Source organism: Haliotis rubra, unplaced genomic scaffold, assembly GCF_003918875.1.
Source record: "Haliotis rubra isolate DU_JTF1 unplaced genomic scaffold, ASM391887v1 Scf40, whole genome shotgun sequence".
Lineage (NCBI taxonomy): Eukaryota > Metazoa > Mollusca > Gastropoda > Lepetellida > Haliotidae > Haliotis > Haliotis rubra.
Window position 1 is genome coordinate 294044 of NW_025767080.1, and position 72089 is coordinate 366132.

Genomic DNA, 72089 nt, shown 5'->3' on the forward strand with positions numbered 1-72089 from the left:
GGACCTGAAAGACTGTTTAAAATCGTTTCGTGGGACATAAGGGTGTTTGTTTAATATAGCTGCAGGTGTGAGGGGATAGAGAACATTGTGACCTGTGGACGCCATTGGAGCTGTACCCATAGAGCCTTCAGTGGAGACCGACGTCTTCCAGTCAACTAGAAGGTGCTGCTGTGGTGTTTGGGACCATTGTTATGATGTTTATATCATGGTGTATTGATCACCTGACATAGGTTAATATCTGGTCAGTTCGGACACATCCTCGACCAACCAGTGTGTCATATCTCCATCTTAGTCACCCCTGATTATCCAGTATATACTAGTATACATTGTAAGGATTCAAACAGGGCTGGTTCTATAAATTGATGAAGAAAATTAAAATATATATTGAATACATATTATTGCAAGATCGGCAAAAATATCCACTCTCCATCAAAATCGACAATGTATGTATTAGTGACCGACTGTCGTGCAGAGTCGCTGATCTGGTTTCATGACTATCTGAAAGTGGTTCATAAGTACATAGTCATGATAGTGGGAATTGTACAATCTGCACTGCTTTTAGCAGAGGTATCTTATGAATATGGAAATGCTTCTTTTCGTTATATTTATGACAAGCATATTATATATTATTCTAAGTGTTTAAAACAATCGTTTTGTAAATACCATTTCCATGTGAAAATATTTCGGAATCTAAGGAATGTAACATCCTCCGCAAGTAAAGTGTTTAAATTTTGAATATTCTTATGCGTCGACAGAGATAGTTATCAGCTGTTTGTGGGAATTTTGGTAGCAGCAAACGACCGAAGCGCTTGTAAAAGGTCATGGGCGGCAGCGCGTGAATAGTATTTGGAGTTCGTTCCAATTGTTGTTTACACGCGACATTCTTGATCGTTCGAGAACGCTTGAGACGTTACAGTTTCACGAAAGCTGGATGTAACTATATGAAAGCATCATTAATGATATTCGAGTGAGTGAGTTTAGTTTTACGCCGCACTCAGCAATATTCCAGCTATATGGCGGCGGTCTGTAAATAATCGAGTCTGGACCAGACAATACAGTGATCAACAGCATGAGCATCGATCTACGCAATGGGGAACCGATGGCATGTATCAACCAAGTCAGTCAACCTGACCACCCGATCCCGTTAGTCGCCGCTTACGACAAGCATAGTCGCCTTTTCTGGCAAGCATGGGTTGCTGAAGACCTATTCTACCCCGGATCTTCACGGGTCGAATGATATTCGAGGCCAACTTTCGTCTTGTTTATTTGCCCAACACAGATGGGATAACATAAAATACGATTGCCAGTTTTTATCCTAAGTTACTGATTATCTATTGCTATTGTGTAGTTATTTACTGACTTCACAATATATTTCTTGACTCCAATATCCTGGTTATCCTTCGTGTTTTAATTAGGAACTCACACTATGTGTCTACAACAGTTTTGGGACGCATGATGGCCCAGCAAAAATTCAAAACTTCAGAAACGAAACCTGATTTAAGAATTCTCAACCTTGAGGATCTGAACTTTGAGTTGAGTTGGGGATAAAATGTTCTTGGTGTATTACGTCATCTGTGTGGCAGTCGCGACAGACTATGTGGGATCACGTCACACCATGGTGCGGTTCATGTCAGTTGAGGGTACATGTATGTCTCTCCATGACTTTGACCGTATCAGATTACTTAACATTTAGCACCGATAACGATATATATCGGTCGATCATCGCAATTAGAATTGTGTTGTTTTGTTGTTGTTGTTGTTTTTGTGGGGTCTTTTAATAATTGTTTATTAGTTTTGAATATTTTGATAAATGTAATTTGAAAGTAATAAAAGATTTGTAGGTTTATGTTTTGCACCATATTCAAGTATTAGCTGGGAACACAGACATTGACTTTTAGAGTGGGGAATCTAACAGGTTGTGACGGGGTTGTGACGGGATGATCGGATTAACTGCTTGGGTTATCAAACCGCTCCAACATGCAAAGCACATAACATGTTTGTAGATCACAGAATTGATTGGGGACACCTGTTGATAGTTATATTGGCACAGACGCCTCATGTGGGCATTGTACCCTGGGTGTTCCCTGGGTGATACTGGGTGTTCGCGAAAGAGCAGGAATTTATCCTTCCCCAAATTGCGGCGACCGCCTCAAACACAGGAAACAGCACGGGTAACACAATGCCACTTTAAAAGAACACATCTCATAACTCACAACTTTGGCAAGTCGCACGTAAGAGGAATCGTATGTTATGAAGAGCAGGCTTATTATCTGACAGACTAATTATGTCAGTGTTGCTAATATTATACACGTCTTAGTTCTGTCATTTAAAATTGTTGAATCTGAGCGTACATGAGCAGATGATATGTTCATGTTTTGTTTTGCTTTTTAGAAACGTTTTCTTATTTAATTTAATTACACTGCAGTTTAAAGAGAAATCGAAAATGTTTATTCTGTTGGCCAACCTATTTGGAAAGTGTAACATATGACTTTCCGTGTTCTGTTTTGCGTGCTTGGTATGCAGGTTTGTCAATCGTAAACAAAGACAAGTTAAACAAAATTGTTCTTTTAGCTAGCAAAATATGCAATGTCCATTTGGTACTGTAAGTTTACTGTATGAGGAGAGAGTAACAAAGAAAGCAGAGAGAACTGCCTCTGACAGCTCACATTACCTCAACAAGAGTACTACCTTCTTCCCTCCGGCAGACGTTTTAAGCCGCCCTTTCTAAAGACTAACACATCCCTGAAGTAGCATTAATCTTTGAAATGCGAGGCCAATTTATACTTTTTGTCATTATGTTTCTTTTTAGTATCTTTATGCTGTAATAATTGTCGTCTGATCGTGTTTATGTATTTTAAGGGTGTTGTGCTATTTAATATGTATTTACAAGGTGTGTTTTACCAATCTAATTTATGTGTTACCTAGCCTGTGATAAAAACCACATTTTCCTTTGAGATCAATCAATCAATCAATCTTTATTTACAGTACTGAAGAGGCCGTAGGCCTATAGTACATCTAACATACAGTAATGCAGAGGATCTCATATTCATTGCATCATAATAAAGCATTATTCTATTCTATTCAATACCTTTTTGATAAACTAGGACTAAATTATATCTGGTTTTGACAAAATCTTTAAGATCCTGCTTATCTGGAAGATTAGTCAAGATAACCAAACTGACACCAATCTAGAGTGTTGGATAAGCTCTGGACACAGTCAGTGTATGTAACCCAGTGTATGTAACCCAGTGTATGTAACCCAGTGTATGATCATCAAAATCAATGTCTAAATTTTGCAAACTACTCAAAAGAACTGGTTTTGGTGAGTCTTGCATGTCTTATTTTCGAACTTGAAGATGTATATAAAGAAAATGTCTTATTTGTAAACTGTCACAGGTTTATTCGGCAATTTCTAGCAGACGTGAGTTAGTTTGCACGTATGTTAACTATACTTACAAAAGGTAATAATCCATGCTTAGAAACCTGTCAATTACCTACCTCCTTATCTAACGGTATGCTGTAACCTTTATGAACCCTCGGGTCTATGCATACGCTCTCGACAAAGATGTTCTGTATTTACTCTATAGTTATGTGTACATGTTGTTGAAATGATTTTGTACTTGTAATAATGGTTGAAGTGTAAACATAGGTCGGCAGAAACTATCAGCCGGCAGCCTGTAAACAAGCAATTGCAATACTGCACGAGACAAACCAGTAATTGATATTATGAACCGTCCAGGTACGATTACCTACACTAAACCAAATGTGCGAGTCTGAACAACCGATACATCAAGCTGCAGCTTAATGAAATACCGGGACCCATGTTAACATAGATTCAGCGAGGTCTGAGTAAATACTTTAGTTCGGCTGTAACAACATAGTGATTTATGGTTGGTAACATATTAATAAAGCAAACACTGGTATTTTCTGACAAGTGTTAATGCTGTTGGAACATACACAGACATCAACAACTGACATATGTGCTGTGTGAACAGATTAGCTGCAGAAGTAAACACAAACAAGATGAAGATAAAGGTTTGTAGCAGAAGTGGTGGACTATAATAACATTTCAAACCCATCTCATATAAAGGACACCATGTTGACGCTGTAACAGAGAAAGTATAAGAGTCTTCAAAAGTTTCACAACCAGAGTAGAATTCGCTGAAATTTTCCACAAAGGATCTTTTGTCTTTTCAGAAAACATGTTAGATGTGAACAAGGTACACTTCCGGGAAGTGTACTTTTTTCACATTTCTGTGTGCTATTTTTTACGATAAACTCAAATACCTTCAAGTTGTAATGGGGAAGTGAAGAATTATAAATAAATAAATTACAAAAACAAACACGTCGAGGAAATAAGTGCCTCTTTGTCATTTTTGACGTTTTATATATTACAGAAAATAATTTTGGCTAAATTAATAATAATTTTTTCTGCCATCTGTATAAGACTGATTCTAACTGAATCGACAACTACATTTACGTAAATATAAACTTTAAGCAATGAATATCTACCAAAATATTTTCCAGACCAGAAACAGATTTTTGGACAAAATATATTATATATTTATATGATTGAGACCATTCCATATTTATATAATTAGTACAGTTTACATTTTTCACATGCATCAAATACATATTTATATACTGAAGACGCTGACATATTAATGGAATGATCTCTATAAATAATGCATTGTTCACCATATCTGGAACTGGTAATTAGTGTTGCTATGATGTGTCTGGTCTGATCGATATCCTCGAGCTGTTTTCCTCCGCGGACAGAGACAGCCTAGTTCGGGATGTTTAATCAGATATGATATAATTCACTGTAAGCTAATATATAAATGGCTCCAAATTGACCAGTAGAATATCTATATGTGTGTGTTTTTAAGTCCAAGCGTTTTAATGTTCAAACTGCTAAATTGCAATATTGATCATTTTTACAGTGGTATAATCGGAATTTAGCAGTCGACTTTTGGTGGGGAATTCTTAAGATTGTGGAAAGGATTCCAGTGAAATCTGGGACACCTCGTAGTACTTTTCAAACTGGAGAGCATAAACTACGTCTCACAAGTGCACATTTTTTTTACTTATATCAGGTAAGTCACTCCAAGTATATCAATGTATCGTTAAAGTCTATGTATCTTCATGGTCGTGATAAAATCCATACATGCAAAACTTATTGTCAAACTCCGAATGTTTCGTACAACGTGTGAATTAGGCATATTTGGATCACTCTCTGACTTAAAAGGATTGTACTGTAGTTTCAACCGCTCCATTCACCTCAGTACGAACGTTTGAAAAATGTGAAGACAAGTTCAGGAGATAAAAGCTTTACGTTTAAACTTCAAGATTGTTTATATTTACCAGAATTCTGTTGTCTTTACAATGGTAATTACTAGTAACGTAACACAACAATGCAATTCCTTTCTAAATGCTATTCTTTATACAGTCAAACAGTTTTTACAACATATACTGTTCGGTTAAAGCGGAGGCTTTATAAAACCATGTATGTAGACTACCCACTTAAGTTCCACCTTTCATTAACAGTATGACTTCAGACCGATCGGCTTGGTATGACATGTAAACCTGGAGTATGTATGTGAGTGTAGACTCGGTGTAGTGCTGACCAACCAATAATCAGGGCGTTTCTGTGTATAAACCCACTTTCCCGAGCTTCTGGTCCGGGACGGAACTGCGGTGGGCGGCTAGGCCATCCTTGTCCAACATCATGCTCTACAGTGTCTGCAGGTGTTTCCTTAACTTTAGCATCATTATATCCATAAGAAGGTGCTCGCGATGACGAAGGTTCAGTTGAATACATCCACGATGAGCGAAATTATCGGGGGGTATTAACTTAAGACTAGGTATTCTTCAATACATCTGTAACTCAGTTGTGTTCAGCTTTTTGTTTCTGTCTCTTTAGCAAAGTGAGAAGCCTACAAAAGATATTTTCACATTTTTCAAAGCCAAAAACTGTCGTCTGTTACACAAGCTTTCGAAAACCAAAACATTTGAAAACCCTCCTTTGAAGAGATAGCTTGTCGAATATGACTGAATGAGTTGGTGAGCTTTTATGCCACTTTTTAACAATTCACCAGCAACATAACGGAACTCCAGAAATGAACTGCTTAGATTGTACCCATGTGAGGAATCGAACTCGTCTTCAGCGTGACGAGTGAACGCTTTAATCACAACGCTACCCCACTGTCCCATCAGTTCAGACATACTTGAAACGATTAATAAAAAAAACCCTGAATATTCTTAATTAAGTATAGTTATGTACATGAACACATTTAACTTTGTCCCGTTATTGACTGTCTTTCTTTGTTATAAATATATACGCCAAATACAAATTTGCTTCAGACTCAATAAATCTGACGGAAGTAAAATCAACAGCCCCGATATAGATATGAAGGTTTTATTCCAAGGTGGTTGTGGCTGGTTTAAGAAAAGAGGTACGTATGTTGCCATTGTCAATGTTAACCTGAATCAAAGTGGTAACTTCCTCCGCGTGAACATCTGAGGGGAGTAATTGTTCTGATAACACATTTTCCATGATGTCTCTGAACTCTACAGATTTCGTATACAGAGAGTTCGATCGGTACCCTGACTTCCTTTTCACATATTTGCCAATATCAGAATCCAACTGTCAAAACTAAACTCAGTCACTCAGTAACACAAGCACATGACCAATCACTCACTCACTCAACACGACTGTTTCCACATTAGTAGTGATGTAATCACACATTAGCAGCGCTGAGAGTTAACCAAGATTTAGATACATTTACCTGCCAGAACATCAAAAGACAAAACTGAGCTATGAACAGCCAACAATTACTCTGAGGAATACTTTGTTAGATCCTGTTTTGTATATTTTTCAGTCGGTATAGTTGAGGCTATTCTGTATGTGTAGCCAACAAAGGTAATGCCTAATTTGGTATTTTAAGAAAAACAATTATCCAGGAAATTTAATCTTTGAAGGGCATTTAGAGGTGGAATGCATAAAAAGATTAATATAACATCAGGTAATATTGACAATGACAGCTGATACGGATGCTCCGTTTCACCTGATGAAGGAGCAAGGATACACTCCGAAACGTCGTGTTATTCACAATAACGAAGTTAGCAACCATAGATCTTGCTTTTCTTATCCATGAAATTATTGGGATCGTCTAATCGTTCGTCACGTGACTATATACGGAGCATCCGTATCAGCTGTCATTGTCAATATTTCCTGATGTTATATTAGTGAAATGTCAATGTCCACATACTTGCGTGCATAACAGTTACCAAGTCAATATACATCATAAGGCTAGATCGGATTCAGATATGACATTGTCCGTACACACATTCATATCCACCGACCACGTTTCCAAGTCTGTCTGTGTGAGAGAGAGAGAGAGAGAGAGAGAGAGAGAGAGAGAGAGAGAGAGAGAGAGAGAGAGAGAGAGAGAGAGAGAGAGAGAGAGAGAGAGAGAGAGAGAGAGAGAGAGAGAGAGAGAGAGAGAGAGAGAGAGAGAGAGAGAGAGAGAGAGAGAGAGAGAGAGAGGGAGGCAGGCCAAGGGCCAGTTTCTCCAGTAATACATACGGCAAGCATATTTCGCTGTGGATAGTTTGACATAGGTATTTTACGAACGTTTCTTTCCCCAGCCGGACGGGACGGGTATTAACATTCTCGGAAACGAATCAAGGGCCCTTATTCTCGAAACGTTCGAAGTCCTAAGAATTCGTAACTTCGATCGTAGCCAATGTGTTAAGTATGGGCTTAAGAAGTTCGTAGGGCTACGAACGTTTCCAGAATAGCTAGCCTGTGCATTATTTGTTATGTGGAATTGTCTTCAAATAACTGATAAAAAGAACAAACTGGAACAATCTAGACTCGTCAAAGAATTAGAATAAAATACGTCGTCTCTTTAACCGAATAACACGAAATCGTGTAGAACTAACACGATCTTTATCAGTGAGAGAAAAAAAACCCATCTGGCCGGTGTTCGAGCGTTGTGAGATAGGAGTGGCCACTTTGTAGGAAGACTCTCGGACAATCCACTAGCCATGGGATCTCTCACCATTCTCTCCGTTCTAGCACTGGCAGGTAATTTCATACCACTCACAAATTTAATAGGCATTTTATAAGATAAAGATTTCTTTATAAGATTTGAATCATTGTCTGACAAAGCTTGATCAACGATCGTCTATGTCAAGAAGCTAGTCATGACTGCTTGGGCTATATCAGGTAGTTTCAATTACACATCAAACATTGATTAATTAAATCATGCCCGAAGGTGATGACGTAATTGACGTTTATGTCATGTGAACGCCACAGTGATAAGGTTCGTATCCATGCCATGTACGGGTAATTTAACTGCAGGATTGTCTGTTTGGAGAGTATCTTGACACGTTTTCGGATAAAGATGACGAGAAAGGTCACACATTGTTCCTGTGCGGAACTACCCAGCAGTTACCGGTGTCTTTTGTGTTCGGTATAACGCTCCGCTAGAAAGATATTTGACATATAACCAATGGGGTAATTCTTGAAGTAACAAAGGAACACACAGCCATTTTCCTTGTAGGTACATTGGGACACTGAAATCGTGTGAGGTGGTGCTGGTAATGACGTAGATAATGGGGGAAATATAACCATTTCTTCGTTCTGGGCTCATATTCCATGATTATGGTAAAAGAAATAGCTAGTCGTTAAATGCTACTCGCAACTTCCACCATAACTGTCTTAAAATGACACCGTGTGACCCAAATATATGCCTTTTTCTTGGAAGGGACGTCTTACATAGCTTTTGCTGACTTGTTTTGTTCTGTGATGATCCATATACACGTTCACGTTACTGACCACTGGCTGGCCTCCAACAGGCCTGATCACCCAACACAGGTCAATATGAACTGATATTCCTGATCATGGTGTTGTGTTTCCAAGCATGTAATGGCAGGTAACTCTGTTGTTTATATACCCCGCATGTATTCCGTGCTGGATTGGATTGCCCTGAGTCAGTTTACTCCTGTATGGTCAGTTATGACTGTAGTCACCGGTTTACCTGGTCCAGATTCAGTATGTCACCCTGACGAACGTGGAATATTAATTCCTGGTTTAAACAAATCCACTTACTCATCAATATGACCCGTGAAGATCCGGGTTAGAATTGATCTTCAGTAACCCATGTCGTAAGAGGCGACTAACGGGATCGGGTGGTCAGGCTCGCTGACTTGGTTGACACATGTCATCGTATACCATTTGCGTAGATCGATGCTCATGCTGTTGATCACTGGATTGTCTGGTCCAGAATCGATTATTTACAGACCGCCGCAATATAGTTGGAATATTGCTGAGTGCGGCGTAAAACTACTCACTCACTCACTCACTCACTCACTCACTCACTCACTGACTAGGATGTATGTTTCCATGTTTACTTGTAGCTTGTGCCTCGGCCCTCACTAGGATGTATGTTTACATGTTTACTTGTAGCTTGTGCCTCGGCCCTCAGCAAGAGGGAGACGTGTGCCACAGTAGCGGACTGTTCAGGGATTACTGTGTGTGGAACAGCAGGGTCCCTCATCTGCGACAACGGCCTGTGTACCTGCACCAACGCTTGCGACCCCGACCAAGACCTCGGTAACAAGCGAACCTACAATTGAAACTGCGTGCGTGCGTGAGTGCGTGCGTGTGAAAGGGTAGGGGGGATACCACAGCCATGCATCGAACTCATATGGAATTCCGGGTTGGACGACGTTCCTGGCAACGTCATCCGAGCCGGCTAAATTGACGACTTCGTACACGACGTGTAATCGCAAATCTACTGTTTGGGACATATTGATCACACTATCCCTGAAGCATATATTTTCAACCACTTCAATGCAAGGTCCAAGACAGTTGATAAATGAGGTTTATCTACAAAACATTAGCACGAACAAAAACATGCCGAAGTTCTACACGTCGTCGATATTGATCTTGTAGTTCCGGTGTTCGCCAACTATATACATATTGAAATAGACGTATCTACTAGCCTGTCTCACAGTCCCTGAACCATATTATTTTCCTCCCGCTCAGCCCTTTCTACACTGCTAAAGCCTATATGAAGCAAGTCGGCAGGTTCAGGTCCTTAATCTCCCTTCTCATTGGCGCTCGTTTTCAAATTTGAAAGAAATCGTCTGTTTCTATCAAAATTCTATATATTCAGAGACTAAGCGTTAGTCTAACGCGTCTACGTTTATGCTGACTGTTGTCCTATTTTGCCAAATCATACTAAAGATCCTAAATTACACGACATACTTATGTGTCAGGGATTAAGTTGTGAATGAATTTTCTTCTCTCTAATTCGGAAAAATCGATATTTATCGCTTAAGAAGATGTAACATGATTCGTGGGCTAAACCCTGATTGAATTATTGTTCCATATCTAATTTCCACACTCCAATTGAATGGGTCGATGAAGTGGAATTTTAAATACTTCAATTTGATGGTCTTTTACAGGTAGGGACGGTGGTGTAGCCTAGTGGTTAAAACGTTCGCTCGTCACACCGAAGATCTGGGTTCGATTCCCAACGTGGGCGCAATGTGTGAAGCCCATTTCTGGTGTGCCCTGTCGTAATATTGCTCGAATATTGCTAAACGCGGCGTAAAACTAAAACTCACTCACTTTTGCATTGAATGTCCCAAACGGCGGTATGGCGACATAGCAAAGGTCGGACCGTAAGCCATAATTGTTTGCTTCTATCAAAAGTATATATACCCAGATACTAAGCGGTAGTCTAACATACATACATATATGCTGACCACTGACCTATTCTGCCAAATCATACCTCAGAGCCTAAATTACTAAAAAAGTATTACATATTGAATGCATTAAGTATTGAATGGAATAAGTATTCAAAGGATTTTGTTCGAATTCGGATAAATCTATACATATATCGCTTTTGCCATTTTATATATGTTCCATATCTAATTTCCACACTCCAATAGAATGGGTCGATGAAGTGGAATTTTAAATACTTCGATTTGATGGTCTTTTACAGGTAGGGACGGTGGTGTAGCCTAGTGGTTAAAACGTTCGCTCGTCACACCGAAGATCTGGGTTCGATTCCCAACGTGGGCGCAATGTGTGAAGCCCATTTCTGGTGTCCTCTGTCGTAATATTGCTCGAATATTGCCAAACGCGGCGTAAAACTAAAACTCACTCACTTTTGCATTGAATGTCCGGCGGTATGGCGACATAACAAGGGTCGGACCATAAGCCATAATTGATTGCTTCTATCAAAATTATATATATCTAGATACTAAGCGGTAGTCTAACATACATACATATATGCTGACCGTTGACCTATTCTGCCAAATCATACCTCAGAGCCTAAATTACTAAAAAAGTATTACATATTGAATGCATTAAGTATTCAATGTATTTTGTTCGAATTCGGATAAATCTATACATATATCGCTTTTGCCATTTTATATATGTTCCATGGCTAATTACCCTACTCCGATCGTCTCGACCTCTGAATGGGTCTATGAAGTTGTAATTTCAAAGATTTTGAATTGATGTCAACAAATTATATATGGTATGATAATGTAACAAGGTTCGAACTGTAAGCCACATCCTTAAGGCTACCCTTGCACGATGGAGTGATAGTATTCAAAGAATGTGGTTTTGAAATGCTTAAATAAACTTAGCTAACACAGACAAATGGCCTTCACGTTTACGATTTGTTTGGTTTTTTCGCAGCCCAATGCACTGACCGTAACGAATGTCTGACACGTTTCTTGGGTGGGGACATCACGTGCAACTGTGCAAGACCATGGCGATCCTTCCACTGTATCGACAACTACTGCCACTGTGGATATCCAGCGTAAGTCGCTCAACCAACTCGAACAGTTTCGATTGCGATTCGAATGATACGACACGTAAATAAGCTTCCAATAAAGTTATTTTCTGTGGGGACCGCCTCCGTGGTGTAGTGGTTAGAGCGTCCGCCCGGAGAGCGGAGGGTTGCGGGTTCAATCCCCGACCACGTCACACCAAAAGACGTTAAAATATGGTACTTGTTGGATCCCTGTCCCTGGCGTTCGGCATTAATGGGTACAACAAGGACTGGTCGGCTCGGAGTCAGTATAATGTGTCTGAGTGGGGTATTCATGCTTCACTGCGGCATGGTATCTCAGTGGGCTAGCACTATAAAACCAGCTTAAGTCTGGGCTAGTACAAGCAGCCGCACCTAAACCTACACACGCATGCACGTCGTCATATGGGCGAAATATTCTCAAGCACGACGTTAAACCCAATTTCACCTCACCTCGCCTATTTTCTGTGGGACGTTTCTGATACAACATGATGTAACGTCACATTCCTATCGGGGCTGTGATAGCCAATTGGTCTGAGGTTTTAATTACAAGAGAATTGAGATAACTACCTTTGATTATCGAGAATGATATTACGATACAAGATAATGTTATTGTTTCGCCTTTATGTGGTGTTTATTAAACTTAAGCATTTGCTTTCATTTCAGGTCTGGGAATTAATACATAACACGCTTGACGTATTTGTTGTATGAATATGTCGATAAATGATAATTGTCCTACAACGTGTTGTGTTTTAAAGCAGGGAGCGGTTAGATAGTTCAAACTCAGTGGTATATTCACGACATACGTCATGTCGGGTTTCCTACAACGGGGTGCCTACAACTGTGAGGTCGTCAACAACTGTGCCATAAACACCATAACTGTAGGTCGCTGGAAGTCATTTGCTGTTATCAATTATTTTCCCAAAGGCACCACTATCGCCACACACGGAGAATATAAAACCCACATATTGTATTACACATGTACACGCTCGCACACGCACGCACGCACACACACACACACACACACACACACACACACACACACACCAAACACAAAAAAAACACAAACACACAAAAACACACACACACAAATACACACATACATATGTCTTGAAATATCAGACTCACCCATTGGGCATTTACATAATTCGTATAAGTGCACTTTGTCCGTTAACATGTATGTCATCCTAGAACTTCGTGGCTTACACAGATTCTTGATACTATGTATAGCAGAAGGCTATATATTTTAAGAAATCTTAAGACAAAGCTGAAGATAAAACAGGAACGACATGCATTCCAAACGTTCGAAGTCCTAAGAATTCGTAACTTCGATCGTAGCCAATGTGTTAAGTATGGGCTTAAGAAGTTCGTAGGGCTACGAACGTTTCCAGAATAGCTAGCCTGTGCATTATTTGTTATGTGGAATTGTCTTCAAATAACTGATAAAAAGAACAAACTGGAACAATCTAGACTTGTCAAAGAATTAGAATTAAATACGTCGTCTCTTTAACCGAATAACACGAAATCGTGTAGAACTAACACGATCTTTATCAGTGAGAGAAAAAAAAACCCATCTGGCCGGTGTTCGAGCGTTGTGAGATAGGAGTGGCCACTTTGTAGGAAGACTCTCGGACAATCCACTAGCCATGGGATCTCTCACCATTCTCTCCGTTCTAGCACTGGCAGGTAATTTCATACCACTCACAAATTTAATAGGCATTTTATAAGATAACGATTTCTTTATAAGATTTGAATCATTGTCTGACAAAGCTTGATCAACGATCGTCTATGTCAAGAAGCTAGTCATGACTGCTTGGGCTATATCAGGTAGTTTCAATTACACATCAAACATTGATTAATTAAATCATGCCCGAAGGCGATGACGTAATTGACGTATATGTCATGTGAACGCCACAGTGATAAGGTTCGTATCCATGCCATGTACGGGTAATTTAACTGCAGGATTGTCTGTTTGGAGAGTATCTTGACACGTTTTCGGATAAAGATGACGAGAAAGGTCACACATTGTTCCTGTGCGGAACTACCCAGCAGTTACCGGTGTCTTTTGTGTTCGGTATAACGCTCCGCTAGAAAGATATTTGACATATAACCAATGGGGTAATTCTTGAAGTAACAAAGGAACACACAGCCATTTTCCTTGTAGGTACATTGGGACACTGAAATCGTGTGAGGTGGTGCTGGTAATGACGTAGATAATGGGGGAAATATAACCATTTCTTCGTTCTGGGCTCATATTCCATGATTATGGTAAAAGAAATAGCTAGTCGTTAAATGCTACTCGCAACTTCCACCATAACTGTCTTAAAATGACACCGTGTGACCCAAATATATGCCTTTTTCTTGGAAGGGACGTCTTACATAGCTTTTGCTGACTTGTTTTGTTCTGTGATGATCCATATACACGTTCACGTTACTGACCACTGGCTGGCCTCCAACAGGCCTGATCACCCAACACAGGTCAATATGAACTGATATTCCTGATCATGGTGTTGTGTTTCCAAGCATGTAATGGCAGGTAACTCTGTTGTTTATATACCCCGCATGTATTCCGTGCTGGATTGGATTGCCCTGAGTCAGTTTACTCCTGTATGGTCAGTTATGACTGCAGTCACCGGTTTACCTGGTCCAGAATCAGTATGTCACCCTGACGAACGTGGAATATTAATTCCTGGTTTAAACAAATCCACTTACTCATCAAAATGACCCGTGAAGATCCGGGTTAGAATTGATCTTCAGTAACCCATGTCGTAAGAGGCGACTAACGGGATCGGGTGGTCAGGCTCGCTGACTTGGTTGACACATGTCATCGTATACCATTTGCGTAGATCGATGCTCATGCTGTTGATCACTGGATTGTCTGGTCCAGAATCGATTATTTACAGACCGCCGCAATATAGTTGGAATATTGCTGAGTGCGGCGTAAAACTACTCACTCACTCACTCACTCACTCACTCACTGACTAGGATGTATGTTTACATGTTTACTTGTAGCTTGTGCCTCAGCCCTCACTAGGATGTATGTTTACATGTTTACTTGTAGCTTGTGCCTCGGCTCTCAGCAAGAGGGAGGCGTGTGCCACAGTAGCGGACTGTTCAAGGATTACTGTGTGTGGAACAGCAGGGTCCCTCATCTGCGACAACGGCCTGTGTACCTGCACCAACGCTTGCGACCCCGACCAAGACCTCGGTAACAAGCGAACCTACAATTGAAACTGCGTGCGTGCGTGAGTGCGTGCGTGTGAAAGGGTAGGGGGGATACCACAGCCATGCATCAAACTCATATGGAATTCCGGGTTGGACGACGTTCCTGGCAACGTCATCCGAGCCGGCTAAATTGACGACTTCGTACACGACGTGTAATCGCAAATCTACTGTTTGCGACATATTGATCACACTATCCCTGAAGCATATATTTTCAACCACTTCAATGCAAGGTCCAAGACAGTTGATAAATGAGGTTTATCTGCAAAACATTAGCACGAACAAACACATGCCGAAGTTCTACACGTCGTCGATATTGTTCTTGTCGTTCCGGTGTTCGCCAACTATATACATATTGAAATAGACGTATCTACTAGCCTGTCTCACAGTCCCTGAACCATATTATTTTCCTCCCGCTCTGCCCTTTCTACACTGCTAAAGCCTATATGAAGCAAGTCGGCAGGTTCAGGTCCTTATAATCTCCCTTCTCATTGGCGCTCGTTTTTAAATTTGAAAGAAATTGTCTGTTTCTATCAAAATTCTATATATTCAGAGACTAAGCGTTAGTCTAACGCGTCTACGTTTATGCTGACTGTTGTCCTATTTTGCCAAATCATACTAAAGATCCTAAATTACACGACTTACTTATGTGTCAGGGATTAAGTTGTGAATGAATTTTCTTCTCTCTAATTCGGAAAAATCGATATTTATCGCTTAAGAAGATGTAACATGATTCGTGGGCTAAACCCTGATTGAATTATTGTTCCATATCTAATTTCCACACTCCAATTGAATGGGTCGATGAAGTGGAATTTTAAATACTTCAATTTGATGGTCTTTTACAGGTAGGGACGGTGGTGTAGCCTAGTGGTTAAAACGTTCGCTCGTCACACCGAAGATCTGGGTTCGATTCCCAACGTGGGCGCAATGTGTGAAGCCCATTTCTGGTGTGCCCTGTCGTAATATTGCTCGAATATTGCTAAACGCGGCGTAAAACTAAAACTCACTCACTTTTGCATTGAATGTCCCAAACGGCGGTATGGCGACATAGCAAAGGTCGGACCGTAAGCCATAATTGTTTGCTTCTATCAAAAGTATATATACCCAGATACTAAGCGGTAGTCTAACATACATACATATATGCTGACCGTTGACCTATTCTGCCAAATCATACCTCAGAGCCTAAATTACTAAAAAAGTATTACCTATTGAATGCATTAAGTATTGAATGGAATAAGTATTCAATGGATTTTGTTCGAATTCGGATAAATCTATACATATATCGCTTTTGCCATTTTATATATGTTCCATGGCTAATTACCCTACTCCGATCGTCTCGACCTCTGAATGGGTCTATGAAGTTGTAATTTCAAAGATTTTGAATTGATGTCAACAAATTATATATGGTATGATAATGTAACAAGGTTCGAACTGTAAGCCACATCCTTAAGGCTACCCTTGCACGATGGAGTGATAGTATTCAAAGAATGTGGTTTTGAAATGCTTAAATAAACTTAGCTAACACAGACAAATGGCCTTCACGTTTACGATTTGTTTGTATTTTTTGCAGCCCAATGCACTGACCGTAACGAATGTCTGACACGTTTCTTGGGTGGGGACATCACGTGCAACTGTGCCAGACCATGGCGATCCTTCCACTGTATCGACGACTACTGCCACTGTGGATATCCAGCGTAAGTCGCTCAACCAACTCTAACAGTTTCGATTGCGATTCGAATGATACGACACGTAAATAAGCTTCCAATAAAGTTATTTTCTGTGGGGACCGCCTCCGTGGTGTAGTGGTTAGAGCGTCCGCCCGGAGAGCGGATGGTCGCGGGTTCAATCCCCGACCGCGTCATACCAAAAGACGTTAAAATATGGTACTTGTTGGTCCCTGTCCCTGGCGTTCGGCATTAATGGGTACAACAAGGACTGGTCGGCTCGGAGTCAGTATAATGTGTCTGAGTGGGGTATTCATGCTTCACTGCGGCATTGTATCTCAGTGGGCTAGCACTATAAAACCAGCTTCAGTCTGGGCTAGTACAAGCAGCCGCACCTAAACCTACACACGCATGCACGTCGTCATATGAGCGAAATATTCTCAAGCACGACGTTAAACCCAATTTCACCTCACCTCGCCTATTTTCTGTGGGACGTTTCTGATACAACATGATGTAACGTCACATTCCAATCGGGGCTGTGATAGCCAATTGGTCTGAGGTTTTAATTACAAGAAAATTGAGATAACTACCTTTGATTATCGAGAATGATGTTACGATAAAATATAATGTTATTGTTTCGCCTTTATGTGGTGTTTATTAAACTTAAGCATTTGCTTTCATTTCAGGTCTGGGAATTAATACATAACACGCTTGACGTATTTGTTGTATGAATATGTCGATAAATGATAATTGTCCTACAACGTGTTGTATTTTAAAGCAGGGAGCGGTTAGATAGTTCACTCAGTGGTATAGTCACGACATACGTGATGTCGGGTTTCATACACCGGGCTACCTACAACTGTGAGGTCATCAACAACTGTACCATAAACAGCATAACTGTAGGTCGCTGGAAGTCATTTGCTGTTATCAATTATTTTCCCAAAGGCACCACTATCGCCACACACGGAGAATATAAAACCCACATATTGTATTACACATGTACACGCTCGCACACGCACGCACGCACACACACACACACACACACACACACACACACCAAACACAAAAAAAACACAAACACACAAAAACACACACACACAAATACACACATACATATGTCTTGAAATATCAGACTCACCCATTGGGCATTTACATAATTCGTATAAGTGCACTTTGTCCGTTAACATGTATGTCATCCTAGAACTTCGTGGCTTACACAGATTCTTGATACTATGTATAGCAGAAGGCTATATATTTTAAGAAATCTTAAGACAAAGCTGAAGATAAAACAGGAACGACATGCATTCCAAACGTTCGAAGCCCTAAGAATTCGTAACTTCAATCGTAGCCAATGTGTTAAGTATGGGCTTAAGAAGTTCGTAGGGCTACGAACGTTTCCAGAATAGCTAGCCTGTGCATTATTTGTTATGTGGAATTGTCTTCAAATAACTGATAAAAAGAACAAACTGGAACAATCTAGACTTGTCAAAGAATTAGAATTAAATACGTCGTCTCTTTAACCGAATAACACGAAATCGTGTAGAACTAACACGATCTTTATCAGTGAGAGAAAAAAAAACCCATCTGGCCGGTGTTCGAGCGTTGTGAGATAGGAGTGGCCACTTTGTAGGAAGACTCTCGGACAATCCACTAGCCATGGGATCTCTCACCATTCTCTCCGTTCTAGCACTGGCAGGTAATTTCGTACCACTCACAAATTTAATAGGCATTTTATAAGATAACGATTTCTTTATAAGATTTGAATCATTGTCTGACAAAGCTTGATCAACGATCGTCTATGTCAAGAAGCTAGTCATGACTGCTTGGGCTATATCAGGTAGTTTCAATTACACATCAAACATTGATTAATTAAATCATGCCCGAAGGCGATGACGTAATTGACGTTTATGTCATGTGAACGCCACAGTGATAAGGTTCGTATCCATGCCATGTACGGGTAATTTAACTGCAGGATTGTCTGTTTGGAGAGTATCTTGACACGTTTTCGGATAAAAATGACGAGAAAGGTCACACATTGTTCCTGTGCGGAACTACCCAGCAGTTACCGGTGTCTTTTGTGTTCGGTATAATGCTCCGCTAGAAAGATATTTGACATATAACCAATGGGGTAATTCTTGAAGTAACAAAGGAACACACAGCCATTTTCCTTGTAGGTACATTGGGACACTGAAATCGTGTGAGGTGGTGCTGGTAATGACGTAGATAATGGGGGAAATATAACCATTTCTTCGTTCTGGGCTCATATTCCATGATTATGGTAAAGAAATAGCTAGTCGTTAAATGCTACTCGCAACTTCCACCATAACTGTCTTAAAATGACACCGTGTGACCCAAATATATGCCTTTTTCTTGGAAGGGACGTCTTACATAGCTTTTGCTGACTTGTTTTGTTCTGTGATGATCCATATACACGTTCACGTTACTGACCACTGGCTGGCCTCCAACAGGCCTGATCACCCAACACAGGTCAATATGAACTGATATTCCTGATCATGGTGTTGTGTTTCCAAGCATGTAATGGCAGGTAACTCTGTTGTGTATATACCCGCATGTATTCCGTGCTGGATTGGATTGCCCTGAGTCAGTTTACTCCTGTATGGTCAGTTATGACTGTAGTCACCGGTTTACCTGGTCCAGATTCAGTATGTCACCCTGACGAACGTGGAATATTAATTCCTGGTTTAAACAAATCCACTTACTCATCAATATGACCCGTGAAGATCCGGGTTAGAATTGATCTTCAGTAACCCATGTCGTAAGAGGCGACTAACGGGATCGGGTGGTCAGGCTCGCTGACTTGGTTGACACATGTCATCGTATACCATTTGCGTAGATCGATGCTCATGCTGTTGATCACTGGATTGTCTGGTCCAGACTCGATTATTTACAGACCGCCGCAATATAGTTGGAATATTGCTGAGTGCGGCGTAAAACTACTCACTCACTCACTCACTCACTCACTGACTAGGATGTATGTTTCCATGTTTACTTGTAGCTTGTGCCTCAGCCCTCACTAGGATGTATGTTTACATGTTTACTTGTAGCTTGTGCCTCGGCTCTCAGCAAGAGGGAGGCGTGTGCCACAGTAGCGGACTGTTCAAGGATTACTGTGTGTGGAACAGCAGGGTCACTGATCTGCGACAACGGCCTGTGTACCTGCACCAACGCTTGCGACCCCGACCAAGACCTCGGTAACAAGCGAACCTACAATTGAAACTGCGTGCGTGCGTGAGTGCGTGCGTGTGAAAGGGTAGGGGGGATACCACAGCCATGCATCAAACTCATATGGAATTCCGGGTTGGACGACGTTCCTGGCAACGTCATCCGAGCCGGCTAAATTGACGACTTCGTACACGACGTGTAATCGCAAATCTACTGTTTGCGACATATTGATCACACTATCCCTGAAGCATATATTTTCAACCACTTCAATGCAAGGTCCAAGACAGTTGATAAATGAGGTTTATCTACAAAACATTAGCACGAACAAACACATGCATAAGGACTTCTACACGTCGTCGATATTGTTCTTGTAGTTCCGGTGTTCGCCAACTATATACATATTGAAATAGACGTATCTACTAGCCTGTCTCACAGTCCCTGAACCATATTATTTTCCTCCCGCTCAGCCCTTTCTACACTGCTAAAGCCTATATGAAGCAAGTCGGCAGGTTCAGGTCCTTAATCTCCCTTCTTATTGGCGCTCGTTTTTAAATTTGAAAGAAATTGTCTGTTTCTATCAAAATTCTATATATTCAGAGACTAAGCGTTAGTCTAACGCGTCTACGTTTATGCTGACTGTTGTCCTATTTTGCCAAATCATACTAAAGATCCTAAATTACACGACATACTTATGTGTCAGGGATTAAGTTGTGAATGAATTTTCTTCTCTCTAATTCGGAAAAATCGATATTTATGGCTTAAGAAGATGTAACATGATTCGTGGGCTAAACCCTGATTGAATTATTGTTCCATATCTAATTTCCACACTCCAATTGAATGGGTCGATGAAGTGGAATTTTAAATACTTCAATTTGATGGTCTTTTACAGGTAGGGACGGTGGTGTAGCCCAGTGGTTAAAACGTTCACTCGTCACACCGAAGATCTGGGTTCGATTCCCAACGTGGGCGCAATGTGTGAAGCCCATTTCTGGTGTGCCCTGTCGTAATATTGCTTGAATATTGCTAAACGCGGCGTTAAACTAAAACTCACTCACTTTTGCATTGAATGTCCCAAACGGCGGTATGGCGACATAGCAAAGGTCGGACCGTAAGCCATAATTGTTTGCTTTCTATCAAAATTATATATATCCAGATACTAAGCGGTAGTCTAAAATACATACATATATGCTGACCGTTGACCTATTCTGCCAAATCATACCTCAGAGCCTAAATTACTAAAAAAAGTATTACATATTGAATGCATTAAGTATTGAATGGAATAAGTATTCAATGGATTTTGTTCGAATTCGGATAAATCTATACATATATCGCTTTTGCCATTTTATATATGTTCCATGGCTAATTACCCTACTCCGATCGTCTCGACCTCTGAATGGGTCTATGAAGTTGTAATTTCAAAGATTTTGAATTGATGTCAACAAATTATATATGGTATGATAATGTAACAAGGTTCGAACTGTAAGCCACATCCTTAAGGCTACCCTTGCGCGATGGAGTGATAGTATTCAAAGAATGTGGTTTTGAAATGCTTAAATAAACTTATCTAACACAGACAAATGGCCTTCACGTTTACGATTTGTTTGTTTTTTTTCGCAGCCCAATGCACTGACCGTAACGAATGTCTGACACGTTTCTTGGGTGGGGACATCACGTGCAACTGTGCAAGACCATGGCAATCCTTCCACTGTATCGACGACTACTGCCACTGTGGATATCCAGCGTAGGCTCAACCAACTCGAACAGTTTCGATTGCGATTCGAATGATACGACACGTAAATAAGCTTCCAATAAAGTTATTTTCTGTGGGGACCGCCTCCGTGGTGTAGTGGTTAGAGCGTCCGCCCGGAGAGCGGAGGGTCGCGGGTTCAATCCCCGACCGCGTCATACCAAAAGACGTTAAAATATGGTACTTGTTGGTCCCTGTCCCTGGCGTTCGGCATTAATGGGTACAACGGACTGGTCGGCTCGGAGTCAGTATAATGTGTCTGAGTGGGGTATTCATGCTTCACTGCGGCATTGTATCTCAGTGGGCTAGCACTATAAAACCAGCTTCAGTCTGGGCTAGTACAAGCAGCCGCACCTAAACCTACACACGCATGCACGTCGTCATATGAGCGAAATATTCTCAAGCACGACGTTAAACCCAATTTCACCTCACCTCGCCTATTTTCTGTGGGACGTTTCTGATACAACATGATGTAACGTCACATTCCAATCGGGGCTGTGATAGCCAATTGGTCTGAGGTTTTAATTACAAGAAAATTGAGATAACTACCTTTGATTATCGAGAATGATGTTACGATAAAATATAATGTTATTGTTTCGCCTTTATGTGGTGTTTATTAAACTTAAGCATTTGCTTTCATTTCAGGTCTGGGAATTAATACATAACACGCTTGACGTATTTGTTGTATGAATATGTCGATAAATGATAATTGTCCTACAACGTGTTGTATTTTAAAGCAGGGAGCGGTTAGATAGTTCACTCAGTGGTATAGTCACGACATACGTGATGTCGGGTTTCATACACCGGGCTACCTACAACTGTGAGGTCATCAACAACTGTACCATAAACAGCATAACTGTAGGTCGCTGGAAGTCATTTGCTGTTATCAATTATTTTCCCAAAGGCACCACTATCGCCACACACGGAGAATATAAAACCCACATATTGTATTATACATGTACACGCACACGCACGCGCGCACGCACGCACGCACGCACACACACACACACACACCAAACACAAAAAAAACACAAACACACAAAAACACACACAAACAAATACACACATACATATGTCTTGAAATATCAGACTCACCCATTGGGCATTTACATAATTCGTATAAGTGCACTTTGTCCGTTAACATGTATGTCATCCTAGAACTTCGTGGCTTACACAGATTCTTGATACTATGTATAGCAGAAGGCTATATATTTTAAGAAATCTTAAGACAAAGCTGAAGATAAAACAGGAACGACATGCATTCCAAACGTTCGAAGCCCTAAGAATTCGTAACTTCGATCGTAGCCAATGTGTTAAGTATGGGCTTAAGAAGTTCGTAGGGCTACGAACGTTTCCAGAATAGCTAGCCTGTGCATTATTTGTTATGTGGAATTGTCTTCAAATAACTGATAAAAAGAACAAACTGGAACAATCTAGACTTGTCAAAGAATTAGAATTAAATACGTCGTCTCTTTAACCGAATAACACGAAATCGTGTAGAACTAACACGATCTTTATCAGTGAGAGAAAAAAAAAAACCCATCTGGCCGGTGTTCGAGCGTTGTGAGATAGGAGTGGCCACTTTGTAGGAAGACTCTCGGACAATCCACTAGCCATGGGATCTCTCACCATTCTCTCCGTTCTAGCACTGGCAGGTAATTTCATACCACTCACAAATTTAATAGGCATTTTATAAGATAACGATTTCTTTATAAGATTTGAATCATTGTCTGACAAAGCTTGATCAACGATCGTCTATGTCAAGAAGCTAGTCATGACTGCTTGGGCTATATCAGGTAGTTTCAATTACACATCAAACATTGATTAATTAAATCATGCCCGAAGGCGATGACGTAATTGACGTTTATGTCATGTGAACGCCACAGTGATAAGGTTCGTATCCATGCCATGTACGGGTAATTTAACTGCAGGATTGTCTGTTTGGAGAGTATCTTGACACGTTTTCGGATAAAGATGACGAGAAAGGTCACACATTGTTCCTGTGCGGAACTACCCAGCAGTTACCGGTGTCTTTTTGTGTTCGGTATAACGCTCCGCTAGAAAGATATTTGACATATAACCAATGGGGTAATTCTTGAAGTAACAAAGGAACACACAGCCATTTTTCCTTGTAGGTACATTGGGACACTGAAATCGTGTGAGGTGGTGCTGGTAATGACGTAGATAATGGGGAAATATAACCATTTCTTCGTTCTGGGCTCATATTCCATGATTATGGTAAAAGAAATAGCTAGTCGTTAAATGCTACTCGCAACTTCCCCATAACTGTCTTAAAATGACACCGTGTGACCCAAATATATGCCTTTTTTCTTGGAAGGGACGTCTTACATAGCTTTTGCTGACTTGTTTTGTTCTGTGATGATCCATATACACGTTCACGTTACTGACCACTGGCTGGCCTCCAACAGGCCTGATCACCCAACACAGGTCAATATGAACTGATATTCCTGATCATGGTGTTGTGTTTCCAAGCATGTAATGGCAGGTAACTCTGTTGTGTATATACCCCGCATGTATTCCGTGCTGGATTGGATTGCCCTGAGTCAGTTTACTCCTGTATGGTCAGTTATGACTGTAGTCACCGGTTTACCTGGTCCAGATTCAGTATGTCACCCTGACGAACGTGGAATATTAATTCCTGGTTTAAACAAATCCACTTACTCATCAATATGACCCGTGAAGATCCGGGTTAGAATTGATCTTCAGTAACCCATGTCGTAAGAGGCGACTAACGGGATCGGGTGGTCAGGCTCGCTGACTTGGTTGACACATGTCATCGTATACCATTTGCGTAGATCGATGCTCATGCTGTTGATCACTGGATTGTCTGGTCCAGACTCGATTATTTACAGACCGCCGCAATATAGTTGGAATATTGCTGAGTGCGGCGTAAAACTACTCACTCACTCACTCACTCACTGACTAGGATGTATGTTTCCATGTTTACTTGTAGCTTGTGCCTCAGCCCTCACTAGGATGTATGTTTACATGTTTACTTGTAGCTTGTGCCTCGGCTCTCAGCAAGAGGGAGGCGTGTGCCACAGTAGCGGACTGTTCAAGGATTACTGTGTGTGGAACAGCAGGGTCACTGATCTGCGACAACGGCCTGTGTACCTGCACCAACGCTTGCGACCCCGACCAAGACCTCGGTAACAAGCGAACCTACAATTGAAACTGCGTGCGTGCGTGAGTGCGTGCGTGTGAAAGGGTAGGGGGGATACCACAGCCATGCATCAAACTCATATGGAATTCCGGGTTGGACGACGTTCTTGGCAACGTCATCCGAGCCGGCTAAATTGACGACTTCGTACACGACGTGTAATCGCAAATCTACTGTTTGCGACATATTGATCACACTATCCCTGAAGCATATATTTTCAACCACTTCAATGCAAGGTCCAAGACAGTTGATAAATGAGGTTTATCTACAAAACATTAGCACGAACAAACACATGCATAAGGACTTCTACACGTCGTCGATATTGTTCTTGTAGTTCCGGTGTTCGCCAACTATATACATATTGAAATAGACGTATCTACTAGCCTGTCTCACAGTCCCTGAACCATATTATTTTCCTCCCGCTCAGCCCTTTCTACACTGCTAAAGCCTATATGAAGCAAGTCGGCAGGTTCAGGTCCTTAATCTCCCTTCTTATTGGCGCTCGTTTTTAAATTTGAAAGAAATTGTCTGTTTCTATCAAAATTCTATATATTCAGAGACTAAGCGTTAGTCTAACGCGTCTACGTTTATGCTGACTGTTGTCCTATTTTGCCAAATCATACTAAAGATCCTAAATTACACGACATACTTATGTGTCAGGGATTAAGTTGTGAATGAATTTTCTTCTCTCTAATTCGGAAAAATCGATATTTATCGCTTAAGAAGATGTAACATGATTCGTGGGCTAAACCCTGATTGAATTATTGTTCCATATCTAATTTCCACACTCCAATTGAATGGGTCGATGAAGTGGAATTTTAAATACTTCAATTTGATGGTCTTTTACAGGTAGGGACGGTGGTGTAGCCTAGTGGTTAAAACGTTCACTCGTCACACCGAAGATCTGGGTTCGATTCCCAACATGGGCGCAATGTGTGAAGCCCATTTCTGGTGTGCCCTGTCGTAATATTGCTTGAATATTGCTAAACGCGGCGTTAAACTAAAACTCACTCACTTTTGCATTGAATGTCCCAAACGGCGGTATGGCGACATAGCAAAGGTCGGACCGTAAGCCATAATTGTTTGCTTTCTATCAAAATTATATATATCCAGATACTAAGCGGTAGTCTAAAATACATACATATATGCTGACCGTTGACCTATTCTGCCAAATCATACCTCAGAGCCTAAATTACTAAAAAAGTATTACCTATTGAATGCATTAAGTATTGAATGGAATAAGTATTCAATGGATTTTGTTCGAATTCGGATAAATCTATACATATATCGCTTTTGCCATTTTATATATGTTCCATGGCTAATTACCCTACTCCGATCGTCTCGACCTCTGAATGGGTCTATGAAGTTGTAATTTCAAAGATTTTGAATTGATGTCAACAAATTATATATGGTATGATAATGTAACAAGGTTCGAACTGTAAGCCACATCCTTAAGGCTACCCTTGCGCGATGGAGTGATAGTATTCAAAGAATGTGGTTTTGAAATGCTTAAATAAACTTATCTAACACAGACAAATGGCCTTCACGTTTACGATTTGTTTGTTTTTTTCGCAGCCCAATGCACTGACCGTAACGAATGTCTGACACGTTTCTTGGGTGGGGACATCACGTGCAACTGTGCAAGACCATGGCAATCCTTCCACTGTATCGACGACTACTGCCACTGTGGATATCCAGCGTAGGCTCAACCAACTCGAACAGTTTCGATTGCGATTCGAATGATACGACACGTAAATAAGCTTCCAATAAAGTTATTTTCTGTGGGGACCGCCTCCGTGGTGTAGTGGTTAGAGCGTCCGCCCGGAGAGCGGAGGGTCGCGGGTTCAATCCCCGACCGCGTCATACCAAAGACGTTAAAATATGGTACTTGTTGGTCCCTGTCCCTGGCGTTCGGCATTAATGGGTACAACGGACTGGTCGGCTCGGAGTCAGTATAATGTGTCTGAGTGGGGTATTCATGCTTCACTGCGGCATTGTATCTCAGTGGGCTAGCACTATAAAACCAGCTTCAGTCTGGGCTAGTACAAGCAGCCGCACCTAAACCTACACGCATGCACGTCGTCATATGAGCGAAATATTCTCAAGCACGACGTTAAACCCAATTTCACCTCACCTCGCCTATTTTCTGTGGGACGTTTCTGATACAACATGATGTAACGTCACATTCCAATCGGGGCTGTGATAGCCAATTGGTCTGAGGTTTTAATTACAAGAAAATTGAGATAACTACCTTTGATTATCGAGAATGATGTTACGATAAAATATAATGTTATTGTTTCGCCTTTATGTGGTGTTTATTAAACTTAAGCATTTGCTTTCATTTCAGGTCTGGGAATTAATACATAACACGCTTGACGTATTTGTTGTATGAATATGTCGATAAATGATAATTGTCCTACAACGTGTTGTATTTTAAAGCAGGGAGCGGTTAGATAGTTCACTCAGTGGTATAGTCACGACATACGTGATGTCGGGTTTCATACACCGGGCTACCTACAACTGTGAGGTCATCAACAACTGTACCATAAACAGCATAACTGTAGGTCGCTGGAAGTCATTTGCTGTTATCAATTATTTTCCCAAAGGCACCACTATCGCCACACACGGAGAATATAAAACCCACATATTGTATTACACATGTACACGCTCGCACACGCACGCACGCACACACACACACACACACACACACACACACACACACACACACACACACACACACACACACACCAAACACACAAAAAACACACACACACAAAAACACACACACACAAATACACACATACATATGTCTTGAAATATCAGACTCACCCATTGGGCATTTACATAATTCGTATAAGTGCACTTTGTCCATTAACATGTATGTCATCCTAGAACTTCGTGGCTTACACAGATTCTTGATACTATGTATAGCAGAAGATTATATATTTTAAGAAATCTTAAGACAAAGTTGATGATAAAACAGGAACGACATGCATTACAGCACAAACCAGGTTACGACACTGTGACAGCGATTCGCCTACATTAATATATTTGGACAATCATCTAGGGTTCTAGAGCGTTGGGAGATAGGAGTGTTCCCTACACCTTCTGTGAAGGAATTCTGTATTCTCCCACAAGTAGGCTTGTATGAGACCTCTAGGCAATTATCTCCGATCTATCTCTCCGTACATAACATCACGGTCTGCATGTACAATAGATCTTGACACAGATATATATGTTGGCCTATTTGTTATTGTGCTGAAAGCTCTGCCATTGTATAACTCCTCAAGGTGAATTTAATGCCGCGAACAGATCATTTTGGAGATATGGACCACAGATGCTTTCATCTAGTGACAATCGGGTATGTTTATGTCGAGTAAATCATTTCAACTTTCCACGTGAACCGCAATCACGAATAATGACACGTGACCAAAATATGTCATAGTGGAGTTCCCTTTCTGCAGACGACACCACTATTCGAAGTACCAGTTGCACGCATGACATATCTGTTCAAAGAGCTAGCGATGCTAATACCGTTATATAAGCCTTGTTGTTGGACTGGTTCTAGGATGTGGTGGCGGTGGTGGTGTGTGGTCCTGTGCATGGAGCTCAGGTCACAAATCAGTTGAAGATAAGCAAGGTTGGGCGCCGAGAGTCCTTGGATGGGTGACCGTGTTTGGCAGCTTGACTCCTGAGAGTTTCCAGTACTTTCTACACGTCGGAAACAGTTCCAGTTGACACCGTTAAACAATAGACTGACAGAACTGATGTAGGCAGACACATGAAGAAAACAACTGAACACGGACATGCTTTTATTGATTCTTGCAGGTTCGTGTGTAAATGCTCTGACAGTGCAGCAGTTAGGGGAAGATATATAATTGTATAAAATACGTGTTAAATGATTATGTTTGGAGATGCATAGCTTTTCCATTGAAAGACTGGATATTGGAACAAGTTGGTATTTTGATATGCACTTATATACTGAAAGGCCTTAAAAAACGCAACATTTACTCTGTCCTGTATCTGTGTTGTTACTGTATCTTTGCAAACTTCCTTTCGAAGTATGTGTTGCGTTTCTATAGTGTTTGAGTATATCAAGCGCCGGTGAACTGAGTGTCTGTTAGCTTTTGATCAAAATAAAGTATGAATAGCACACACTATATAAGCAGAGTTACCCATACCATGTCTGTGTATAGTTCGGATGTGACAGCAACAGACAGTTGCCAATGTTGGTTTTATATACAGAATATACTGTTTTGGTTATATTCTATGAGAGCTTCGTACAATATTTTTCATAAACGTGTGTCGTCATGTGATCATATTACAGAATCACGTAATTCAGTGTTTCTCTTTTTCGGTGGTTTTAAAGTGTACTGGTGGGCCCATGGATTTGTTATAAAATAGTATTCATCAAATCATATTTACGTGGTTTATCATGCATGAAAGCATGAGTTGTACACCAGTTTCGAGATTTGGGTTGTTTCTTTACATTTTACCCTTCATACTCGTAATATGAAAATAGCGTTATTTGCCAGGTTCGTGTGTATGATTAGTAATAGGAGCATGAAACGTTGAAGAGAAATGATCTTGAAGCGAAGTGTTTCACGTTTGAAATCGGAAGTTCAGAATTAATACAATACCAATAAAACAATTTATCTTAGAAAGGTAACAACAACATGGAGGAGCATGTAATCAATATGTCTTGCCAGTAAAAAATATTTTTTAGGAAATCAACTTAAATTAAACTAAACCGACGAAATTTAATTTTTTTTAAAAATGTTTGGCTTAAGTTCATATCAGGAGATCACGCTTGGTTACCTTTTTACCAGATCATATGTGCTAGTTGTTATGTGATAAACATTACTTATCGTCACCAACTTTAGTAATGAATCCATTTTGGGGATGATTGCAGTTACATACACGCTCACTTCCATTTATTGTGCCTTCAGAGAAGTTAGTGAGTTAAGTTTCACGCCGCCTCTAGCAATATTCCAGCAATCTCACGGCGAGGGACACCAGAAGTGTTCTTCACACACTGTACCCATGTGGGGAATTCAACCAGGTTTTTCGGCGTTAAGAGAAGTGAATGAACTGTATATGGCTATATCACAGGTATATCATACTGTATATGGTTATATTACAGGTATATCACGTTGTATATAGCTATATTACAACCTGAGGTATATCATGTCGTATATAGCTACATTACAGCTGTATAGTGGTCGTGGAGAGATAATATATAAATACTGCAGTTAAATGTGTAAAAATGTTCCAAGGACGACATAAGTGCAGGTTGTGTAATAGTTTAAGAGCGTTGCTTTGTGTTACGCATCAATTAGTTTTAGGTGAATTTGGGATTATGTAGAATCTAGACCAAACTGCTTAGGGTGAAGCGAGGCATGTTTAATGTGTGGTAGTAATGGTGTTAGTTCAAAGAGTTGCCTACTATGATAATCTCATTTATGAGTATTGAGGGAATATTGAGGTACGTGTCTTGAACTGGCTTCGGGGTACTTGGTTTAATCCTCAAAGCGATCTTACGACATATCTAAAGTGACCTTCTCACTTTAACATTCAGTAACAAATCTGTGTCGGTATTACGTCAATCGGTACAAAGTGATATTTGACCGATTAGTCGTAACATTAAGTTGTCGTAACAGTGACACTCACTTACGACATGTCGTTATCTGGTACAACCTTGACGCCTGTTGCATGTTTTATCCAGAATGACAGCACACAGATTCCGAACCCGAGAATGTCATCTTTCTGGGCGAAACTTTTCCACGGAACGACATCTGCCGTAAAGCCTTCAAGGAACCGCGAATGTTATACGCTGTCTCCATACCATATTCCGACTCGGGGGAGCCACTGGGCTTCACACGCCAGCGAGTCTTGGCGGCGGAAGTCCCTTCTCGATCAAGACCGGAGGTTACTGGGGTCAAGTCTTTGGACACCTTTACTCGCTTCGGAGACGGTGTTGTACTCGGGATCCGTTTCTGAGGAGGTAGTTTCCACATCACACCGACTCTTTCAACTTTGCTCCTGCCTGAGGAAAAGGTCGGTCTCTTCCATGCAATCGGCTCACTCCTAAAACTTTTCGCAGAGCCTGACTTCGAGTCTTTTTCCGACTTCTTTTCGTCACTTGGATCATTATGAAAGCACTGAGCACTCCAGGACACAGATAAACCCTTCTTCCCCCGACAATGTTCTGTTTCATTCTGTTCCCTCGTTCTATCTTTCAAAGGCAATGTCACAGTTTCATAATCGATGAGAGTGTTCGAAAAAGGAAGGTCGTCTGCTCCTCTTAGAAGGCGGGAAGTGCCATATTTGTTCACAGGACGGAACACTCCATCTTTCTTCATCATTCTCACACTGTCTTCATCAAAGGAGGAGGAATAGCTAATCACGGAGCTGCCCCGACCTCTGGGGAAGTCATCAAACTTTATCTTCTCCTTAGCAACAGGAGGACCCTGATTTTCTGTCTCTTTTCTTTCACCCTGGCAGCTCTGCGGTAAAAATCTCTCTGCCTCAGCTGCCCAACATATGAGTCTGGACTGAAGCTTCTCCTGTTTCCTACGACTCCATTCTGCATGTTTCTTTACCTGCTGCTGACGACGAATCTTTTCGTACACATCATCATCCAATCCGTCATTTGTCTGTGTGAGATGGAACACATTGTCTCTGCTATTCTTCTTCTGGAGGACTTTCCTCGTTGAACATTCTGTCGGGAAGTGTTTCTTGAGTTTAGCAGTCAAACTGTTTCCGAGAAGGTTTTGTTCGCCAATGCGGTCTTCTTTCACGAGTGAGGGAAGTTTGTTATCGGTGTTTTTCACCGGGGACTGGCAGGACTTGTTTTCTACATCGGAGTCCTTGTGACTGCCCCTGATGGGAATGCTTGGGCGTTTCATGATCCCTTTAATCCCCGCCATTGTAGAGTCATTTATTCCAGAAACCTGAAAACAAAAATAAATATCAAATTTACTGTTTAGATTAAGTTTAATGTTATTCTGATTATTTGTCCCAAAGTATGCACTACAGGATACCTGGAAACCCTGGGGAACACACACATAACATGAGCCAGCAACGCCATTTAGTGAATGTGGTGAACAGTCGTAACTTCCCGGAGTGGCATTTTAGAAGCTGGTATGATGAACGGGAACGATTTTTGTGGATAGACAACTTCTTCATTGCATTGGATGCGACGTTTGGGTGTAGATGCTAACACCGTTATCAAGCAAGTGGTACACAACGTTACGCACAAGGAGAATATATACATGAAGGATATTTGAGTTTATGCAATAAACGAGGTTGATGCACAGTGTGATGACATTACTAATAGGTCATATATAGAGGTTGATGTACAGTGTGATGACATTACTAATAGGTCATATATAGAGGTTGATGTACAGTGTGATGACATTACTAATAGGTCATATATAGAGGTTGATGTACAGTGTGATGACATTACTAATAGGTCATATATAGAGGTTGGTGTACAGTGTGATGACATTACTAATAGGTCATATATAGAAGATGATGTACAGTGTGATGACATTACTAATAGGTCATATATAGAGGTTGATGTACAGTGTGATGACATTACTAATAGGTCATATATAGAGGTTGGTGTACAGTGTGATGACATTACTAATAGGTCATATATAGAGGTTGGTGTACAGTGTGATGACATTACTAATAGGTCATATATAGAGGTTGGTGTACAGTGTGATGACATTACTAATAGGTCATATATAGAGGTTGATGTACAGCGTGATGCCATTACTAATAGGTCATATATAGAGGTTGGTGTACAGTGTGATGACATTACTAATAGGTCATATATAGAGGTTGGTGTACAGTGTGATGACATTACTAATAGGTCATATATAGAGGTTGATGTACAGCGTGATGCCATTACTAATAGGTCATATATAGAGGTTGGTGTACAGTGTGATGACATTACTAATAGGTCATATATAGAGGTTGATGTACAGTGTGATGACATTACTAATAGGTCATATATAGAGTCCTTAAGGGTGTTATTTCAATCGGGATCGTGAGACACAGAATATGATTTTACTGCCATAAGACATAAAAAGACATTTTAAGACATGAAAAATAGATTTTTTGATAAACCATGGTGACATATACTATTTTACTGGTATTTTCGGGAAAGAAATATTGTCAATCATGAAAACAGAAAATGAAGGCAGTGTAATTGACCATAAATAGTGAGTTAGTACATTGAACATTGTATCCATGTTGGGAATCGAACCCAGGCCTTCACAAGAGAGCGGTGGTATTTTAACCAACTGGCTACACTACTGCCTGAGAACGCTCTCGCGAATAATCAACAGTGTTTGTAAATACAAAAATGTTCTTGGAGACAAACTTGTTTTCTTTGTAACCTTATTTAACCAAACAAGTCCGAGCATGAAGCATGTTAAGCCAATATCTTTATTGTTTTGTTGTGAACATAAAATACGCTGAAACATATCGACAACAGATGCATCACAACAGCCAGTAGCATTATTGACTGAGCCTATTGTACAACGTAGACAAGAATAATAACAAGCATCGTAAATCGGGAAATACGATACAATGTTATTTCACGCTTTATAAAGAATGATAATGGCCGTTTCAGACCGAGTAAGATCACAGGAACTAGCCAGGCGGGCGCACACTTAAACAACACACAGAATGCAGCGCAGAAATCAGTCACGGTTTTTGAAACATACGCTTGTCAATAGCGTGTCTATTTCGTGTAAGAAGACATGACAGGTGAGATAGCTTATCAGGCAAATGGTTTCGCGGATCTCTTTTCAGACAGATGGCTTGATCGCATTCGCCTGTTTATAGTCATGTATCAATAGATTGCAATCGGTGTTGGATGGTGTGTTTATGACACGCAGGATTAATTACATTGTCGTGTCTTGGGGGGGCTGAGATTTGAAGTCGGTAAGTCGGTGAGAAACACAGGTAACTGAGACAGTGTAACCTCACCAGCGCCTAAAACTTGCGGGTACACGCACGCACGCGCACACACACGTGTAGGCACTGTAGTCTGCACCGCCGCTGTTTCGCTGTACAGAGGTTGGGTCCCACGGGCGCCTCAGAGACCTGGTTCGAATCCCATTTGGCACAGATTATGTCTTTTATCAGCGCCATACCCTCGCACGTTTCGCCGTGATATTCCTGGAATGCTGATCAAAGCGGCATTAAATTCCGCTCAGTCACTGTGGAGGATCTGCAAAGGGGCAGTGAATGAACACACGGGGCTAAACTTCACACCTTAAGTAGAAAGAAAGAGGCTTATTTCCACAGAACATGCACCTGTCTTGAAACTTGCTTACATAAGGGTTTGTGTTAAGCCTTAATAACACTGACATTTGGCCCCTAGTTTGAACGCAACAACGCTAAGTCTTGTTGCATACAGTCCACGTGTGGAGTGTGCTTTAACTGCCCGTGTGCTGTTCCCTTTACCTCCCGCCACGTTTATAGTGTTACTATGCCGTCTTCACGATTGTAGTACAAACGTAGCTTAGACTGAAATGAGGGATTAAGCTGTGCAAATATTAACACTTGACGCCATAAATCAGTCATTGTCGATAACGGGTTTGAAAAATGACATTCACAAGTTGTAATTTCTAAGACGGGTGTCGCTATCTGAAATGTGTGATTGTCGATCATCGCGCCCGTCACTCAGTCCATGTAAAAGGTCGCCTATCTCTCTGCGGGGGGTATGTCTGGCCTGTAAGTATCAATATGTCACTGACAGCAATTACCTGTGCGAGCGATACACATTTCATCCACATACAGTATGAGGCAGTTGGAAAATCTATACACCCATAGTTTTATATAATGTATATACCGACAAGAAATATACTTGCTATATACTATCTTGATTGAACATTTGTATAGCGAATATATGCTGCTGCGCAACCATTTCTTAATCAATAGAAGCAGAACGCAGGTAATTTCAGTGCATATGTCAAATGACCGATGAGTGAATGTTTGTATTTGTCTATTTGATTATTAGGAAAACTGGCGCAACTCGTTGATAACAACTTCCGGTGTATTGTACTGTCAAATCACTCCAGCCTGAGCATGGTGTGAGAATCTACACGCATTAAACCAGACCGTTTTATCCATGACGTTGAATGTCATCCCATTTACTCACCAGTTTCCAGAATACCAGTCAAACAGTCAAAGAAAACGGAGAAATAGACATTCAAAATTATACTTATTAATAATCTCCACTACAATGTTTCATATAGATACACGTGAACCGCATGTGAGATGACATAAAAAAACCCATTTTGTAGCAGGGTCAGTCTGTAAATTATGTAAACCCCGAGAAAGACTGACAGGAGCGGTCTACAATACATGTAGAATCCAACGGCGGGCAGTGAACATAAGGACGCACAGAACGATTTAAACAGCTCGACGTCAGTAGGACGTCAGGCCAAGACCTCAAAGGTTAAGCATAAAACAAATATTTATTATCGGAAAAAGCATTAAGGTATTTTAAGACGTTCTAAACAGTTACAGAACATTCTAGACATCAGGTTTGTTGCTTTACGCCGCATTCAGCAATAATAATCTACATGGTGGCGGTCTGTCAATAATTGTGTCAGGACAACACTATCCAGTGATTGGCATCATGAGCTTAGATGTACACAATTTGGATACGATGTCACGCATGAACCAAGTCAGCGACCCTGAACACCCGATCGGTTGGTGATGACACTCATGGGTTGCTGAAGACCCTTTCTAACGCGGATCTTCAAGGGGGAGACATCAGTGTTATGCTATTTCGACACAACATTGACACACGTGTTATATTTACAAAGAGAGTTTACATGACAGATATAGGTAAGTGTTAACATCTAATGGCCTGACATATGATAAAACTCCACATGGACGTCGACATTGTGTGTATCTGTGTCGCAGCTGTGGCTTTCACAGATTACGTTCCCGTTACTCCACAACCCCGCTAATCTCAGCCCTTGTATTTAGAACACCCAGGATTCCGACTATTTACTGGTAAACTCGTCAATCAGAAAATGATGATTAGGGCGTGTACAAAGGCAAAATCATTATGCTTATAGTAACTTTAACCTGACATATATTGCTTAAAAGGCGTTAAATACACGGCCACGAGTGTGACAAGCTAACAACTGCTGTACTAGGGTGTCTGGACTATAATTCACTGTCCATGCTACGCTAATGTGATCTTCAATGGAGGGTAGCATGATAGGGCTGTAAGACCCCCAGGCTGTAAGCTACGACATAGGCAGGGGACATATTCCCCTACAGACAGCATGTTCGTATATAGCAACTAGGTCACATGGTGAGCTGTCAACTGGAGTTGCCCTTTCAAACTGATTAAATCTCTAGCATTTGTGTTTTTCTACATAAACTTCTATACATACGTTATTGCGGCATTAATTCGTCAAAAGTATTAGGAACCTGAACTGCCTTCAATCAACAGATTACTAACACTGATGTTCATATTTTATTTGTTAATTGAGTGAATCAATCATTTTCAAATTGTCTGAAAATTTATATAGGAATATTGTGGAGGACAATTTCTATATTATTTCTATAATATTTCTATATTATTATTATTATATTATATTTCTATATACATACACAATGTGTCAAGGCCGTTTTGTGCCTTCATTATGATAATTATGATGATGGAGAGAAAAAAAGCCCCGAAACGATGTTCATGTACAATACACAAGTTGTAATCTACAACACTCCTGTCCAAATTCATATCCATATCGTCAGTTAAAAACGACTGGTTGACTTTAAACACTGACTGCAACATACACTTAGTTTCGCCTGTTTTTGCACGTGAAATAACTTGAAAACAAAGATTGCTTACACAAGTAAAAACGGACAGGTAACACAGAAACAAAACTAGACACACATCACTACATAGCTATGAATATGACACATAAAAACAAGACAAAAATGACATTAACAAAATGAGAAATGACTGCACGTAATCACCACGAAATAAAATATGCAGATATACAAGGCTTACCCACGAACTGACCCCCTCCTTGGCCAAGAACGTATCCCTACAGGTTAATCAGACCCCTGCACGCCTAACGGTGAGGCGAGATTCTCTGAAGACACGTCTCACGTGGGTAACTCCCGACCCATGCATAGCAACCGACACAGGGACCTCTGCAGTAACGGGACGTGAACTCTGACTACCGTAAAACCCCGTGTCCCGTGTAGAGTAGCGGGCCCTTGAGTTAAACAGACAGGGAGTATAAACTGTGTTGTAAATCATCCTTTTATTTCGTGGTGATTACGTGCAGTCATTTCTCATTTTGTTAATGTCATTTTTGTCTTGTTTTTATGTGTCATATTCATAGCCATGTAGTGATGTGTGTCTAGTTTTGTTTCTGTGTAACCTGTCCCATTTTACTTGTGTAAGCAATCTTTGTTTTCAAGTTTCGATCTGTCCAGTTGTTAAGTTTTTACTTTCTCTTGCCCCGCAGTTTATTTGCTGTAATTCATCAGTCGCAAGAGTATCTGTGCATATTCAAAGGATGTTGTTGTTGTTGTTATTGTGTTAGGTGCTTTTGAGGTCGCCTTCGCCGGTTGGCATGTCGGCAGACCTATCCCTCCTTGGGATGCATGGGGTGTCCCTCCTTGGGACTCGTGGGGCAAGAGAAAGTAAAAACTTAACAACTGGACAGATCGAAACAGTCGGCAAAACACAATTGTGATGTCTGTATTGAATACGCCCCCTTGGAAGAAACATTGTATTTTATTATATTATTTGCCTTCATCAACCATCAACTTATTTTGTCCTGGTGAAAAACCGTACAAATGATAAAATCATAACTATATCAGCTTTATATTAGTGAATGATATTACAGTAATACACGATGGCTGTTAGCCGTACAATCAATACAATTAATGTGTACATAACCGTATATATATACTGTTTGTGTAGTTAACCTCGTGACTAAATTCATATCACATATTCCGATTTTCTTTACTACTCACCAAATACTGTGGAGTTACCGGTAAGACTCTCCGTTATCTCTGCTTGTTCTAAGAGTCGACTAAATGAAGACCGTGCATCTACCATTGTACTGCATTGCAGGTTACATGGACTGTATGCCATTAACATACATGTAACTGGTGTCGCAAGTTGTACTACTCGGGTTTTCTTCACCTCTTTTGAGTAGTATATATGTAGCCTATAAAGTTAGTACATTCATTACGTGTTACATCCAGCTGGGCATATAATATAGGTAAATACGGTAGGATTATTCGGCCAAAGCAAAGTGTGCCTCGAGCGTCTTAAAGCAGTATTGATCTTTAAAATAGCCTCCGGTTTAACTTAATAGGCTCATGTGTTAATTGTTATCCACATGCTGCACGGTAACGCAGTAATACCGGAATCACAATACTGCCTTGCAAGACGCCGACAAAAATCGATCCAATCACCAACTGATTTTACTTACAGGTCGATATCCTATTTGGCGTTTCTGGAGTCCATATCAAGTATTAACGTTTGTGTGGCGTATTAATGAGAACAGTTGAACAATAAACCGAATAAAAGATAGCTATCTTGCACGAAGAGCATATACAGCGGGATATTGGATTATCTTTCAAGATTTATCACTCCTTGGGTTTACAATCGATATTAACCTACCAGCGGGATAAGCTATCCCGTATATAAATGCTTATATACTTATCTATGTTTACTGCCTATATTTCCCAAACAATCCTCTTTACATTCCACTATCAGTTATTAAGTCGAAAATAATCAAAAACGAACTAATCCTGGATGAGTGCTAAGAATACTGGAAGAATTACCTGTGTATTAACGATGAAATGAGATAGTATTCAGTCCAGACCCAATATTCATATACTTGTGTCCAGGGTCATAATAGCTTACTGAAGCAAAACAATGAGTCGATCTCAGATCAAAGATTATCGATAACGTATATCAACATGTAAATCCCCATTACAGTTTATTATCGTGATAGCGTTCTAACGACAGTTACATCCCTTGAATCTTTAGCTGTCGTGGGAGATCAATAAGTTGCTTAGTTTTAAGTTATGTTAAGATCGTTGGTCAGTAACGGTTGAGTGGAGAGATAACATCAATACAACGTGGCATCCAAGCCCACAACTACTTCTCGGGTTCAGTAACACTGTATCACATAATCTGATCGCCTCGTATGGTTAATCAAACAGTCAAGTGGTTCATCCCACAGACCCTTGTGTCGCTGAAATATTTCCCGATCAATTAAAATCCCACGTGATACCGAAACGCATCCTACATATCATGTTGTTACCGGTTGAGTCAGCTGTATTCCTGAGGTATCAGTGCCTCACATTTTCGCGACTGGACCTGACAATGCAGTGATCGATTTTGCGAGCGATGAACCACCAAAAGGCTCTGTAGGTTGTCTGCTGGGGCCAATTCTAACCGTCTATTTCCATACGGGACTATAACATGTATGTGCAAACACAGGGTAGTGCATTTCTGATCTCTTGATATCAAAATGCCTTGAAATATTTAAGAAACGGCAAAAGGATCTAAGGTTAATCGTATTTGCCCACACGGCAGTGTCGACTGTTGGTCGGACATGATCATTACCGATTCTGTATTTTATATCTTTTCGAAAAATTAGTTTAAAGTAATGACTGGTTTGTTCTGAGAATCTGGAACCTCAAACAGCACATTTGATCACTAAAACATTTGGATAATAATCTGGACGTAGTGTTACGTGAATCACGTCAGTATTAACACACTTCCCGATTAACACACTTCCCGATTAACGAATCACAGCTACGCACCTAAGTCACGTGGTGTACATGCAAGTGTTCCAAGCAGTTATTGTGCACAAAGTGGGGAGTCCGTAAGAACGGAGCCCTTCCTAACGGGGTTTCACTGTAACTGTAAACACAGATGGTGCTTTACATCACACATTAAAACAAATTGCGTTTAGGTGGCTAAGTGCTAATTTGACGTAATATGCTCTTGAAATCAAAATACTGCCCTCCTTTCCCTGTCAATCCAACTATCACATTAGCCTTCCTTTCTCTGACAACGCAACTGAGCAGTCTCTTGGTATCACAGTAACTCTCCTTTCCCTGTCAACCCAACTGAACAGCCTCTTGGTATCACAGTAAGTCTCCTTTCCCTGTCAACCCAACAGAGCAGCCTCTTGGTATGACAGTAACTCTCCTTTCCCTGTCAACCCAACAGAGCAGCCTCTTGGTATCACAGTAACTCTCCTTTCCCTGTCAACCCAACAGAGCAGCCTCTTGGTATCACAGTAAGTCTCCTTTCTCTGACAACGCAACTGAACAGCCTCTTGGTATGACAGTAACTCTCCTTTCCCTGTCAACCCAACAGAGCAGCCTCTTGGTATCACAGTAACTCTCCTTTCCCTGTCAATCCAACTGAACAGCCTCTTGGTATGACAGTAACTCTCCTTTCTCTGACAACGCAACTGAACAGCCTCTTGGTATGACAGTAACTCTCCTTTCCCTGTCAACCCAACAGAGCAGCCTCTTGGTATGACAGTAACTCTCCTTTCTCTGACAACGCAACTGAACAGCCTCTTGGTATGACAGTAACTCTCCTTTCCTGTCAACCCAACAGAGCAGCCTCTTGGTATGACAGTAACTCTCCTTTCCCTGTCAATCCAACTGAACAGCCTCTTGGTATGACAGTAACTCTCCTTTCTCTGACAACGCAACTGAACAGCCTCTTGGTATCACAGTAACTCTCCTTTCCCTGTCAACCCAACAGAGCAGCCTCTTGGTATGACAGTAACTCTCCTTTCCCTGTCCACCTAACTGAACAGCCTGTTGGTATCACAGTAACTCTCCTTTCCCTGACAACGCAACTGAACAGCCTCTTGGTATCACAGTAACTCTCCTTTCTCTGACAACGCAACTGAACAGCCTCTTGGTATCACAGTAACTCTCCTTTCCCTGTCAACCCAACAGAGCAGCCTCTTGGTATGACAGTAACTCTCCTTTCCTGTCCACCTAACCGAACAGCCTCTTGGTATCACAGTAACTCTCCTTTCTCTGACAACGCAACTGAACAGCCTCTTGGTATCACAGTAACTCTCCTTTCCCTGTCAACCCAACAGAGCAGCCTCTTGGTATCACAGTAACTCTCCTTTCCCTGTCAACCCAACAGAGCAGCCTCTTGGTATCACAGTAAGTCTCCTTTCTCTGACAACGCAACTGAACAGCCTCTTGGTATGACAGTAACTCTCCTTTCCCTGTCAACCCAACAGAGCAGCCTCTTGGTATCACAGTAACTCTCCTTTCCCTGTCAATCCAACTGAACAGCCTCTTGGTATGACAGTAAGTCTCCTTTCTCTGACAACGCAACTGAACAGCCTCTTGGTATGACAGTAACTCTCCTTTCCCTGTCAACCCAACAGAGCAGCCTCTTGGTATGACAGTAACTCTCCTTTCTCTGACAACGCAACTGAACAGCCTCTTGGTATCACAGTAACTCTCCTTTCTCTGACAACGCAACTGAACAGCCTCTTGGTATGACAGTAACTCTCCTTTCCCTGTCAACCCAACAGAGCAGCCTCTTGGTATGACAGTAACTCTCCTTTCTCTGACAACGCAACTGAACAGCCTCTTGGTATGACAGTAACTCTCCTTTCCCTGTCAACCCAACAGAGCAGCCTCTTGGTATGACAGTAACTCTCCTTTCCCTGTCAATCCAACTGAACAGCCTCTTGGTATGACAGTAACTCTCCTTTCTCTGACAACGCAACTGAACAGCCTCTTGGTATCACAGTAACTCTCCTTTCCCTGTCAACCCAACAGAGCAGCCTCTTGGTATCACAGTAACTCTCCTTTCCCTGTCCACCTAACTGAACAGCCTGTTGGTATCACAGTAACTCTCCTTTCCCTGACAACGCAACTGAACAGCCTCTTGGTATCACAGTAACTCTCCTTTCTCTGACAACGCAACTGAACAGCCTCTTGGTATCACAGTAACTCTCCTTTCCCTGTCAACCCAACAGAGCAGCCTCTTGGTATGACAGTAACTCTCCTTTCCCTGTCCACCTAACCGAACAGCCTCTTGGTATCACAGTAACTCTCCTTTCTCTGACAACGCAACTGAACAGCCTCTTGGTATCACAGTAACTCTCCTTTCCCTGTCAACCCAACAGAGCAGCCTCTTGGTATCACAGTAACTCTCCTTTCCCTGTCAACCCAACAGAGCAGCCTCTTGGTATCACAGTAAGTCTCCTTTCTCTGACAACGCAACTGAACAGCCTCTTGGTATGACAGTAACTCTCCTTTCCCTGTCAACCCAACAGACCAGCCTCTTGGTATGACAGTAACTCTCCTTTCCCTGTCAATCCAACTGAACAGCCTCTTGGTATGACAGTAAGTCTCCTTTCTCTGACAACGCAACTGAACAGCCTCTTGGTATGACAGTAACTCTCCTTTCCCTGTCAACCCAACAGAGCAGCCTCTTGGTATGACAGTAACTCTCCTTTCTCTGACAACGCAACTGAACAGCCTCTTGGTATCACAGTAACTCTCCTTTCCCTGTCAACCCAACAGAGCAGCCTCTTGGTATCACAGTAAGTCTCCTTTCCCTGTCAACCCAACTGAACAGCCTCTTGGTATGACAGTAACTCTCCTTTCCCTGTCAACCCAACTGAACAGCCTCTTGGTATGACAGTAACTCTCCTTTCCCTGTCAACCCAACAGAGCAGCCTCTTGGTATGACAGTAACTCTCCTTTCCCTGTCAATCCAACTGAACAGCCTCTTGGTATCACAGTAACTCTCCTTTCTCTGACAACGCAACTGAACAGCCTCTTGGTATGACAGTAACTCTCCTTTCCCTGTCCACCTAACCGAACAGCCTCTTGGTATGACAGTAACTCTCCTTTCTCTGACAACGCAACTGAACAGCCTCTTGGTATGACAGTAACTCTCCTTTCCCTGTCAACCCAACAGAGCAGCCTCTTGGTATCACAGTAAGTCTCCTTTCTCTGACAACGCAACTGAACAGCCTCTTGGTATGACAGTAACTCTCCTTTCCCTGTCAACCCAACAGAGCAGCCTCTTGGTATCACAGTAACTCTCCTTTCCCTGTCAATCCAACTGAACAGCCTCTTGGTATGACAGTAACTCTCCTTTCTCTGACAACGCAACTGAACAGCCTCTTGGTATGACAGTAACTCTCCTTTCCCTGTCAACCCAACAGAGCAGCCTCTTGGTATGACAGTAACTCTCCTTTCTCTGACAACGCAACTGAACAGCCTCTTGGTATGACAGTAACTCTCCTTTCCCTGTCAACCCAACAGAGCAGCCTCTTGGTATGACAGTAACTCTCCTTTCCCTGTCAATCCAACTGAACAGCCTCTTGGTATGACAGTAACTCTCCTTTCTCTGACAACGCAACTGAACAGCCTCTTGGTATCACAGTAACTCTCCTTTCCCTGTCAACCCAACAGAGCAGCCTCTTGGTATGACAGTAACTCTCCTTTCCCTGTCCACCTAACTGAACAGCCTGTTGGTATCACAGTAACTCTCCTTTCCCTGACAACGCAACTGAACAGCCTCTTGGTATGACAGTAACTCTCCTTTCTCTGACAACGCAACTGAACAGCCTCTTGGTATCACAGTAACTCTCCTTTCCCTGTCAACCCAACAGAGCAGCCTCTTGGTATGACAGTAACTCTCCTTTCCCTGTCCACCTAACCGAACAGCCTCTTGGTATCACAGTAACTCTCCTTTCTCTGACAACGCAACTGAACAGCCTCTTGGTATCACAGTAACTCTCCTTTCCCTGTCAACCCAACAGAGCAGCCTCTTGGTATCACAGTAACTCTCCTTTCCCTGTCAACCCAACAGAGCAGCCTCTTGGTATCACAGTAAGTCTCCTTTCTCTGACAACGCAACTGAACAGCCTCTTGGTATGACAGTAACTCTCCTTTCCCTGTCAACCCAACAGAGCAGCCTCTTGGTATCACAGTAACTCTCCTTTCCCTGTCAATCCAACTGAACAGACTCTTGGTATGACAGTAAGTCTCCTTTCTCTGACAACGCAACTGAACAGCCTCTTGGTATGACAGTAACTCTCCTTTCCCTGTCAACCCAACAGAGCAGCCTCTTGGTATGACAGTAACTCTCCTTTCTCTGACAACGCAACTGAACAGCCTCTTGGTATCACAGTAACTCTCCTTTCTCTGACAACGCAACTGAACAGCCTCTTGGTATGACAGTAACTCTCCTTTCCCTGTCAACCCAACAGAGCAGCCTCTTGGTATGACAGTAACTCTCCTTTCTCTGACAACGCAACTGAACAGCCTCTTGGTATGACAGTAACTCTCCTTTCCCTGTCAACCCAACAGAGCAGCCTCTTGGTATGACAGTAACTCTCCTTTCCTGTCAATCCAACTGAACAGCCTCTTGGTATGACAGTAACTCTCCTTTCTCTGACAACGCAACTGAACAGCCTCTTGGTATCACAGTAACTCTCCTTTCCCTGTCAACCCAACAGAGCAGCCTCTTGGTATGACAGTAACTCTCCTTTCCCTGTCCACCTAACTGAACAGCCTGTTGGTATCACAGTAACTCTCCTTTCCCTGACAACGCAACTGAACAGCCTCTTGGTATCACAGTAACTCTCCTTTCTCTGACAACGCAACTGAACAGCCTCTTGGTATCACAGTAACTCTCCTTTCCCTGTCAACCCAACAGAGCAGCCTCTTGGTATGACAGTAACTCTCCTTTCCCTGTCCACCTAACCGAACAGCCTCTTGGTATCACAGTAACTCTCCTTTCTCTGACAACGCAACTGAACAGCCTCTTGGTATCACAGTAACTCTCCTTTCCCTGTCAACCCAACAGAGCAGCCTCTTGGTATCACAGTAACTCTCCTTTCCCTGTCAACCCAACAGAGCAGCCTCTTGGTATCACAGTAAGTCTCCTTTCTCTGACAACGCAACTGAACAGCCTCTTGGTATGACAGTAACTCTCCTTTCCCTGTCAACCCAACAGAGCAGCCTCTTGGTATGACAGTAACTCTCCTTTCCCTGTCAATCCAACTGAACAGCCTCTTGGTATGACAGTAAGTCTCCTTTCTCTGACAACGCAACTGAACAGCCTCTTGGTATGACAGTAACTCTCCTTTCCCTGTCAACCCAACAGAGCAGCCTCTTGGTATGACAGTAACTCTCCTTTCTCTGACAACGCAACTGAACAGCCTCTTGGTATCACAGTAACTCTCCTTTCCCTGTCAACCCAACAGAGCAGCCTCTTGGTATCACAGTAAGTCTCCTTTCCCTGTCAACCCAACTGAACAGCCTCTTGGTATGACAGTAACTCTCCTTTCCCTGTCAACCCAACTGAACAGCCTCTTGGTATGACAGTAACTCTCCTTTCCCTGTCAACCCAACAGAGCAGCCTCTTGGTATGACAGTAACTCTCCTTTCCCTGTCAATCCAACTGAACAGCCTCTTGGTATCACAGTAACTCTCCTTTCTCTGACAACGCAACTGAACAGCCTCTTGGTATGACAGTAACTCTCCTTTCCCTGTCCACCTAACCGAACAGCCTCTTGGTATCACAGTAACTCTCCTTTCTCTGACAACGCAACTGAACAGCCTCTTGGTATGACAGTAACTCTCCTTTCCCTGTCAACCCAACAGAGCAGCCTCTTGGTATCACAGTAAGTCTCCTTTCCCTGTCAACCCAACTGAACAGCCTCTTGGTATGACAGTAACTTTCCTTTCCCTGTCAACCCAACAGAGCAGACTCTTGGTATCACAGTAAGTCTCCTTTCCCTGTCAATCCAACTGAACAGCCTCTTGGTATCACAGTAACTCTCCTTTCCCTGTCAATCCAACTGAACAGCCTCTTGGTATGACAGTAAGTCTCCTTTCTCTGACAACGCAACTGAACAGCCTCTTGGTATGACAGTAACTCTCCTTTCCCTGTCAACCCAACAGAGCAGCCTCTTGGTATGACAGTAACTCTCCTTTCTCTGACAACGCAACTGAACAGCCTCTTGGTATCACAGTAACTCTCCTTTCTCTGACAACGCAACTGAACAGCCTCTTGGTATGACAGTAACTCTCCTTTCCCTGTCAACCCAACAGAGCAGCCTCTTGGTATGACAGTAACTCTCCTTTCTCTGACAACGCAACTGAACAGCCTCTTGGTATGACAGTAACTCTCCTTTCCCTGTCAACCCAACAGAGCAGCCTCTTGGTATGACAGTAACTCTCCTTTCCCTGTCAATCCAACTGAACAGCCTCTTGGTATGACAGTAACTCTCCTTTCTCTGACAACGCAACTGAACAGCCTCTTGGTATCACAGTAACTCTCCTTTCCCTGTCAACCCAACAGAGCAGCCTCTTGGTATGACAGTAACTCTCCTTTCCCTGTCCACCTAACTGAACAGCCTGTTGGTATCACAGTAACTCTCCTTTCCCTGACAACGCAACTGAACAGCCTCTTGGTATCACAGTAACTCTCCTTTCTCTGACAACGCAACTGAACAGCCTCTTGGTATCACAGTAACTCTCCTTTCCCTGTCAACCCAACAGAGCAGCCTCTTGGTATGACAGTAACTCTCCTTTCCCTGTCCACCTAACCGAACAGCCTCTTGGTATCACAGTAACTCTCCTTTCTCTGACAACGCAACTGAACAGCCTCTTGGTATCACAGTAACTCTCCTTTCCCTGTCAACCCAACAGAGCAGCCTCTTGGTATCACAGTAACTCTCCTTTCCTGTCAACCCAACAGAGCAGCCTCTTGGTATCACAGTAAGTCTCCTTTCTCTGACAACGCAACTGAACAGCCTCTTGGTATGACAGTAACTCTCCTTTCCCTGTCAACCCAACAGAGCAGCCTCTTGGTATGACAGTAACTCTCCTTTCCCTGTCAATCCAACTGAACAGCCTCTTGGTATGACAGTAAGTCTCCTTTCTCTGACAACGCAACTGAACAGCCTCTTGGTATGACAGTAACTCTCCTTTCCCTGTCAACCCAACAGAGCAGCCTCTTGGTATGACAGTAACTCTCCTTTCTCTGACAACGCAACTGAACAGCCTCTTGGTATCACAGTAACTCTCCTTTCCCTGTCAACCCAACAGAGCAGCCTCTTGGTATCACAGTAAGTCTCCTTTCCCTGTCAACCCAACTGAACAGCCTCTTGGTATGACAGTAACTCTCCTTTCCCTGTCAACCCAACTGAACAGCCTCTTGGTATCACAGTAACTCTCCTTTCCCTGTCAACCCAACAGAGCAGCCTCTTGGTATGACAGTAACTCTCCTTTCCCTGTCAATCCAACTGAACAGCCTCTTGGTATGACAGTAACTCTCCTTTCTCTGACAACGCAACTGAACAGCCTCTTGGTATGACAGTAACTCTCCTTTCCCTGTCCACCTAACCGAACAGCCTCTTGGTATGACAGTAACTCTCCTTTCTCTGACAACGCAACTGAACAGCCTCTTGGTATGACAGTAACTCTCCTTTCCCTGTCAACCCAACAGAGCAGCCTCTTGGTATCACAGTAAGTCTCCTTTCCCTGTCAACCCAACTGAACAGCCTCTTGGTATGACAGTAACTTTCCTTTCCCTGTCAACCCAACAGAGCAGCCTCTTGGTATCACAGTAAGTCTCCTTTCCCTGTCAATCCAACTGAACAGCCTCTTGGTATCACAGTAACTCTCCTTTCCCTGTCAACCACACAGAGCAGCCTCTTGGTATCAAAGTAAGTCTCCTTTCCCTGTCAATCCAACTGAACAGCCTCTTGGTATCACAGTAACTCTCCTTTCCCTGTCAACCCAACAGAGCAGCCTCTTGGTATCACAATAACTCTCCTTTCCCTGTCAACCCAACTGAACAGCCTCTTGGTATCACAGTAACTCTCCTTTCCCTGTCAACCCAACAGAGCAGCCTCTTGGTATCACAATAACTCTCCTTTCCTGTCAACCCAACTGAACAGCCTCTTGGTATCACAGTAACTCTCCTTTCCCTGTCAACCCAACAGAGCAGCCTCTTGGTATCACAGTAAGTCTCCTTTCCCTGACAACCCAAATGAACAGCCTCTTGGTATCACAGTAAGTCTCCTTTCCCTGTTAACCCAACTGGACAGTCTCTTGGTATCACAGTAACTCTCCTTTCCCTGTCAACCCAACAGAGCAGCCTCCTGGTATCACAGTAAGTCTCCTTTCCCTGACAACCCAAATGAACAGCCTCTTGGTATGACAGTAACTCTCCTTTCCCTGTCAACCCAACAGAGCAGCCTCTTGGTATCACAGTAAGTCTCCTTTCCCTGTCAACCCAACTGAACAGCCTCTTGGTATGACAGTAACTCTCCTTTCCCTGTCAACCCAACAGAGCAGCCTCTTGGTATCACAGTAAGTCTCCTTTCCCTGTCAATCCAACTGAACAGCCTCTTGGTATCACAGTAACTCTCCTTTCCCTGTCAACCACACAGAGCAGCCTCTTGGTATCAAAGTAAGTCTCCTTTCCCTGTCAATCCAACTGAACAGCCTCTTGGTATCACAGTAACTCTCCTTTCCCTGTCAACCCAACAGAGCAGCCTCTTGGTATCACAATAACTCTCCTTTCCCTGTCAACCCAACTGAACAGCCTCTTGGTATCACAGTAACTCTCCTTTCCCTGTCAACCCAACAGAGCAGCCTCTTGGTATCACAATAACTCTCCTTTCCCTGTCAACCCAACTGAACAGCCTCTTGGTATCACAGTAACTCTCCTTTCCCTGTCAACCCAACAGAGCAGCCTCTTGGTATCACAGTAGGTCTCCTTTCCCTGACAACCCAAATGAACAGCCTCTTGGTATCACAGTAAGTCTCCTTTCCCTGTTAACCCAACTGGACAGTCTCTTGGTATCACAGTAACTCTCCTTTCCCTGTCAACCCAACAGAGCAGCCTCCTGGTATCACAGTAAGTCTCCTTTCCCTGACAACCCAAATGAACAGCCTCTTGGTATGACAGTAAGTCTCCTTTCCCTGTCAACCCAACAGAGCAGCCTCTTGGTATCACAGTAACTCTCCTTTCCCTGCCAACCCAACTGAACAGCCTCTTGGTATCACAGTAAGTCTCCTTTCCCTGTCAACCCAACAGAGCAGCCTCTTGGTATCACAGTAACTCTCCTTTCAGAAGGAATTGCTATAATCCCCCTCCCCCTGACAATCATCATTTACAGAGTAAGGTAGGTTAATGCAGTTATTAGGGTTCGGCTGATCTTGCCACAGTCAGGCGGATTAGGCTTGAAATCAGGTCAGGGCCCTTGCTATTGTAACACGCAGTTCAGACAGCGAATGGGACCTTTCTCCGGAATCGAACCCTCTAAGAAGGATGTATAGACTTCCCAAAACAGAAAGCCAGAAGGGTTGTTATTCTAGCAATCCCTGGGACTCTTCCAGGCTAACGCTTAGTCCCTGAATATATATAATTTTGATAGTAACAAATAAACCCATTGCAATTGAAAAGGAGCCCCAGTGAGTTGGGAGATTCAGGCTGAACCTGCTGAAATCTAGACTTGCTTCATTTAGGACTTTAGCATTGCAAAGAGGGCTAGGCTTAGTGATAATAATGTGATTCAGGGACTGAGAGACACACTAGGACTCTTCCAGTGTCAGTCAAGAACAACGGGACAGTGTTTCAACAGATATACATTGTACCCGTAGATCCCGTTAAGGGCAGTGGCGTGCTACATTTAGACGTACTACAGAAAGAAAAATCTGGAAAGTCTTATCCAGAAACATGTGTCTAAGTGTAGGGCTGGCTATTGCCTCTCATCTCACATTACATCCTAAGTTACCAGAAGACCAGCATTGTGTGTAACGATCAGTATACCCTGTTAGGCCTATGTGCAAGTGGGATTACTGTCACTGAGAGGTCAATATCATCATCATTGTCTCTAGAGCTATATAATCACTGCTCTTGTATTGTACTGCCTCTGAATTTGTAATGCCATCATATTTTATACTGTTTTAGTGATACCTTGGATTTGTGAACTAAATGTTAGAATACAATTGTTGTTTACAGCACATTTCTTTGTTGTTTGTTGGCTTCTCACCCAGTTCCATCACACTGATTCTCGGTTTAACTTTTAGTTTCAACCTGGGATTCAACACGTATCACGCCAAGCACAATGTGGAGTCGGACAACGTGGTACTTGGGATTCAATACGTAACACACCAAGAACACTGTGAAGTCGGACAATGTGGTACTTGGGATTCAACACGTATCACGCCAAGAACACTGTGGAGTCCGACAATGTGGTACTTGGCATTCAATACGTATCACGCCAAGAACACTGTGGAGTCGGACAATGTGATACTTGGGATTCAATACGTAACACGCCAAGAACACTGTGGAGTCGGACAATGTGGTACTTGGGATTCAACACGTATCACGCCAAGAACAATGTGGAGTCGGACAATGTGGTACTTGAGATTCAACACGTAACACGCCAAGAACACTGTGGAGTCGGACAATGTGGTACTTGGGATTCAACACGTATCACGCCAAGCACAATGTGCAGTCGGACAACGTGGTACTTGGGATTCAACACGTAACACACCAAGCACAATGTGGAGTCGGACAACGTGGTACCTGGGATTCAACACGTAACACACCAAGCACAATGTGGAGTCCGACAATGTGGTACTTGGCATTCAATACGTATCACGCCAAGAACACTGTGGAGTCGGACAATGTGATACTTGGGATTCAATACGTAACACGCCAAGAACACTGTGGAGTCGGACAATGTGGTACTTGGGATTCAACACGTATCACGCCAAGAACAATGTGGAGTCGGACAATGTGGTACTTGAGATTCAACACGTAACACGCCAAGAACACTGTGGAGTCGGACAATGTGGTACTTGGGATTCAACACGTATCACGCCAAGCACAATGTGCAGTCGGACAACGTGGTACTTGGGATTCAACACGTAACACACCAAGAACACTGTGGAGTGGGACAACGTGGTACTTGTGATGCAACACGTAACACACCAAGCACAATGTGGAGTCGGACAACGTGGTACCTGGGATGCAACACGTAACACACCAAGAGCAATGTGGAGTCGGACAACGTGGTACCTGGGATGCAACACGTAACACACCAAGAGCAATGTGGAGTCGGACAACGTGGTACCTGGGATGCAACACGTAACACACCAAGAGCAATGTGGAGTCGGACAACGTGGTACCTGGGATGCAACACGCAACACACCAAGAGCAATGTGGAGTCGGACAACGTGGTACCTGGGATGCAACACGTAACACACCAAGAACACTGTGGAGTCGGACAACGTGGTACTTGTGATGCAACACGTAACACACCAAGAGCAATGTGGAGTCGGACAACGTGGTACCTGGGATGCAACACGTAACACACCCAGAACAATGTGGAGTCGGACAACGTGGTACCTGGGACGCAACACGTAACACACCAAGAACAATGTGGAGTCGGACAACGTGGTACCTGGGATGCAACACGTAACACACCAAGAGCAATGTGGAGTCGGACAACGTGGTACTTGGGACGCAACACGTAACACACCAAGAACAATGTGGAGTCGGACAACGTGGTACCTGGGATGCAACAGGTAACACACCAAGAACACTGTGGAGTCGGACAACGTGGTACTTGGGACGCAACACGTAACACACCAAGAACACTGTGGAGTCGGACAACGTGGTACTTGGGACGCAACACGTAACACACCAAGAACAATGTGGAGTCGGACAACGTGGTACCTGGGATGCAACACGTAACACACCAAGAACACTGTGGAGTCGGACAACGTGGTACTTGGGACGCAACACGTAACACACCAAGAACAATGTGAAGTTGGACAACGTGGTACCTGGGATGCAACACGTAACACACCAAGAACAATGTGGAGTCGGACAACGTGGTATCTGGGACGCAACACGTAACACACCAAGAACAATGTGGAGTCGGACAACGTGGTACCTGGGATGCAACACGTAACACACCAAGAGCAATGTGGAGTCGGACAACGTGGTACTTGGGACGCAACACGTAACACACCAAGAACAATGTGGAGTCGGACAACGTGGTACCTGGGATGCAACACGTAACACACCAAGAACAATGTGGAGTCGGACAACGTGGTACCTGGGATGCAACACGTAACACACCAAGAGCAATGTGGAGTCGGACAACGTGGTACTTGGGACGCAACACGTAACACACCAAGAACAATGTGGAGTCGGACAACGTGGTACCTGGGATGCAACACGTAACACACCAAGAGCAATGTGGAGTCGGACAACGTGGTACCTGGGATGCAACACGTAACACACCAAGAGCAATTTGGAGTCGGACAACGTGGTACTTGGGATGCAACACGTAACACACCAAGAGCAATATGGAGTCGGACAACGTGGTACCTGGGATGCAACACGTAACACACCAAGAGCAATGTGGAGTCGGACAACGTGGTACCTGGGATGCAACACGTAACACACCAAGAGCAATGTGGAGTCGGACAACGTGGTACCTGGGACGCAACACGTAACACACCAAGAGCAATTTGGAGTCGGACAACGTGGTAACAGGGATGCAACACGTAACACACCAAGAGCAATGTGGAGTCGGACAACGTGGTACCTGGGATGCAACACGTAACACACCAAGAGCAATGTGGAGTCGGACAACGTGGTACCTGGGATGCAACACGTAACACACCAAGAGCAATGTGGAGTCGGACAACGTGGTACCTGGGATGCAACACGTAACACACCAAGAGCAATGTGGAGTCGGACAACGTGGTACTTGGGATGCAACACGTAACACACCAAGAACACTGTGGAGTCGGACAACGTGGTACCTGGGATGCAACACGTAACACACCAAGAGCAATGTGGAGTCGGACAACGTGGTACTTGTGATGCAACACGTAACACACCAAGAACAATGTGGAGTCGGACAACGTGGTACTTGGGATGCAACACGTAACACACCAAGAGCAATGTGGAGTCGGACAACGTGGTACTTGGGATGCAACACGTAACACACCAAGAGCAATGTGGAGTCGGACAACGTGGTACCTGGGATGCAACACGTAACACACCAAGACCAATGTGGAGTCGGACAACGTGGTACTTGGGACGCAACACGTAACACACCAAGAGCAATGTGGAGTCGGACAACGTGGTACCTGGGATGCAACACGTAACATACCAAGACCAATGTGGAGTCGGACAACGTGGTACTTGGGACGCAACACGTAACACACCAAGAACAATGTGGAGTCGGACAACGTGGTACCTGGGATGCAACACGTAACACACACAAGAGCAATGTGGAGTCGGACAACGTGGTACTTGGGATGCAACACGTAACACACCAAGAGCAATGTGGAGTCGGACAACGTGGTACCTGGGACGCAACACGTAACACACCAAGAGCAATTTGGAGTCGGACAACGTGGTAACAGGGATGCAACACGTAACACACCAAGAGCAATGTGGAGTCGGACAACGTGGTACGTGGGATGCAACACGTAACACACCAAGAGCAATGTGGAGTCGGACAACGTGGTACCTGGGATGCAACACGTAACATACCAAGACCAATGTGGAGTCGGACAACGTGGTACTTGGGACGCAACACGTAACACACCAAGAGCAATGTGGAGTCGGACAACGTGGTACTTGGGATGCAACACGTAACACACCAAGAGCAATGTGGAGTCGGACAACGTGGTACCTGGGATGCAACACGTAACACACCAAGACCAATGTGGAGTCGGACAACGTGGTACTTGGGACGCAAACACGTAACACACCAAGAGCAATGTGGAGTCGGACAACGTGGTACCTGGGATGCAACACGTAACACACCAAGACCAATGTGGAGTCGGACAACGTGGTACTTGGGACGCAACACGTAACACACCAAGAACAATGTGGAGTCGGACAACGTGGTACCTGGGATGCAACACGTAACACACCAAGAGCAATGTGGAGTCGGACAACGTGGTACTTGGGATGCAACACGTAACACACCAAGAGCAATATGGAGTCGGACAACGTGGTACCTGGGATGCAACACGTAACACACCAAGAGCAATGTGGAGTCGGACAACGTGGTACCTGGGACGCAACACGTAACACACCAAGAGCAATTTGGAGTCGGACAACGTGGTAACAGGGATGCAACACGTAACACACCAAGAGCAATGTGGAGTCGGACAACGTGGTAACAGGGATGCAACACGTAACACACCAAGAGCAATGTGGAGTCGGACAACGTGGTACCTGGGATGCAACACGTAACACACCAAGACCAATGTGGAGTCGGACAACGTGGTACTTGGGACGCAACACGTAACACACCAAGAGCAATGTGGAGTCGGACAACGTGGTACTTGGGATGCAACACGTAACACACCAAGAACACTGTGGAGTCGGACAACGTGGTACCTGGGATGCAACACGTAACACACCAAGAGCAATGTGGAGTCGGACAACGTGGTACTTGTGATGCAACACGTAACACACCAAGAACAATGTGGAGTCGGACAACGTGGTACTTGGGATGCAACACGTAACACACCAAGAGCAATGTGGAGTCGGACAACGTGGTACCCAGGATGCAACACGTAACACACCAAGAGCAATGTGGAGTCGGACAACGTGGTACCTGGGATGCAACACGTAACACACCAAGACCAATGTGAGAGTCGGACAACGTGGTACTTGGGACGCAACGTAACACACCAAGAGCAATGTGGAGTCGGACAACGTGGTACCTGGGATGCAACACGTAACATACCAAGACCAATGTGGAGTCGGACAACGTGGTACTTGGGACGCAACACGTAACACACCAAGAACAATGTGGAGTCGGACAACGTGGTACCTGGGATGCAACACGTAACACACCAAGAGCAATGTGGAGTCGGACAACGTGGTACTTGGGATGCAACACGTAACACACCAAGAGCAATGTGGAGTCGGACAACGTGGTACCTGGGACGCAACACGTAACACACCAAGAGCAATTTGGAGTCGGACAACGTGGTAACAGGGATGCAACACGTAACACACCAAGAGCAATGTGGAGTCGGACAACGTGGTACCTGGGACGCAACACGTAACACACCAAGAGCAATTTGGAGTCGGACAACGTGGTAACAGGGATGCAACACGTAACACACCAAGAGCAATGTGGAGTCGGACAACGTGGTAACAGGGATGCAACACGTAACACACCAAGAGCAATGTGGAGTCGGACAACGTGGTACCTGGGATGCAACACGTAACACACCAAGACCAATGTGGAGTCGGACAACGTGGTACTTGGGACGCAACACGTAACACACCAAGAGCAATGTGGAGTCGGACAACGTGGTACTTGGGATGCAACACGTAACACACCAAGAACACTGTGGAGTCGGACAACGTGGTACCTGGGATGCAACACGTAACACACCAAGAGCAATGTGGAGTCGGACAACGTGGTACTTGTGATGCAACACGTAACACACCAAGAACAATGTGGAGTCGGACAACGTGGTACTTGGGATGCAACACGTAACACACCAAGAGCAATGTGGAGTCGGACAACGTGGTACTTGGGATGCAACACGTAACACACCAAGAGCAATGTGGAGTCGGACAACGTGGTACCTGGGATGCAACACGTAACACACCAAGACCAATGTGGAGTCGGACAACGTGGTACTTGGGACGCAACACGTAACACACCAAGAGCAATGTGGAGTCGGACAACGTGGTACCTGGGATGCAACACGTAACATACCAAGACCAATGTGGAGTCGGACAACGTGGTACTTGGGACGCAACACGTAACACACCAAGAACAATGTGGAGTCGGACAACGTGGTACCTGGGATGCAACACGTAACACACCAAGAGCAATGTGGAGTCGGACAACGTGGTACTTGGGATGCAACACGTAACACACCAAGAGCAATGTGGAGTCGGACAACGTGGTACCTGGGACGCAACACGTAACACACCAAGAGCAATTTGGAGTCGGACAACGTGGTAACAGGGATGCAACACGTAACACACCAAGAGCAATGTGGAGTCGGACAACGTGGTACGTGGGATGCAACACGTAACACACCAAGAGCAATGTGGAGTCGGACAACGTGGTACCTGGGATGCAACACGTAACATACCAAGACCAATGTGGAGTCGGACAACGTGGTACTTGGGACGCAACACGTAACACACCAAGAACAATGTGGAGTCGGACAACGTGGTACCTGGGATGCAACACGTAACACACCAAGAGCAATGTGGAGTCGGACAACGTGGTACTTGGGATGCAACACGTAACACACCAAGAGCAATGTGGAGTCGGACAACGTGGTACCTGGGATGCAACACGTAACACACCAAGACCAATGTGGAGTCGGACAACGTGGTACTTGGGACGCAACACGTAACACACCAAGAGCAATGTGGAGTCGGACAACGTGGTACCTGGGATGCAACACGTAACACACCAAGACCAATGTGGAGTCGGACAACGTGGTACTTGGGACGCAACACGTAACACACCAAGAACAATGTGGAGTCGGACAACGTGGTACCTGGGATGCAACACGTAACACACCAAGAGCAATGTGGAGTCGGACAACGTGGTACTTGGGATGCAACACGTAACACACCAAGAGCAATATGGAGTCGGACAACGTGGTACCTGGGATGCAACACGTAACACACCAAGAGCAATGTGGAGTCGGACAACGTGGTACCTGGGACGCAACACGTAACACACCAAGAGCAATTTGGAGTCGGACAACGTGGTAACAGGGATGCAACACGTAACACACCAAGAGCAATGTGGAGTCGGACAACGTGGTACTTGGGATGCAACACGTAACACACCAAGAGCAATGTGGAGTCGGACAACGTGGTACCTGGGATGCAACACGTAACACACCAAGACCAATGTGGAGTCGGACAACGTGGTACTTGGGACGCAACACGTAACACACCAAGAACAATGTGGAGTCGGACAACGTGGTACCTGGGATGCAACACGTAACACACCAAGAGCAATGTGGAGTCGGACAACGTGGTACTTGGGATGCAACACGTAACACACCAAGAGCAATGTGGAGTCGGACAACGTGGTACCTGGGATGCAACACGTAACACACCAAGACCAATGTGGAGTCGGACAACGTGGTACTTGGGACGCAACACGTAACACACCAAGAACAATGTGGAGTCGGACAACGTGGTACCTGGGATGCAACACGTAACACACCAAGAGCAATGTGGAGTCGGACAACGTGGTACTTGGGATGCAACACGTAACACACCAAGAGCAATGTGGAGTGGGACAACATGGTACCTGGGATGCAACACGTAACACACCAAGAGCAATGTGGAGTGGGACAACGTGGTACCTGGGATGCAACACGTAACACACCAAGAGCAATGTGGAGTCGGACAACGTGGTACCTGGGATGCAACACGTAACACACCAAGAGCAATGTGGAGTCGGACAACGTGGTACCTGGGATGCAACACGTAACATACCAAGAGCAATGTGGAGTCCAACAACGTGGCACTTGGGACGCAAGTGTGAAACCTATCAATCACATTTGTACCAAAAGAAAATTGAATAATATACATCATTTCCTTAGTTTCCTAGACAACAAGAGTCCCGGTTTGTTGGCATGGAGACGAGGCTGTATGTGTATTTCAAGGATCTTTGCCGCTTATATTTCCGAGGACTACTAGTATACATATTCTGGGTCGTGCCATGGATGGATCTCACGGTCGAAACCATAGGAATGGTGAAGACAGTTGTAAAACGAACGTGCCACACTATTATGTCTTTTAAGATGGTTCATGTTAAAGAATTGTTTGCGCCAACTGGCATGCTGTTGCACAGTCTCGTTAACCTCATCACATTAAGTGCATTCCATGTTTATATGTTTATGCAAAATCACACATTGACGAATACAAGCGGTAAGAGACTGGTCCTCAGCAGGAAATAAAAAGCCCTCTGTTTTACTTTTCAGGCCAGCTTACTTCATCCCAGACTCAGCGGGGCTGCTCTTCTTCACAACACATTGTACATAATTTCGGTACAGAGATCGTTACGAGAGCCGTCCATTGGGAACTGGGTTGTGTTGACTTTACATGCGACTCCGCTTGGTTGACTCTGATTTCTGTACCGTGAACTGTACTCAATCATCAATAAAATTGACATTGAGATTGTGACTCGTTTATGAAAACTGTCGAATGCCTTGTTTTCATCTTTTCATCTTATGCTTCAGAGGAAGATAATCAGACCAATAAATATGTGCAAAAGTGCACAATAGAGTTCTGTCATAAAGAGCCTCCATGTTAATTTCAACCACGCCCCATAGTTATAATTATAAATATATACGATTTGCGGAAGAACGAGGGTGGTGAGTTCTATTTTCTCACATCACTTTTTCTTGCTCTGTCTGTCACGATGTTTAAATTTGTCTGAACGGGATCAAGAATTTGATTTAGATGTTCTTCTTTTGCTGTCTTGTGGTGTGTTTTATTAATTTTTCCAAATCCATATGTGATGTGTAAGTTCCAGGATATATCTTTCCTCGTTACCGTTAAGCAGTTTGCAACGGTGTTTTCTGATGTTGTGTGTTATTGTTTTTTGGTTCTTTGTCTTTGGAAACAGTGTGAAGTTCACCCAGAGTTCGAGATGCAGCATACATGCAGCAGTTAACGCCATGCAAAGTCATCGCGAGTGAAAGAAATAATTACAATTATCAATTTGATTCTGTGGAAGTGACGTATCATATTTTATAGTTGGCCTCCGTTTCTCAATTGGCAAATCACAGATTTGAAGTAAGCTCACACTGGCATGTAGCACAAAAAAGTAGCATCAAAGTGCATATAGTCACTGCCCAGGGGTTTTAGTAGGGGTCGACGCACCAACCTCGCACCATGATCTACCCAACACTGAAAATAGCCCGCGATCTGATTGGCATATTGTTTCATATGGTGTTTGGCTATTCAGTATATTTTCATATGGTGTTTGGCTATTCAGTATATTTTCATATGGTATTTGGCTATTCAGTATATTTTCATATGGTGTTTGGCTCTTCAGTATATTTTCATATGGTGTTTGGCTATTCAGTATATTTTCGGGTATCTGACCCTATCCACAAAGTGTTCGAAAAACTACGCCATTCCACAAAGTGTTCGAAAAACTACGCCATTCCACAAAGTGTTCGAAAACTACGCCATTCCACAAAGTGTTCGAAAAACTACGCCATTCATAATCCCACGATAAAGTGTCGATTTAGGATAGGTCGTAAAGCTACGAAACATTTGTGGATCGGGACCCTGGTCTTTTGGGTATTTTAACACGAATGCGTGGACATTATGAAAAACAGTTCTACGTAGATGTTGTTTCAGGCAGTTTCTCAACTATATGTGCTGCTCCAAGTGTGTCCCAGTAATCGCAATAACGATACACAATGTCCTAAAGCCAGATGTAGCGCCTTGGGTGAGCATTATTCAAGTGAAGTTCATGTACGCATTTGATCAGTAAATACATACCTACAAAACATACTGGTACAGTAAAGGTAAAGGATTCTTGGGTAATTACATTTTGTGTTGTTATGTCATAGTTTACAAAATATACCTTGCATTCAAAGTGTTTACTTTTCATATTTTCTACAAAAGCACAGCACCTTCATCCCCATTGTTGTGCAATTTAACTAGACTTAAATCAACAACAGTTTTATTATTAGATTTTATGAATATGAAAAGATGTGAGATCGGAGGCATTATATGTTATATAAACCTTTTACCCATCGACTGGAGTTACAGGGATTGAAGAAGATACACGAACTCTTGGTATGAATATGTAGAGTGATTTTTTCATCATATAGAAAAGGATGTGCAAGACTAAAACATATTTCTACCATATCATGTGTATGGAAGGACGAATACCTTAACCACTAAAATACCCCTCCACCCAAGGAACACTGGAAATTATGCCGTTTTCAATAAAAAGTCTCACGAAATTCATACAAACATGTGGGTAATTGAACACAGATCTTTGGCATGAAGAATAAACACTTTAGGCAATAGGCTACCCCACTGCCCCTTAGCCTTTGGGCTTAACATGAAAGAAACCTAAGTTTCAAGTGCAGAAAACCATGGTGTATAAATTCATAATCACATCATCATCATCATCGTCATCATCGTCATCAAAATAACTTGAACGTGAAACACAGTTCCCGCATCAATGAATCCAATGCAAGAAGCCTGAGATGTCATTATATTCCACACTTTTGAGAAGCACTGCAATTCAGTCATTAAAGATTGACAGACTGGACATATGAAAGTACCGAGGCCTGTTAACATTTAAATGTACAAGGGTAATTATGTAGTTATATACAATACCTACATCTATTTCGAAACTACGTGATCAGAAAGCCATAATTATCACACATCAAAGATTGGATTCAGAAACCGAGCTATACATTTGGACATTGCCTCATTATCAGTCAATCAGTAAGCCAGACATGTGGCTCATTGAGCCTGGTGTTATCGTATCTAACTTCCCAGTTGTGTGGTCGGTCAGGGGAGCGTATACTGTGGACTGATGAGTGATGGTCGGAGCTGGTAGCCTCATCCTCTACATACCCTCTCTTATCTTCTTCATGTGGGCAAGGCCCATCTTACAGCCCAGTCTGAAAAATACATATTCAACTATGTATTTGGAAATTACTTCATCCTGATTGGTCAGTCAGAGGTTCCAAATTATGATAACTAGCTCTAATTGAAATGTTGATGTGACTACCATGGAAGATCATATCTATATAAGACAATTTGACAACATTCAAAGAATGTGTGGCAATACTGTCTGGCAGAAAACATGGTAGAAGTCTCAAGGACAACAGAGATATTACAATTAGGTACTTTTATGCATCAGTTGTGACATCATATCTTTTGCATTCCAATAAACAGTTGATGATGTATGGACTGAACTTGTCCTATCTCACTTCATGTCGGATTAATACACAGTTGCTGTAATTCAGGAGAAGTATACTGTGGCGCACCTTCTTGCAGTGAAAGAAACTGGGAGATGTATGTGAAGAGGTGAATGAAGGCTTGCAGAGGCAGAAACTGGGAGTTGTTTGTGGATAGGTGAATGGAGGCTCATCTTCTTGCAGTGGAAGAAACTGGGAGATGTTTGTGAAGAGGTGAATGGAGGTTCATCTTCTTGCAGAGGAAGAAACTGGGAGATGTATGTGAAGACGTGAATAGAGGCTCATCTTTTTGCAGTGGAAGAAAGAAACTGGGAGATGTATGTGGAGGAGGTAAATAGAGGCTCACCTTCTTGCAGTGGAAGAAACTGGGAGATGTATGTGAAGAGGTGAATGGAGGCTCACCTTCTTGCCGTGGAAGAAAGAAACAGGGAGATGTGTGTTGAGGAGGTAAATAGAGGCTCACCTTCTTGCAGTGGAAGAAACTGGGAGATGTTTGTGGAGAGGTGAATGGAGGCTCACCTTCTTGCAGAGGCAGAAACTGGGAGATGTTTGTGAAGAGGTGAATGGAGGCTCATTTTCTTGCAGTGGAAGAAGCTGGGAGATGTATGTGAAGAGGTGAATGGAGGCTCACCTTCTTGCAGTGGAAGAAAGAAACTGGGAGATGTATGTGGAGGAGGTGAATGGAGGCTCACCATCAAGAAGAGGAAGAAAGAAACTGGGAGATTAAGTGAAGGAGGTAAATGAAGGATACCTATTGAGAAGAGAGGAAGGAAAATACTGGTAGATATATGTGGAGGAAGTAAATGGAGACTCACCTTTTTGCCCAGGATGGAAAGTACTGGAACATGTAGGCGAAGGCCAGTACTGGGTGGAGGGCAATCCACACCTCATCCAGCTGATTGGCGATGGCGACTGCTGTGAGACCGGCACACCTGGACGTCGCCACCCTTTTCTCCCCAACTTTCATCTCAGTTCCCACGACCTGAGTAGAGAACACACATTTCGTATTATACTGTGGCGATGGGGTAGCCTAGTGGTTAAAGCATTCGCTGGTCGCGTCGAAGACATGTGTTCTATTCCCCACATGGCTACAATGTGTGAAGCCAATTTCTGGTGTCCCCCTCCGTGATATTGCTGGAATATTGCTAAAAGCGACATAAAACTAACTTTAATAAATCAACTCACTCCTATATTAATTATACTATGCCCCCGATTAGAAAATGCTTGTTTCGTGTTTCCAATAGACAGGTCCACAACAAACCAGGCGAGACAGTCTTTGCACTAAGATCACAAGTGGACCGTGAAGTGTTTACCAACTCACCTTTCCTTTCTCCTCAGTCATGGCAATAGCCAGCAGGTTGGAGAAGACAGGTCCACAACAAACCAGGCGAGACAGTCTTTGCACTAAGATCACAAGTGGACCGTGAAGTGTTTACCAACTCACCTTTCCTTTCTCCTCAGTCATGGCAATAGCCAGCAGGTTGGAGAAGACAGGTCCACAACAAACCAGGCGAGACAGTCTTTGCACTAAGATCACAAGTGGACCGTGAAGTGTTTACCAACTCACCTTTCCTTTCTCCTCAGTCATGGCAATAGCCAGCAGGTTGGAGAAGACAGGTCCACAACAAACCAGGCGAGACAGTCTTTGCACTAAGATCACAAGTGGACCGTGAAGTGTTTACCAACTCACCTTTCCTTTCTCCTCAGTCATGGCAATAGCCAGCAGGTTGGAGAAGACAGGTCCACAACAAACCAGGCGAGACAGTCTTTGCACTAAGATCACAAGTGGACCGTGAAGTGTTTACCAACTCACCTTTCCTTTCTCCTCAGTCATGGCAATAGCCAGCAGGTTGGAGAAGACAGGTCCACAACAAACCAGGCGAGACAGTCTTTGCACTAAGATCACAAGTGGACCGTGAAGTGTTTACCAACTCACCTTTCCTTTCTCCTCAGTCATGGCAATAGCCAGCAGGTTGGAGAAGACAGGTCCACAACAAACCAGGCGAGACAGTCTTTGTACTAAGATCACAAGTGGACCGTGAAGTGTTTACCAACTCACCTTTCCTTTCTCCTCAGTCATGGCAATAGCCAGTAGGTTGGAAAAGACAGGTCCAGGACAGACCATTGTCACGTTGATGTTGTTGGAATACTGCTCCACCCGCAGACAATCAAACCAGCCCTGTGTACAGAAATTACATTCCATTAATAATTCCATATACCAGTCTTGTGCACAGAAGTAACATCTCTTTTATAAAATCGCTCACACTAGTCATGTGCTGAAATAACATTTCATTATATATTTACTCAAATTAGCCCCGTGTAGAGCAATTACACCTTAGTAAGTTCTCTTTCAAATAGGTCAATTTTGTATACAATGCAGCACCAAAGCCCTCACGATGACAACATGTGCAAATGGTTTCTTGGTGTAAAGCCGAACACAAGTAATATTACGGTTTACGGAGAATTGGGTACATTTCCATTGTTTATACATTCCTCCATTAAGCTATAAAGTATTGGGTAAGATTACTGCATATGACATGCCACAGGTTTCCTAAGAAATGTTATGATATGATGACATTGTATGACGAAAATGGAAAAAGAAGTTGGGTGACTGATATTAGAGAGTTGTTGTACAACAGGTTATGGCTATGTGTTGTGAGATCACTATGTTCAGTCCCATGCAAATGTTATCATATTATTTACACAAAGAATGAAATATATTTTTTTCTCTCAACAAAATGTTTATATTATAATCAGAGGAAATCGGATACACGTTTTGAAGATTTGTTTAGCAAAAATCGCCGTAAAAGAGTTTCGTATAGCTCTCACTATACTTTTCGTTGCTCCTCCATGAATTATTTATTGAAACTGGCAGGTATACAGGTATACAAAGAGAAAACAGAATGTGTCAATTATGTAATATGAACACTGTTTAGGATGAATTACATTTCCTTCCAACCTATACCACTCTACGAACGAAATACCTAAAGCCATACTATTATAAGCATCCAAGTGTAAGAACATTAATTTCATTGTCAACAGATACTACCACATCACTATTACAGAATCTGGCAATGTACATCTATTTCGCTATGAGTTTAAGAAAAAGAATTGTTATAGAAAAGAATTTGTAACTGACTTCTAACTACTCATGTAAACTTTAAATGCACTATAGGACTGTGGTCTTACTGAATAAAGATTGACGGGAAAAACATAAGAAACATTTGACACAAACCAATCCATGCTGAGTCCCAGCATGCGGGGGAATGGTTGCCGACGACAAAACGTTTGAAAAGGAAAAAACGTTGAACAAAAACGTAACGTTACACTGACGCCTCATTGACTCGCTAAAACGCACCCTGCATGAATTGCACGTGCATCATGAAATTGTGTATCACCTGGAGCTGAAGCCAATGACTGTAGGCTTTAAAAAGCCACATCAATGGTACTCCACATGCATTGCTTTAAGCCACTACAGGCGAAAAGAGAATGAAAAGACTGACAGAAGCTCAACGACACAGCGCCATTGGCCGTTTACAAGGACTGACATCGCAGCATGAGGTGGCAAGGCACTTCAGCGTGTCCAGACAGACAATATCAAACCTATGGACCCGATACAACAATAATGGGAGTGTTAATGACAGACCCAGGTCAGGTCGAACTGGAGTTACCACCGCCGCCCGGGATCGCTACTTCCGGTTGAGACATTTTCGTTCAAAAACCACGGCCGCATCATCTACAACAATCCAAATCCCTGGACTGCGCCGAATCTCCGACCAGACAGTGAGCAATTGGCTATGGGAAGCCAGACCAGTTCAACGTCACGTCGTTCCCTTCATGAACGTCAACGGTTGATCTTTGGAGCATGACAATGCTCGACCACACGTTGCACGTGTTTGACAGGACTTCCTCCAGCAAAACAATGTTCAGGTGTTACCTTGGCGTTCTCGATCACCAGGTTTGTCCCCCATTGAACATCTAAAGGATACACTTGATCGACGCTTGCGCCAGTAATCCGCCACCTCAGACACCCCAAGAACTGCACACAGCACTTGAGCAAGAGCATCAAAACATTCCTCAAGACAGCATTTGGCATCTCCTTCTTCTATGAGTCACCGCTGCCAAGTTGTTATCGATGCTGATGGTGGTCACACCAGATACTGACATTTTACTCTGACCAAGTGGCTTTAATAACAACCTGTGGTTTTACCAAACACTTTCTGGATTATCATATTTTGGAAATTTGTAAAGTGATGATTTTACTGTAACTGAGCAATGCTTGATTCAGTTATATGCACTTAGTAAGTAAACTCAAAAACAGCATGTATAGTTGCTTTTGTTTTTTGTTTTTTGTTGTTGTTTTTGTCAGAGTATATTTACTCAAATTAGCCCCGTGTAGAGCAATTATATCTTAGTAAGTTCTCTTTCAAACAGGTCAATTTTGTATACAATGAAGCACCAAGGCCCTCACGATGACAACATTTCAATAACTAGTCTGCCAAGGTTATTTAGTTCTTATTCATGCGCCGTTGCCTTTAGGTTATTAGCCTATATGATTCTTCATAAAAAAGTTCTCTGTGTGCTGGGGTGGGTTGCTAGCGGGGTGCTACCCACGGGTGACTGAACATCTCTTTCCAAACAGTTCCAGGGCCGCGGTGTACGCAACAGTAACACTCTACAGCTACAATCACTTAGGGATTATTATTACACGTGGTAATGACGGGGTTTGCAGTATTCATGAAGACATGACTAGTGACTTGGGCACCAACATTGGTAACAACTGTGCAGGGAAGAGGGATCAAGGTATAGTGTATGTGTTCGGGAAGTGCAATGCAAGAATATGAGTACAGTCCTCCGACCCCTTTCAAGTTGAATAAATGACTAGTCCCGTACACCATTTATACCACAGATGAAAGATATTAATTTCTTCAGTGGTGATCTTTTGTTATTTCATTAGTATTTGCTACTTGTATAAAACCACGAAACACTATGACTTGCCTGTATCGCATGTTTAGAGCCTGTGTACGATCCTAACAACGGAGCTCCTGCAAATAAACAATGGATCTGTTACAGTTTCTGTGACTCAGACAGTGTAAGGGACAAAATATACCTGATCATCAATTATACATATATGCGGTGGTGATGCATAGGGATGATAGAGTTACGTCCCCTGATTGAGATTAGTTAACTGATCAAGCAATACCTTCTGCGTTTGAGTTTCTGAAACTATACCTACTAGTGGACTACTTTCATAGACAATGGACAAGTGTTGTACTGACTCACTGCATGGTGTCTCTGAACTGCTGTCTACAGTTGTTTGTGTAATCCATTAAAAAACACCCTGCGAAGTTATTAGTGTTGACTTACCTATCTATAATTGACTTCCATATTTCTGTTCACTAGACAGATGTACTAAGAGGACACCGTGGCGCCAAATATTTTACAGTCAAATTCTTAAACTAATTAAACTTCGTAAAACTAATGTTTAAAAATCAATTCCCCATATACTATGCACATAAAGAAACTGTGCACACAGAAAATTCCTTCAGAATTGGAATACAATACAGAAAAGATGAAATGATGGAGACACTTTATAAGCTGAAGTATCGAGCCACAACAACATGTCAAAAGAACATGAACAATATCCGTAACGATGACGCCAGAAGTTAAAAATTGAGTTGGGGGCCACACGTCAAAGTCACAAAGTCAATAACGGGTATGACCATCATTCGCGTGAAGCACAGCAGTGCATTGATCGACGCAAAGAGGCTACCAAATGAGCATTGAAGGCATTGGGAATGGTTTGAGATGTAGTCACTGCCGTGTCTGAGATGAATCACCCGAATCCATATGTCCTGTCTTGGCGTCGTTACTCGGGGACGCCCAGAACGTGGGTGGTCGGCGACGTCATTAATTACTGTTTCCATAACGCCTGACCAATGCAGATAACGTGTTACGATGGCATTGGAAATGTGCTGCCACCTGTTCTTGGCTCATGCCTGCTCGAACCATTCCAATGGTTTCGTGACGTTGAGCAGATCTGCATGTGACTTCTCATGTGAATTTGTGAACGTTTGAATGACCAAAGATCAAGCTTTCGACAGTGACAGTTTCACATGTTGTGTGCAGCTGCATGGGCTGCACGTGCAGTAACACTTTGCAAGTCCATAGGCCACCATCAATGACGTCACGTTGCCTGGCACCTGCATGAGCGTTTGATTGTCTCCAATACGTGCTATGTTCACGCCTTAATTTATGTATAAAGACGCTGTCTGCCTATCTTTATATTTTCTGTGTGCACAGTTTCTTTATGTGGTCAGTATATTCCATGCCGTTTGACTGGCTTACGAAGAAACATATTTCTGCTTTTATGTTTCCATTAACTAAAACAAATTAGGCCAAGCCCACTAACACACTTCCGTTTCCTGATTGTTCGATAACCAAACGTCAGTGCTGCGTTATTGTTTGTGACATATTATTACTGACTTTGTACTTTCATCTTTAGACGTTTGTGTGTTACAGCTTGAATTAACTCTCAATAAAGTTATGATAACACCTCATTCATATGAATAGTTTTCAATGTGTTTTAGCACTAGTTACGTTTGAGGCGTAATATAATGATGTGAATTGTGTAAAAAAAAGATATACACTTCCAATGTATCTGTAACAGCTTCTATGATTCAGACATTGTCAGAAACTAAATATATCTATAACCTGCAAAGACAAAAGGTTATGACGCATAGGACCGGGGCTGCTGATACAGATTATTGTTTGTACATGAAAGTATTGATGTAACACTTTTGAGTGTCATATATCCTCACTGCAGCCCTGAAATCCACACCTCAAATAATGACACAAACATTGCAGGCAGTCCATCTGACAGATGATCGGTACCAGAAGGATACACCTAATTACAACAACCGTTAAAAAATAGAATAAGGAATCCAGGGCAATGGCATAGACTATCTGGAACCCTATAAACTGAAGGCATATTGTGCAATACCTAATGATACTTTACGAACAGAAGACTTAATTAGAACAAGGATTACATTCAATCCACATGACTCCAAAAGTCAGGATAGACAAAATAGAGAATAACATACAAAACAATGAATACACAATCAAACATTGATTGGTGAAAATAAATATATACATAGTATTTTATAAACTAAAAGTCTGGGATGGAATTGTCAGCATTGGACGAACTGCTGGACAAACTGCTGGTATTGACTCGCGAGGCCACGACCTCAACGACATCTGGATTGTCAACTGAATTTTATAATACAACTAATGTATATTAATACTTAAACTGAACAAAACAGTTGTTTTGCATATATTCAGATATGTCTGAACACATTTATAAAGTTAAGTTCAGAACAGTTTGTACAGATGCTACAATTTTGAACAAAGATACTTTGTAAAAAAACCATGAAAACATTTGGTGAAACGTAGCAGGAAAAATTAATAATTTATACAAATTGGAGATTGCATAAATGGAGTCATGTTACCTTCAGAAAGCAGGAAAGTGCATCCGAGAGGATATAATTTTAAAACGTTCATGGGAGCATGCCCCCGGACCCCCCTAGATCCTAGGCCGCTTCACGGCCTCGAACGTAGATAGTACCCCCATTGAGAAAAGTTGACTATGGCCCTGGTTATATCCCGGGACAGAGATAAGAGTTACGTCCCTTACATTAGAGCTTCAGGACTGTGTGTCAATGATTCAGGTGAAACATTCTATTCACCCCATACACACTATAGTCTGTTTGCAGTGAAAACGTACCGATGAATTTCAATTTAAAGAAAAAAGTAAATCGAATAAAGTGGAATTATGATTGCGAATCCTCTTAATTTTACCTTGCCATTTCAACATTAAATTTCAGAATTTTATTCAACTTAGGATAAAAGTTGTTTAACAAACGATCATAGTTTCACATCGCTATCGCTATTATTGGTTTGTGTTACAAAGGGGTATGCACATCAAATGATACACCGAGAAGAAGTAGAGTTGGTCAAAGTTAACGCTCATCACGAACCGCAAGTGCATTTGTTTCACTGTTCCAACTTCTGGCCTAACCTCTTTGTAATATACTAGGCACATAAAGAAACTGTGCATACAAAAATTTAAAATCTAAATTGATCAAACCTGTGTAGACAAATAAGGATTAAACTCAGAGATTTGTGACATGTATCAAACATGCATGCACGTGCCACGTCCCGTGACGTCAGTGGGTTCGTCCTTGAGACGTGCAATACGTTGTTGCACGTGCATTCCGGGAAAGAAAAACAGAGCAAATGAATGCCACACAATACTGTCACTTTGGAAAGCTCAACCCCTGCCCTTGCGATCGTTCAAAAAATTAAACGGCTATTGAAACGCATAGCATGCCAAGGCTCACGTCTGCACAACGTCATGAGGCCATTGGGATGGTCCGTGGGGGAATGTCTCAACGACAAGTGGCTGCACATTTCCACTGCCACCGGAACACCAGTTCTGCACTGGTGAGGCGCTACCAGAACAGCCAGAACATCGATCGGCCACGTTCTGGACGTCCACGTGTAACAACGCCAAGACAGGACATATGGATAAGAGGACCCATCTTCGCCACAGGTTTCGGACTGCAGTGATGACTGCCCGAACCATCCCAGGACTTCGCCGTATCCACCCTAACACAGTTCGACAACATTTACGTCATCACGGGATCAGACCACAACGTCCCGCCATACGGCCTATCCTGACACAACGTCATCGACAAGCTCGCCGAATGTGGTGCCGAAATCATGTCCGCAGACCCTTGTTTTGGTGGAGAAATGTTGTTTTTACAGATAAGTCCAGGTTTAACATTTCCCATAGTGATAGACGCGTGGGAGAACGTTATGCACAGGCCTGTGTCTTGGAGAGGAATTGCTTTGGTGGTGGTTCCGTGATGATTCGGGGTGGAATAACAGCACGCAAAAGAACTCCTTTGGTGATTGTTCAGGGCAACTTAACTGGTGTGGCCTACAGGGATCAGATTCTTCGACCTGTGGCAATTCCTTTTCTGCAACGTCATGGCCCTGGGTTAACACTCCAACAGGACAATGCCCGCCCTCATAAGGCAAGGGTTGCTATGGATTTCTTGAAACACCACAACGTTGACTTACTGCCTTGGCCTGCAAATTCACCGGATCTCTCCCCGATAGAGCATGTTTGGGACGAGTTGGATCGACGTCTACGCCGTCTTCCTCATCCGCCAGATAACGTCCTTGACCTTGCAACAGAACTTGAGAGAATCTGGCGGGACATCCCACAAGCATTCCTTGCACGTTTGATAAGCTCTATGCGTCGTCGATGCACTGCTGTTTTCAATGCCGATGGTGGACATACCCGTTATTGAGCTTGTGACATGGTCGTTTGACCCCTGTCCCGCTTGTGGACTCGTGTCGTCATTGTGATTGACTTTTCAATTGAAATTCTCCCGACTTGTTATGGTCTCATGATCCCTCCATTAAAGTTTATATGTACCTTTGACATCGTTATCGTACTTATCAACTGGGATAATATTTTGACAATGTGGCTAGTATACAAACCAATAATAGCGATTTCAATGTATGATCGTTTGTTAAACAACGTTTATCCCAAGATGAATAAAATTCTGAGATTTAAATGTTCAATAGGCAAGGTAAAATTGTGACGATTCGCAATATTAATTTCACTTTTTTTTATTTACTTTTTTGTTTAAAGTGAAATTCATCGGTACGTTTTCACTGCAAACATACTATAACCGAGTTACTTTAAGCAACAGTGAAAGCCAAATATGTAAGTTAACTCAAGGCTATCGCCATAAAATGAATCTAATAAACCTCCAAAAACACAAGAAATCTGAGCATGGTTCTCCGTCAACATACCCATTTTGCCAGCAACACTACTCATGACCACAATGTGACCGTCTCTCCGAGCTATCATGTCGGGAAGGACAGCTTTAGTCAGTGATAAGGGTCCCAGGACATTGGTTTCCAGCATCTCACGATCAACGTCAACGGATGTTTTCACCCATTCAGCTCTCTGTGAGCGGCCAGCGTTGTTCACCAGAATGTCTATCTGAAGAGTAAATTTTACATCCTTAGCTGTCTATCAGTCACACAAGTTTCTTAACGTCGCACCATCTTTTCATTATTCAGTCTTTCAAGAAAGTTACATGTTCTGCCATAGTATCATAACTACTTTTAACTTTCATCAAGTTTAATCAATAATCACAAATGCCTTTAATTACCAGCAGACCGGCCATGGCAAACTTGAAGACCCCCCTTCGCTTTTCTTTCCTGGAAGCTATGAGCACATGTAACCTGTACAGAGAGGCACTGATCCTAACAATAAACCTTCCTAAATCCAACAATTACCCAAGTATCATGCCTGTACATGTTAAAGTGCTTCAACTTCAACTTTTCCTGTACCAAGAGAATTCCCTAAGTTGAAAAATCTGTTGCAAGATATCCTCTAATCATGATAATGTCTACAGATGACCCAACAGATGACTCAATATTTTGTACTCAACATTCAAAGATGACATTGCAAGTGGCAGAAACTGATACGATTTAGACTATGTTTCAACAAAAAACATGAACAGTGAGTTTGACCATTGCACAAATTCCTTTTAAAAGGATTATTCATATATGCATGAACAATTTAAGAGAAAGTGAAACGACACATATTTTCGTTAGGACCGTTACCCTTGACCTGTTCGTGACAAGTGTGAACAAAGAATTCCCAAGGACTATTTTAAAGCAATCCATGGATGATAAATGTTTTCATCATAAATGTGGAAAAATCAGCTGCAGCATGGAGGTGGCGGTCAAAACCAACAAAACCTTAAAAGCGGCCTGTAAGAAACGACCTTTCGGTACCGGATTTCTTAAGGCCTAGATAAACTATTATTTTGTCTTGAAATATTAGAGACTGACAACAGTAGCTGTGCACACAGAAATGGGCACATGGGACCAAGGAAGTACCTGTTTAAAATGCTGGAGGACTTTCTTGACAGCATCTGCATGCTCATGTTGCTTCACCATGTCCAATGGCACCACCATGATGTCATTGTCTTGAAGCGGGCCACATGCTGCAGAGAAAACACACGCTTAGATACACAGTCCATTAGGGCAGGAACACACGTCGTTAGGACAGAAACACACATTCAAAAGGAAGGAAC

At 42.8% G+C, this 72089-nt stretch overlaps 6 protein-coding genes across 6 annotated transcripts in view; 4 read left to right on the plus strand and 2 right to left on the minus strand.

Annotated features, from left to right (window-relative positions):
* The first annotated feature begins 7976 nt into the window (after nucleotides 1-7976).
* On the plus strand, nucleotides 7977-12578 carry LOC124287324. The gene is made up of 4 exons (XM_046723819.1): nucleotides 7977-8092; nucleotides 9476-9622; nucleotides 11726-11849; nucleotides 12507-12578. The coding sequence occupies exons 1-4, from the start codon at nucleotides 8053-8055 to the stop codon at nucleotides 12517-12519; spliced, it is 324 nt and encodes a 107-aa protein (XP_046579775.1). The 5' UTR covers nucleotides 7977-8052; the 3' UTR covers nucleotides 12520-12578.
* Nucleotides 12579-13414: 836 nt separating this feature from the next.
* Nucleotides 13415-17484, plus strand: LOC124287322. The gene is made up of 4 exons (XM_046723818.1): nucleotides 13415-13526; nucleotides 14902-15048; nucleotides 16633-16756; nucleotides 17413-17484. The coding sequence occupies exons 1-4, from the start codon at nucleotides 13487-13489 to the stop codon at nucleotides 17423-17425; spliced, it is 324 nt and encodes a 107-aa protein (XP_046579774.1). The 5' UTR covers nucleotides 13415-13486; the 3' UTR covers nucleotides 17426-17484.
* An 826-nt stretch (nucleotides 17485-18310) lies between these two features.
* LOC124287441 lies at nucleotides 18311-22373 on the plus strand. The gene is made up of 4 exons (XM_046723992.1): nucleotides 18311-18422; nucleotides 19792-19938; nucleotides 21527-21702; nucleotides 22302-22373. The coding sequence occupies exons 1-3, from the start codon at nucleotides 18383-18385 to the stop codon at nucleotides 21652-21654; spliced, it is 315 nt and encodes a 104-aa protein (XP_046579948.1). The 5' UTR covers nucleotides 18311-18382; the 3' UTR covers nucleotides 21655-21702; nucleotides 22302-22373.
* Nucleotides 22374-23190: 817 nt separating this feature from the next.
* On the plus strand, nucleotides 23191-27256 carry LOC124287438. The gene is made up of 4 exons (XM_046723990.1): nucleotides 23191-23311; nucleotides 24680-24826; nucleotides 26413-26588; nucleotides 27185-27256. Exons 1-3 carry the CDS (start codon nucleotides 23272-23274, stop codon nucleotides 26538-26540), a joined length of 315 nt encoding a protein of 104 aa, XP_046579946.1. The 5' UTR covers nucleotides 23191-23271; the 3' UTR covers nucleotides 26541-26588; nucleotides 27185-27256.
* Nucleotides 27257-28632: 1376 nt separating this feature from the next.
* Nucleotides 28633-36973, minus strand: LOC124287442. Its single transcript, XM_046723993.1, has 2 exons — nucleotides 36893-36973; nucleotides 28633-31790 (listed from the first exon to the last, which is right to left on the minus strand). Exon 2 carries the CDS (start codon nucleotides 31764-31766, stop codon nucleotides 30555-30557), a length of 1212 nt encoding a protein of 403 aa, XP_046579949.1. The 5' UTR covers nucleotides 31767-31790; nucleotides 36893-36973; the 3' UTR covers nucleotides 28633-30554.
* A 22574-nt stretch (nucleotides 36974-59547) lies between these two features.
* Nucleotides 59548-72089, minus strand: part of LOC124287378 (dehydrogenase/reductase SDR family member 7-like) — a 14173-nt gene continuing 1631 nt past the window's right edge. The window contains exons 3-8 of the mRNA XM_046723902.1: nucleotides 71893-71999; nucleotides 70792-70984; nucleotides 65902-65948; nucleotides 62963-63082; nucleotides 61719-61885; nucleotides 59548-60603 (exon numbers count right to left, since the gene is read on the minus strand). Of these exons, the coding sequence (XP_046579858.1) occupies nucleotides 60549-60603; nucleotides 61719-61885; nucleotides 62963-63082; nucleotides 65902-65948; nucleotides 70792-70984; nucleotides 71893-71999 (689 nt within the window). The 3' untranslated portion in view covers nucleotides 59548-60548. The remainder of the gene's footprint in view (nucleotides 60604-61718; nucleotides 61886-62962; nucleotides 63083-65901; nucleotides 65949-70791; nucleotides 70985-71892; nucleotides 72000-72089) is intronic.

Excerpts from the sequence above, each read along its gene's own strand:
- LOC124287324 (XM_046723819.1), top strand. The coding sequence starts at position 8,053 with ATGGGATCTCTCACCATTCTCTCCGTTCTAGCACTGGCAG. Across the intron at positions 8,093-9,475 it reads CTCCGTTCTAGCACTGGCAG|CTTGTGCCTCGGCCCTCAGC; the intron begins GTAATTTCATAC and ends GTTTACTTGTAG. Across the intron at positions 9,623-11,725 it reads CGACCCCGACCAAGACCTCG|CCCAATGCACTGACCGTAAC; the intron begins GTAACAAGCGAA and ends GTTTTTTCGCAG.
- LOC124287322 (XM_046723818.1), top strand. The coding sequence starts at position 13,487 with ATGGGATCTCTCACCATTCTCTCCGTTCTAGCACTGGCAG. Across the intron at positions 13,527-14,901 it reads CTCCGTTCTAGCACTGGCAG|CTTGTGCCTCGGCTCTCAGC; the intron begins GTAATTTCATAC and ends GTTTACTTGTAG. Across the intron at positions 15,049-16,632 it reads CGACCCCGACCAAGACCTCG|CCCAATGCACTGACCGTAAC; the intron begins GTAACAAGCGAA and ends TATTTTTTGCAG.
- LOC124287441 (XM_046723992.1), top strand. The coding sequence starts at position 18,383 with ATGGGATCTCTCACCATTCTCTCCGTTCTAGCACTGGCAG. Across the intron at positions 18,423-19,791 it reads CTCCGTTCTAGCACTGGCAG|CTTGTGCCTCGGCTCTCAGC; the intron begins GTAATTTCGTAC and ends GTTTACTTGTAG. Across the intron at positions 19,939-21,526 it reads CGACCCCGACCAAGACCTCG|CCCAATGCACTGACCGTAAC; the intron begins GTAACAAGCGAA and ends TTTTTTTCGCAG.
- LOC124287438 (XM_046723990.1), top strand. The coding sequence starts at position 23,272 with ATGGGATCTCTCACCATTCTCTCCGTTCTAGCACTGGCAG. Across the intron at positions 23,312-24,679 it reads CTCCGTTCTAGCACTGGCAG|CTTGTGCCTCGGCTCTCAGC; the intron begins GTAATTTCATAC and ends GTTTACTTGTAG. Across the intron at positions 24,827-26,412 it reads CGACCCCGACCAAGACCTCG|CCCAATGCACTGACCGTAAC; the intron begins GTAACAAGCGAA and ends TTTTTTTCGCAG.
- LOC124287442 (XM_046723993.1), bottom strand. The coding sequence starts at position 31,766 with ATGGCGGGGATTAAAGGGATCATGAAACGCCCAAGCATTCCCATCAGG.